This window comes from Amblyraja radiata, chromosome 8, assembly GCF_010909765.2.
Source record: "Amblyraja radiata isolate CabotCenter1 chromosome 8, sAmbRad1.1.pri, whole genome shotgun sequence".
NCBI lineage: Eukaryota > Metazoa > Chordata > Chondrichthyes > Rajiformes > Rajidae > Amblyraja > Amblyraja radiata.
This window is the reverse complement of record NC_045963.1, coordinates 47249423-47321511: the sequence shown is the minus strand read 5'-3', so window position 1 is coordinate 47321511 and position 72089 is coordinate 47249423. Positions and strand designations below refer to the sequence as shown.

General features: G+C 43.4%; 1 protein-coding gene across 2 annotated transcripts; it reads left to right on the top strand.

Moving 5' to 3' along the window:
* The first annotated feature begins 21984 nt into the window (after positions 1 to 21984).
* Positions 21985 to 70998, top strand: fam98a (family with sequence similarity 98 member A). Of its 2 annotated transcripts, XM_033025828.1 has the most exons (9): positions 21985 to 22150; positions 37374 to 37522; positions 43703 to 43837; positions 45137 to 45318; positions 48108 to 48188; positions 49067 to 49183; positions 57937 to 58104; positions 68257 to 68386; positions 68417 to 70998. In XM_033025828.1, exons 1-9 carry the CDS (start codon positions 22014 to 22016, stop codon positions 69013 to 69015), a joined length of 1698 nt encoding a protein of 565 aa, XP_032881719.1. In that variant the 5' UTR covers positions 21985 to 22013; the 3' UTR covers positions 69016 to 70998. The 2 variants fall into 2 exon arrangements, with proteins under 2 accessions (XP_032881719.1, XP_032881718.1); XM_033025827.1 differs by having other exon boundaries at positions 21986 to 22150; positions 68257 to 70998.
* Positions 70999 to 72089: the final 1091 nt, after the last annotated feature.

Below are 72089 nucleotides of genomic sequence, written 5' to 3'. Positions count from 1 at the left end.
AAGTGATAGGCAATACAGAGAAGGAGGGATGATTGGTGGATGGGTGGAGATAGTGACAAAGGCTTGAAGTGAAATGGGGACAAAAGAATGTCACATAAGGAAGGAAGTGAAGGAGTGCAATGTAAAGCCGGAAGGAGGGATATGGGTGGGAGTTAAGCGGAAGGAGGAGGGCCAAGGTACAGGGTGATGGAAGTAAAGTGTGTGCACCGGGAGAGTGAGAATTGGGAAGGAAAGTGGAGCACTGGAGGAAACCTACTCAGTCACAGGGAGAATTTACAGAGAGGACCTGAGAACAGGATTGGATCCAGGTCTCTGGAACGGGGAGGCATCAGGTCCATCAGTTCTCACTATGCCAAACAAAACAAAAATAAGTAGCTTCCTTCTTTTTGCACCATCAATGCGATCAACAGTGCCTTACAGTTAAGTAGTTTTTGGCTGTAGTCGCAGTTGTAATTAGGAATTTGCAACAGCCAATTTTGCACAAATAGCAAAATGATAAGGGTCTGATGATCAATTTCAGTGACATTTATTGATTTCAACATTATCCTAGGCATCAAGGATGAAGGGGCTGTTCCACTTGGGCGACCGAATCTGCAAGTTTACCAGAGTGTCTATGACCTTCAAACTCGCAGCACGGTCGACACGCGGTCCTAGGAGGTCCTATGAGGTCGCTGGAACTCTCCTTCATGTTCGAGGGATGTTCCCGAATACTCGTGACCTCAGCTAAGTCGCGGAAAAATTTTCAGCATTTTCCGCGAGTACAAATTGGTCGGCATGGTTCTTTTGAACTTGTAGTGCAGTGGAGTGGGGTCGCTATTTAGTTACATGCAGTCGAGGGCAGCCGTAGGCAATCTCCTTCGCCGGGCATATTGATTGGCTCATGGGAGTTTTCAGGACCAAGGAAAACCTACCGGTAGGTAAAATGCCTGCTAAACTTTATTATACTTCTTAAAAGTGTCTCCACTCCTTCTCCCCCCCCTTTTCTCCCCTTCTTCCCCCCCCCCCCCTTCTCTCCCTTCTCCCCCTTCTCTCCCCCTGTGCACTCTAAAGGACTTACCGTACACTGTGGCAGCCGTTTACCTTCCTCTTCATCACACAGACAGCGCTCCCCCGCTTTTCCTGGTCCCCGGCATGTGTTTGTGGGCGCGGTCGGTCGATCCAGCTCTCGGTTTCAACATGGACGGTCGATCCAGCTCGAGGCTTTCCAGGCCCTCGAGCTTGAAGGTCGAAGACACTCTTCTTAACACGAATTAGGTCGCCCAAGTGGGACAGCCCCTTAACTTTCCTGCTCTTCTTCAATTAAGAATCATAGATTCAAACAGCACTGAAACAGGCCCCCTGGCCCAATGCAGCCATGCTAACCAAGATGCCCCATATCAGCTAATCTAATTTGCCCATTTTTGGCACATCCCTCCAAATCTTTCCATCGATATACCTACCCAAATGTTGTTTAAATGCAGTTATTGTACTTGCCTCAACTACTTCCTCTGGCAGCTATAATGTTAACGATTTTTTACATCCACCTAACAGAATAGACAATGTCTCTGTTTCATGTCTTATCTGACAGGTGGCCACTCAAATACAGACTCAGACCTGGGCTAGATCATCAGACTACATTTTTGTACTCAAGTCTCTGCAATGGGACTTTAATTATCATTATTTCTCAGTCTTATAACCTTCCACTAATAGGGTGACACTGTTCATCTGTACTGAAGACATTACAATAGCCTTTCACATTCTAAATCAAATTTTAATGATCCTTGGTCCCATCTTCATTTAATTAATGCATAATATGAAGAATATAGATAGTAGTGTTGAGGCAGTAATTGAAACCTCACATTCAGCAGATGGCCATAAAACATTCAGACAGTTTATGAAACCCTCTGAGCTTTCAAATTAAATTTCAGCCTTCATGCCACTCCCTAATTTTACATGAGATTCTTTTTTCTTTATAAAAATAAAACCGTTTTAATTATATCAAATATCTCTGCAAATTACATGGGAATTTACTAAAACCTTCAGGAAAAATTAATAATAATTTCCTCAAAACTGTTGTAATTACATGATTTAAACAACATTCCAGATATGAAATTGGGCAGATTTCCTGTAAATATTGATCTTGTTGTCACAGACTGCTGCAGCACGAAACAGAACATTGACTGTGACCCAGAAAAGCTAGTCATTTAGTCCTATTCCAAAGTCCTTCACATGCATGCTTTTTAATACTTAACCCCTTTAAATCTATATTACTAAAATTCTGATCTTGACCACTTCCTGTTGTTCTGTATATTAATTTTAGAAAAAATGCTGCCACTTACGGCTGTGATTTTTGGACATCTTACTCAGAATCTCCCTCCGCTGTGCAGGACAAGAGGATTTTTCCCATTGATGAAAAATAAATGAGTTATTAGTGTTTAAAAAATGTTGAGATTCTCTCTCCTGAAGGCCATGCCCCTTCCAGAGAGACTATAAAACCCGGAAGTGTTGAGTGTCCCATTCAGTCTCTGCAAGATGGGGGAGTGAGAGAGTCACGTCTCTCAGTCTGAACTGCGAATAACACTGAACACATGTCTACTAAATGGTGAGTGTGGTTTTACTGACCTTGAGTGCCCCTAATGTGGTTTGAAATCATTATATTAATGATTTGGAAGAGGGTATTAGGAGCAACACTAGCAAGTTTGCAGATGACACAAAGCTGGGTGGCAGTGTGAACTGTGAAGAGAATGTTAGGAGATTGCAGGGTGACCTGGACAGGTTGAGTGGGTGGGCAGATGCGTGGCAGATGCAGTATAATATAGATAAATGTGAGGTTATCCACTTTGGCGGCAGATTATTATCTCAATGGGGTTAGGTTAGGTAAGGGGGAGGTGCAGCGAGACCTGGGCGTCCTTGTACACCGATCACTGAAAGTTGGCTTACAGGTACAGCAGGCAGTGAAGAAAGCTAATGGAATGTTGGCCTTCATAACAAGAGGATTTCAGTATAGGAGTAAAGAGGTTCTTCTGCAGTTGTATATGGCTCTGGTGAGACCACATCTAGAGTATTGTGTACAGTTTTGGTCTCCTAATTTGAGGAAGGACATCCTTGTGATTGAGGCAGTGCTGCGTAGGTTCACGAGATTGATCCCTGGGATGGCGGGACTGTCATATGAAGAAAGATTGAAAAGACTAGGCTTGTATTCACTGGAGTTTAGAAGGGTGAGGGGGTATCTTATAGAAACATATAAAATTATAAAAGGACTGGCAAAGCTAGATGCAAAAATGGTCCCAATGTTGGGCGAGTCCAGAACCAGGGGCCACACTTAGAATAAAGGGGAGGTCATTTAACACTGAGGTGAGAACAAACTTTTTCACCCAGAGAGTTGTGAATTTATGGGATTCCCTGCCACAGAGGGCAGTGGAGGCCAAGTCACTGGATGGATTTAAGCGAGAGTTAGATAGAGCTCTAGGGGCTAGTGGAGTCAAGGGATATGGGGAGAAGGCAGGCACGGGTTATTGATAGGGGGACGATCAGCCATGGTCACAATGAATGGCGGTGCTGGCTCGAAGGGCCGAATGGCCTCCTCCTGCACCTATTTTCTATGTTTCTATGTTTCTATGAAAATGAAAATGGGGTTGGTTTGAAATAAAAGCACAGCAAATGGTGGTTGGTGGTGGTTGGTTTGAAATAAAAGCACAGCAAATGGTGGTCGGTGGTGGTTAGTTAGAAATAAAAGCACAGCAAATGATGGTTGGTGCTGGATGGTTTGAAATAAAAGCACAGCAAATGGGTAAACTTGACAACTTCCTGTTTGCACTGTATATTGATTTTAGATAAAACGCTACCACTTACGGCTGTGATTTTTGGCCATCTTACTCAGTCCCCCTCCACTCATCAGGTGCAGAGGATTCTTTCCACCAATGAAAATTAAAAGTGTTATAAGTGTTTAAAAAATGTTGAGAATCTCTCTCCTGTCAATCATGCCATGAAGGCCACGCCCCTTCTGGTGGGAAGGGGAGGGATTATAAAACCCAGAAGTGTGGGTGTGGCTCAGTCGCTGCAAGATGGGGGATGGAGAGCTCACATCTGAGCTGTGAATCAACTGAACACACTGAATGTCCACTGAACTGTGAGTGTGGTGTTTATGTGGTGTTTTGTGTGGTTTTATGGTGGTTTTATGGTGGTTTCACCCTGCTTGAAATTGTATGAAACTGCATTTGAATGTGGTGGCCTTGCACCCTGCATTACTCAGAGCTCCTGTGGATTTGGAAGCAACAGCAACAAAGAGTAGCAGGAGAAAACACTGATTGGCTCTAGCCCAAGTGGGAGGAGAGTTAGAAGTGAGTCAGAGGGGGAAAACAATTGAAAGCTGAGGAATTTGGTTTGTAAATTGGTAAATTAGGCAATTCATCATTCACCTGTTTCAGGTCCCTTGCAGTCAGAAACGGGTGAATTGATCATGGGGAACAAGGACATGGCAGACCAATTGAATAACTACTTTGGTTCTGTCTTCACTAAGGAAGATATAAATAATCTGCCGGAAATAGCAGGGGACCGGGGGTCAAATGAGATGGAGGAACTGAGTGAAATCCAGGTTAGCCTGGAAGTGGTGTTAGGTAAATTGAATGGATTAAAGGCCGATAAATCCCCAGGGCCAGATAGGCTGCATCCCAGAGTACTTAAGGAAGTAGCCCCAGAAATAGTGGATGCATTAGTGATAATTTTTCAAAACTCTTTAGATTCTGGAGTAGTTCCTGAGGATTGGAGGGTAGCTAATGTAACCCCACTTTTTAAAAAGGGAGGGAGAGAGAAAACGGGGAATTACAGACCAGTTAGTCTAACGTCAGTAGTGGGGAAACTGCTAGAATCAGTTATTAAAGATGGGATAGCAGTACATTTGGAAAGTGGTGAAATCATTGGACAAAGTCAGCATGGATTTATGAAAGGTAAATCATGTCTGACGAATCTTATAGAATTTTTCGAGGATGTAGCTAGTAGAGTGGATAAGGGAGAACCAGTGGATGTGTTATATCTGGACTTTCAGAAGGCTTTCGACAAGGTCCCACATAAGAGATTAGTATGCAAACTTAAAGCACACGGTATTGGGGGTTCAGTATTGATGTGGATAGAGAACTGGCTGGCAGACAGGAAGCAAAGAGTAGGAGTAAACGGGTCCTTATCACAATGGCAGGCAGTGACTAGTGGGGTACCGCAAGGCTCAGTGCTGGGACCCCAGCTATTTACGATATATATTAATGATTTGGACGAGGGAATTGAATGCAACATCTCCAAGTTTGTGGATGACACGAAGCTGGGGGGCAGTGTTAGCTGTGAGGAGGATGCTACGAGGCTACAAGGTGACTTGGATAGGCTGGGTGAGTGGGAAAATGCATGGCAGATGCAGTATAATGTGGATAAATGTGAGGTTATCCACTTTGGTGGCAAAAACAGGAAAGTAGATTATTATCTGAATGGTGGCCGATTAGGAAAGGGGGAGATGCAACGAGACCTGGGTGTCATGGTACACCAGTCATTAAAAGTAGGCATGCAGGTGCAGCAGGCAGTGAAGAAGGCGAATGGTATGTTAGCATTCATAGCAAAAGGATTTGAGTATAGGAGCAGGGAGGTTCTACTGCAGTTGTACAGGGTCTTGGTGAGACCACACCTGGAGTATTGCGTACAGTTTTGGTCTCCTAATCTGAGGAAAGACATTCTTGCCATAGAGGGAGTACAGAGAAGGTTCACCAGACTGATTCCTGGGATGTCAGGACTTTCATATGAAGAAAGACTGGATAGACTCGGTTTGTACTCGCTAGAATTTAGAAGATTGAGGGGGGATCTTATAGAAACTTACAAAATTCTTAAGGGGTTGGACAGGCTAGATGCAGGAAGATTGTTTCCGATGTTGGGGAAGTCCAGAACAAGGGGTCACAGTTTAAGGATAAGGGGGAAATCTTTTAAGACCGAGATGAGGAAAACATTTTTCACACAGAGAGTGGTAAATCTCTGGAATTCTCTGCCACAGAAGGTAGTTGAGGCCAGTTCATTGGCTATATTTAAGAGGGAGTTAGATGTGGTCCTTGTGGCTAAAGGGATCAGGGGGTATGGAGAGAAGGCAGGTACAGGATACTGAGTTGGATGATCAGCTATGATCATATTGAATGGCGGTGCAGGCTCGAAGGGCCGAATGGCCTACTCCTGCACTTTTTTCTATATTTCTATATTTCAATATAAGCAAGACAGCTCTTGGGGAGCGGCAGTGAGGGAACAGCCTTGTGAGTAAAGTATGAGTCTTTGGAAGTGTATTGTGAGTAAAGTGTGAGTCTTTGGCTCGAGAGTCTTCGGCGAGGAGGCTGAGGAGAGGCGGCTACGCAAAACGCTGGAGCGGGAGAGACGAAAGAAGGAGATGTCATGCAAGCTGATTCAGTGTGATGCTTGCAGTGTGTGGGACGTCAAGGACACTGCTGGTGCCTCTGGCTGCTACAAATGTGAGAAGTGCATCCAGGTACAGCTCCTGAAGGACCGTGTTGTGGAACTGGAGAAGCAAGTGGATGACCTCCGGTTCATCCGAGAAACTGAGTCGTTCCCCGACAAGTCCTACAGTAAGATTGTCACACCTAAGGTACTGGAAGAGAGAAGGTGGGTGACGGTGAGAAAGGGAGGGAAGCATGGAATGCAAACGTCCCCGGTTGTTGTACCTCTTATGAACAGGTTCACCCACTTAGAAGCTGTCGGGACAGAAGACGTTATTACACTGAGTGGCGGACTGGCTTGCGAAGCAAATAGGGCTGTTGAGCCAAAACCAAAGAGGCCAACGACAGGCAACGCCATTGCAGTGGGAGACTCCATTGTGAGAGGTACGGACAGGGGTTTCTGCGGCAACAGATGGGATTCAAGGATGGTGTGCTGCCTTCCTGGTGCCAGGATACAGGATGTCACGGACAGATTGCAGAAAATACTCAAGGGCGAAGGTGAACAGCCGGAAGTGGTAGTGCATGTCGGCACAAACGATGTCGGATAGAAGGGGATGAATATTCTGCAGCGTGACTTTAGAGAGCTCGGAAAAATGCTGAAAAGCAGGACCTCCAGGGTTGTTATCTCCGGTTTGCTTCCAGTTCCTCGTGCTGGTGAGAGCAGGAACAGGGAGATACGGGACCTGAATGTGTGGCTGAGGAACTGGTGCACGGGGCAGGGATTTAGATTCTTAGATCACTGGGATCTGTTTTGGAGTAATGGGGAACTGTACAAAAGGGACGGATTGCATCTTAACAGGTGGGGGACCAGCATTCTGGCAGGCAGGTTTGCCACTGCTACACGAGAGGTTTTAAACTGAATAAGGGGGGTGGGGTGTCAAATGGGATAGTCGAGGATGGAGTTAAAGGGAAAGGGTTTCTTAAATGTGTGAGCGGAGAGACAGAGGGGTGTAAAATGAGGGTAGAAGCAATAGGTAGCAAGGTGAAATGTGGCAGGCAGACAAATCCAGGGCAAAAATCAAAAAGGGCCACTTTTCAACATAATTGAATAAGGGGTAAGGGTGTTGTAAAAACAAGTCTGAAGGCTTTGTGTCTCAATGCAAGGAGCATTCGTAATAAGGTGGATGAGTTGAATGTGCAGATAGCTATTAATGACTATGATATAGTTGGGATCACGGAGACATGGCTCCAGGGTGACCAAGGCTGGGAGCTGAACATCCAGGGATATTCAATATTCAGGAGGGATAGACAGAAAGGAAAAGGAGGTGGGGTAGCGTTGCTGGTTAGAGAGGAGATTAACACAATAGAAAGGAAGGACATTAGCTTGGAGGATGTGGAATCGATATGGGTAGAGCTGCGAAACGCTAGTGGGAGTTGTGTACAGGCCACCTAACAGTGGTAGTGGAGTTGGGGATGGCATCAAACAGGAAATTAGAAATGCGTGCAACAAAGGTAAAACAGTTATAATGGGTGACTTCAATCTACATATAGATTGGGTGAATCAAATTGGCAAGGGTGCTGAGGAAGAGGATTTCTTGGAATGTATGTGGGATAGTTTTCTAAACCAACATGTAGAGGAACCAACGAGAGAGCAGGCTATTCTAGACTGGGTATTGAGTAATGAGGAAGGGTTAGTTAGCTGTCTTGTTGTGCGTGGCCCCTTGGGCAAGAGTGAGCATAATATGGTTGAGTTCTTCATTAGGATGGAGAGTGACGACTTCCGGTGGCGCCATGCTGGACTAGCAGTCGCAACTTTTAGCTACGCTGCTGTAGAAACGCGATTTTTCGCGTTAAATCGGGTCTGGAAGTCGGGACCAATTCAAAAACTCACCGGAGCCCCGGGACGTCGCGCTGATGACGTCATCAGTAAGCGCTGCGCTTTAAAACGGAGGAAAAAGGACTTTAAATGAAAAAAACCTCTCCAGCCCTCAGAGAAACATCTCAAAACTGCTGAAAACACAGGAAACTGAAGAACAGACCTCTGATGTGGATTCTGGAATGGCTACAAGATCCAAGACTGAGATGGCTACTAAGGAGAAAAATGAAATGGAGGAGATAAAGAACTCGGTAAGAGAATTGAGAAAGGATATTGAGGCTGGAAACTCAAAAATGATGGAAAATATTAATGTTAAATCGATGGAAAATATGTCAAACATTAATGCTGGTAATCAAAAAATTATTGACTGCATTGGCATTATACAAAAACGAATTGAGGATGTGCATGAAGAGCTAATGGGGAGAATTAAGAAAGGCGAAGAAGAAACTGAGAAGAAGTTTGAGGCTGTGAATGTAATTGTTTCTTCACATGTAACCGAAATAAAAGACATGGAAACAGTGGTTGAACAAATGGCTGAAGATATGCAGGGAATGAAGCTAGAACTAGACAGCCTCAAGAGTCAACTGGCGAAAGTCTCAGATAAATGCCTTGATCTCGAAGATCGCTCAAGACGCCAAAATCTACGAATATTGGGAGTAACAGAAGGGGCAGAGGGAAACAACGCTCGTGAGTTCACTGCCAACCTAATCAAACGTACTTAATCTACCTGTGGAACTGGAAATTGAAGTGGCACATCGAATACCTAGATTTAAGCCAAGATCACAAGCAGATCCAGCCCACCCACGACAGATCATAGTCAAACTTCGGGACATTTTAGCACTTGAAGAGCTGATGAAAAAAATCAAATATGGAGTGAAGATGACCTTTGGAAAAGACACTATCAAACTCCTCCGGGATTATCCCTATGAGATCGTTCAAAAGAGAAAAAAGTTTGAACAGACAAGACAGATTCTCTATGGAGTTAAAGATGTTAGATGTGGCGTTTTTTATCCGGCCAGAATGCGCATTAATTTCAAGGGAAAAGAGAAAACTTTCACTAAATCGGACGCATCTTATAAATATGCCCAAGAGATTGTGGCAGTGGCAGAAACAGAAGATTAATCACGGCGGCGGGATGATATGGACAGTTTCTTGCCTTTTATTACCTCACAGAGAACACCCGAAGACAAGGGAAGAAACAACACTCTCTAAAAGTTTAAAATGGAAGAGAATTTCCACGTGCGATGGTCTAGACACCTTATCTCCTTTGGACACTTTGGAATTTAACTCAAGGACATTCTTTGTTCAAAATGAAGGAAAGACTGATAAGCAAACCAGAGATGAACAGCAGAGCCGAATGTGGAAAACATCACAAGGACAAATGGCGATTTAAGATTTTAAAAAGTTTTACAAAATATAGAGAATTAATAATAATTAACAATACTAATATAGAAATATAAATGGAAACTAACCTGAACTATATAATGGGTAAAATGTAATAATCTGCTAATAAGACTGACTAGCTCGTATATAGAGATGACAAATTTTAGAATTAAAGTAGATAATACTGAAAGGTTAAGTGTTATGTAGTTCGTGTGAAGAAGGGAGGAGACTCAGGCACCTGGCATAATTCCAGGAGCCTGTTTCTGGTTAACCCTTACAGCTAACAGCTTACTATTATCAAAGATATAACTAATTATAAATAATTATAAATAATTAGTAGATGAAAGTGTTAGAAAGTGTTAGATAAATATATAAAGTGTTGGATAAATAAATTTCACAGTAGCTGAACACAGATCCCCACTGACTCACATGGTTACATTACAAACCCACTGACTCACATGGCATACATTACAAACCCACTGACTCACATGGCTACATTACAAACCCACTGACTCACATGGCTACATTACAAACCCACTGACTCACATGGCTACATTACAAACCCACTGACTCACATGGTACATTACAAACCCACTGACTCACATGGCTATCTGGACTACACGTCTTCCCACCCTGCCCCCTGTAAAGACTCCATCCCCTACTCCCAATTCCTCCGCCTACGCCGCATCTGTTCCCAGGATGAGACATTTCATACCAGGGCATCGGAAATGTCCTCGTTCTTCAGGGAACGGGGATTCCCCTCCGCCACCATAGATGAGGCTCACACCAGGGTCTCATCCATACCCCGTAACACTGCTCTCTCTCCCCATCCCCGCACACGCAACAAGGGCAGAGTCCCTCTGGTCCTCACCTTTCACCCCACCAGCCGGCAAATACAACACATAATCCTCCGCCATTTCCGCCACCTCCAACGTGACCCCACCACTCGCCACATCTTCCCATCTACCCCCATGTCTGCCTTCCGCAAAGACCGCTCCCTCCGCAACTCCCTCGTCAATTCTTCCCTTCCCTCCCGCACCACCCCCTCCCCGGGCACTTTCCGTTGCAACCGCAAGAAATGCAACACCTGTCCCTTCACCTCCCCCCTCGACTCCATTCAAGGTCCCAAGCAGTCGTTCCAGGTGCGACAAAGGTTCACCTGTATCTCCTCCAACCTCATCTACTGCATCCGCTGCTCTAGATGTCAGCTGATTTACATCGGTGAGACCAAGCGTAGGTTGGGCGATCGTTTCGCCGAACACCTCCGCTCAGTCCGCAATAACCTACCTGACCTCCCGGTGGCTCAGCACTTCAACTCCCCCTCCCATTCCCAATCCGACCTCTCTGTCCTGGGTCTCCTCCATTGCCAGAGTGAGCAACAGCGGAAATTGGAGGAACAGCACCTCATATTCCGTCTGGGGTCCTTGCGTCCTTATGGCATTAACATTGAATTCTCCCAATTTGGCTAGCCCGTGCTGTCTCCTCCCCTTCCTTAACCCTCTAGCTGTCTCCTCCCATCCGCCCGCCCTCGGGCTCCTCCTCCTCCTCCCTTTTTCCTTCTTTCTTTCCCCACCCCCCATCAGTCTGAAGAAGGGTTTCGGCCCGAAACGTCGCCTATTTCCTTCGCTCCATAGATGCTGCTGCACCCGCTGAGTTTCCCCAGCAATTTTGTGTACCACAGATCGGATAATGTCTGAATGAAATATAGATATATATATATATATAGTGTAATTGGGTGAAATATAGCTGATTTTGAAATGGCACCGCCTTCTTAGGGTTAGAGTAATAAAAGGAGCGGAGCTAATTGTACACCATCAATTTCGGAAGTCGAATAAATGTCGGACCCCACAGACGCGTGGGACACGCATTATAGTGTCGAATACTTCAGACACTGTAATTTTACTTGTCAAATTTTTTTTTTATCACAATATGTCACTATTATGTGTTTTTTTTCAAGGAAAATCGCAAAAGGGATCTACCAAGGAAGTTAATAATATAAACGCCCCCCAATTATCCAAAGTCCTGAGGTATGGATGCACCGTAATAAATAAAGGTACTAAAATCAGTGAAAATGCAAGATGATAAACAAAAGAAAATGGGAGGAATCACACTGTGTAGCTGGAATATAAGGGGTATTAATGAACCAATTAAAAGGGGCAAAATACTAGCTCAGTTGAAATCATATAACACGGACATTTCTTTTCTACAAGAAACGCACCTTAAACATCAAGATCAGATGAGATTGAGGGCGAAATGGATAGGCCAAACATTTCACTCCTCATATACATCGAAATCCAGAGGCACCGCAATTATTATTCGCAAAGGAATACCATTCAAATCAAAGAATATTATATCAGATAAGGAAGGGAGATACCTTATAGTCACAGGAGAGATTCATGCTACGCCAATCACTTTGGTAAACATTTATGCGCCCAATTTTGATAATCCTCAATTTTTTAATAAAATCCTGAATAAAATCGCAGAATTTAACTACCAAAATTTTATAATTGGAGGAGACTTCAACTGTGCTTTAGATCCGTACTTAGATAAATCGATGCAAAAACAAAGAGGTAATATGAAATCTAAAACTAGTGAACTCTTAAATACATATGTAAAAAATACAAATATAGCAGACGTTTGGAGGACCGCGAACCCGACTGGAAGGGAATACTCGTTTTATTCAATGGTACATAAAACATACTCACGTATAGACTATTTCCTAGTGGATTCAAAATTAATCCCTTATACCATGAACGCTAAATACCATACCAATACGATTTCAGATCACTCCCCGCTAACTTTCGTTTTAAAATTGGAAGGAATCTCTACGAACAAATCGTTCTGGAAGTTTAACTCGCAAATTCTGAAAGACCCACAAGGGAGTATATATCTAAAAAAACAGATGGATCTATTTTTTGAGATAAATGGTACACCAGATATATCGCCCACTTTATTATGGGAATCCTTCAAAGCATTTATTAGAGGAGTCATTATCTCGTATCAAGCTTTTCAAAACAAAAAGAATAAAAATGAACAAAGACAATTAGAAGAACAAATCAGACAACTAGATATAGATAATGCTAAAGATCCAACTATGGATAAACATAATAAAATTTTAATACTGAAATTTAAGTTAAATAAATTATTATCAGAGAAGATTATAAGATTATTCCAAATTACAAAACAAGAACATTTTGAATTTGGGGATAAACCCCATAAACTTTTGGCACGCCAACTGAAAAAACGGGAAAAAGATCATGCAATTTTAAAGATCAAATCAGATAGAGGGGAATTATTAACACTACCTAATGATATCAATAAAAGATTTGCTCAATATTATAAGAATTTATACACATCGAAAACGCTAATAGACAATAATAAAGTTTCAGAATTTTTGGACGATTGTAACCTTCCAAAACTAGAATTGAAGGAACAAGAGGAACTGGGAGCACAAATTACAGCTAAGGAAATAGAAGACACAATAAACACACTTAAGAATGGAAAAACACCAGGACCAGACGGATTCAGTAATGAATTTTGTAAATGTTTTTACGACACAGTGACCCCACGTCTACAGAAAATGTATACATACGCTTTTAAAGAACAAACCTTACCTGAAACACTAGCAGAATCAACGATCACATTAATACTTAAAAAAGATAAAGATATAGAAGAACCAGGCTCATATAGAGCTATTGCTTTGTTAAATACGGATCAAAAAATATTAGCGAAAACACTAGCTAGAAGACTAAGTCAATATGTCAGTAAATTAATAAATAAGGATCAAACGGGATTTATACCTAAGAGACATTCATTTAATAACCTGAGACGTCTGTTTAACATAATGCACTCTCACAAACCTCAAGAACAAGAGTTATCTATCATTTCATTGGATGCAGAAAAAGCGTTTGATCAAGTAGGATGGGATTATATGATTAAAGTATTGTAAAAATTTCAAATGGGAGAGAGCTTTATCGCATGGATAAAATTATTATATAACAAACCCACAGCTAGAATATTAACTAATAATATACTATCTACGAAATTCCAATTATCAAGGGGTAATAGACAAGGATGTTCATTATCACTGCTGTTCATAAGCGCCTTGAGTATTTAAGCGCCTTGAGTATTAGAAAGGCGCTATATAAATCCCATCCATTATTATTATTATTCGCTCTGGTAATTGAACCTTTAGCTGAAAAAATTAGAACACACCCGGACATTTACGGTTATAATACAAAATATTCAAATAACAAAATATCCTAATACGCAGACGATGTACTACTGTATATCACAAAACCCCAAATCAGTATACCAAACATATTAAATCTAATTGAGGACTTTGGATCTTTCTCAGGACACAGAATAAACTGGAACAAAAGTAAAATTATGTCGATAAAACCGAAAGACTCAACACATCTCTTGAAATTCCCCTTTAAAATAGCCACAGAAAAATTTAAATATTTAGGAATTGAAATCACTAGAAATTATCACGGTATGTTTAATGCCAATTATAGCCCCTTACTTAAGAAATTAAATAATCTAATTAAATTCTGGAAAACGCTTCCGATGTCTTTAATAGGTCGAATAAATGCTATAAAAATGATCTTTTTACCACAAATCCTATATTTATTTCAATCAATTCCAATATATCTTCCAAAAAAGTTTTTCAAAAAATTAGACTCAGACATTACAAATTTTATATGGGATTATAAATCCCACAGAATACAAAGAGCACACCTTAGTAAACCAAAAGAGATGGGTGGTCTAGCGCTCCCTAACTTTATGTACTATAATTGGGCAGTGAATATTAAAAATATGATTCACCTGCTGGACAACTCTGCCCAGAGGGTGGATTGGATTGTAATGGAGAGAGAGGACTGCGCTCCGTGTAATACAGGAGCGACTCTCCTCTCACCAATGAATTTGAATAACAAAAATTATAATAAAAATCCAATGATACATAGTACAATTAGAACTTGGAAACAAATAAAACAGAACTTAAAATTAAGAAATCTATCTCTTTTAATGCCAATAGTCAATAACCCTTCGTTTAAACCCTCAATTATAGATAAATCATTTACAAAATGGGAAAGAACGGGAATCAAAACGCTCGGAGACTTGTATGAATTAGGAAAATTATTATCATTTCAACAATTACAACTGAAATATAATTTGAAAAATAATCAATATTTCAAATATCTTCAAATCCGTGACTATCTGAAAAAATACACAAAAGCCTATCATAACATGCCCCCAGACTTATTGGATGAAGCCATGAAGATAAAGGCTGAATCAGCAAATCTAATATCATACATATAATATTATTTTGAATATAGAAATACCTACAACCAATAGTATTAGAAGAGACTGGGAACAAGAACTAGCTATATAAATTTCAAAAGAGAGCGGGGATAAACACTTAATATATGTGCATAAATGCTCGATCAACGTACGACATACTCTAATTCAATATAAAACATTACATAGACTATATTATTCAAAAACTAAAATAAATAAACTTTTCCCCAATGTCTCACCCATTTGTGATAAATGTCAGTCACAAGAAGCTAACATAGCGCACTCTTTTGTTTTCTGTATAAAAATTCAAAAATTCTGGAACGAAATATTTGAAATCTTCACAAAATTATTTAAAATAAAACTTGTACCAAAAGCAGAATGGATCATTTTTGGAATATCGGAAGGTAACCCCGAATTAAATGTGTTTCAAAAGAACTTACTTAATTATGGGCTAATAATGGGGAAAAAAGCTTATACTCAAATTTTGGAAAAATGCTCCAATACCAACAATAAAAATGTGGATTTCAAACATGTTCGAAACACTACACTTGGAAGAGATAAGACTCCTCCTAGCAGGCAAAGCAGATCACTTCCAAAATACGTGGTCTGCATTAGGGAACTATTACAAGCATAAGGTGCAATAGTAAGTTAAAATATAAAGGGTACCAGGAACTGGTAACGGGGGGTATAAAATAAATTTTTAATAAAAACACGGTTGGTATATCCTTTTTTGCGGAGTTTTGTGTTATAATAGAGCGATTGTTTTTCCTTTCTTCTTTTTCCTTTTCTTTCTAAGGTCTTATTTCCTTTCTTTACTTCCTTCTCTAATTTCTTCCCTAAGGGGCTCTCTTCTCCCAACACTTTCCTGCACCTTCACGATTCTTGCTCACTTTCCTTACTTCTTTTATTTCTATCTTTTTTAAAGCTCAAAAAACGAAGTGGTACAACATAATGTAATAAGATATATGTGATGTGTATTAATGTAATTTACTGTACTGCTAATAAAAATAAAATAAAATTTTTAAAAAAAGGATGGAGAGTGACATTGTTAATTCAGAAACAAGGGTCCTGAACTTAAAGAAAGGTGACTTTGATGGTATGAGACGTGAATTGGCCAAGATAGACTGGCAATTGAATCTTAAAGGGTTGACAGTGGATATGCAATGGAAGACATTTAAAAACTGCATGGATGAACTACAACAATTGTTCATCCCAGTTTGACAAAAAAAAAATCAGGGAAGGTAGTGCATCTGTGGATAACAAGGGAATTCAGGGATAGTATCAAAACAAAAGATGAAGCGTACAAATTAGCCAGAAATAGCAGCCTACCAGAGGACTTAGGCTGTGGGCCGAGCATCAAAAATGTGTCTAGAAATAGGATTTCGTGACCCAAGTCACCAAACTACATGAAATTTTCACATATTGTGTAAAAACATTTATATAAATCACCCCTGAAACTCGATATGAAGAAGACTTGCACATTTTTATTAAATTAGAGAAAAACCGGAAAAATGTCGAATGTTTTAGTCCAATCAAAGCACATTTAACATTGAGTTGTCTGCCAGTTGGCCAATCACGCGCTTTGTTTCAGGCTAGCACACAAAATGGCTGAGGTGGCTTCACAGATGCCTGTTTTACTGGAGATTCCGATGTGTTGTTCTGTGGAATAAATGTCGTGGAAACTTGCAGCAGGTTAATTGTATTTTGGGGGGCATTAAAAAGGCTGAAGAAAGTGCTGCGAAGTGGATTAAAGTGCAAGAAAGCCTTCAAAGTCCCTGCTGATGTGCTGGAACACAAAGAAGGCCCCCAGGAACCAACTCTAACTGAAAGGTAAGACTAAAGTCTGAATTTATGAAAATCTATCTGTATGGACTTTAATTAATTTAATATAATGTGAATACATTCATTCATTCATTCATTCACTTACTCATTCATTCATCATTCATGAAATTGATGGCCTAAACTATAACAGTCAATTAAACATTGTCACTAATGCCAGCGTGTTGTAGAGTAATAAGTCTTTAACAAATAATCTCGGAGCTGCCTGCGTAAACTTACCGGGAAAAAGTGCTCCGATCGCGGGGCCTAGGTACTCGCGGTAAAGTGAAGCCGCGGTCTCAATTAATAAGCGGCCGATTCGCGATCGCGGAGCCATGGATCATCTCCGCGGGCGGGGGGGGGGGGGGCTGTACATAGTGCCGTCTATAGCGGCCGTTTTCAGACCCCGATAACGGGAGAAAAACGGAGGGATATCGATCGCTATTTACCGCGAGTATCTAGGACCCGCGATCGGAGCACTTTTTCCCGGTAAGATTTCGCAGGCAGCTCCGAGCTTATTTGTTAAAGACTTATTACTCTACAACAGGCTGGCATTAGTGACAATGTTTAATTGACTGTGTTATAGTTTAGGCCCTCAATTTCATGAATGAGTGAATGAATGAATGAGTAAGTGAGTGAGTGAATGAATGAATAAGGAATGAATGAATGAATTTATTCACATTATAAACAGGTGCAATTAAATTAATTAAAGTCCATACAGATAGATTTTCATAAATTCAGACTTTAGTCTTACCTTTTAGTTAGAGTTGATTCATGAGGGCCTTATTTGTGTTCCAGCACATCAGCAGGGATTTTAAAGGCTTTCTTGCACATTAATCCACTTCGCAGCACTTTCTTCAGCCTTTTTAATGCTTTTCCCACAAAATACAATGAACCTGCTGCAAGTTTCCACGACATTTATTCCACAGAACACACATCGGAATCTCCTGTAAAACAGGTATCTGTGAAGCCCCCTCAGCCATTTTGTGTGCTAGACTGAAACAAAGCGCGTGATTGGCCAACTGGCAGACAACTCAATGTTAAACGTGCTTTGATTGGACTAAAAAATTCCCGACATTTTTCCGGTTTTTCTCTAATTTAATAAAAATGTGCAAGTCTTCTTCATATCGAGTTTCAGGGGTGATTTATATAAATTTATTTACACAATATGTGAAAATTTCAAGTAGTTTGGTGACTTGGGTCACGAAACTGCAGAATAAAGCTCCTCGGCCCACAGCCTAACTGGGAGAAATTCAGAGTCCAGCAGAGGAGGACAAAAGGCTTAATTAGGAAAGGGAAAATAGATTATGAAAGAAAACTTGCAGGGAACATAAAAACTGACTGCAAAAGTTTTGAGAGATATGTGAAGAGAAAAAGATTAGTTAAAACAAATGTAGGTCCCTTGCAGTCAGAAACAGGTGAATTGATCATGGGGAACAAGGACATGGCAGACCAATTGAATAACTACTTTGGTTCTGTCTTCACTAAGGAAGACATAAATAATCTGCCGGAAATAGCAGGGGACCGGGGGTCAAATGAGATGGAGGAACTGAGTGAAATCCAGGTTAGCCGGGAAGTGGTGTTAGGTAAATTGAATGGATTAAAGGCCGATAAATCCCCAGGGCCAGATAGGCTGCATCCCAGAGTACTTAAGGAAGTAGCCCCAGAAATAGTGGATGCATTAGTGATAATTTTTAAAAACTCTTTAGATTCTGGAGTAGTTCCTGAGGCTTGGAGGATAGCTAATGTAACCCCACTTTTTAAAAAGGGAGGGAGAGAGAAAACAGGGAATTACAGACCAGTTAGTCCAACATCGGTCGTGGGGAAACTGCTAGAGTCAGTTATTAAAGATGGGATAGCAGCACATTTGGAAAGTGGTGAAATCATTGGACAAAGTCAGCATGGATTTATGAAAGGTAAATCATGTCTGACGAATCTTATAGAATTTTTTGAGGATGTAACTAGTAGAGTGGATAAGGGAGAACCAGTGGATGTGTTATATCTGGACTTTCAGAAGGCTTTCGACAAGATCCCACATAAGAGATTAGTATACAAGCTTAAAGCACACGGTATTGGGGGTTCAGTATTGATGTGGATAGAGAACTGGCTGGCAGACAGGAAGCAAAGAGTAGGAGTAAACAGGTCCTTTTCACAATGGCAGGCAGTGACTAGTGGGGTACCGCAAGTCTCAGTGCTGGTACCCCAGCTATTTACAATATATATTAATGATTTGGACAAGGGAATTGAATGCAACATCTCCAAGTTTGCGGATGACACAAAGCTGGGGGGCAGTGTTAGCTGTGAGGAGGATGCTAGGAGGCTGCAAGGTGACTTGGATAGGCTGGGTGAGTGGGCAAATGCATGGCAGATGCAGTATAATGTGGATAAATGTGAGGTTATCCACTTTGGTGGCAAAATCAGGAAAGTAGACTATTATCTGAATGGTGGCCGATTAGGAAAAGGGGAGATGCAACGAGACCTGGGTGTCATGGTACACCAGTCATTGAAAGTAGGCATGCAGGTGCAGCAGGCAGTGAAGAAAGCGAATGGTATGTTAGCATTCATAGCAAAAATATTTGAGTATAGGATCAGGGAGGTACTACTGCAGTTGTACAGGGTCTTGGTGAGACCACACCTGGAGTATTGCGTACAGTTTTGGTCTCCTAATCTGAGGAAGGACATTCTTGCCATAGAGGGAGTACAGAGAAGGTTCACCAGACTGATTCCTGGGATGTCAGGACTTTCATATGAAGAAAGACTGGATAGACTCGGCTTGTACTCGCTAGAATTTAGAAGATTGAGGGGGGATCTTATAGAAACTTACAAAATTCTTAAGGGGTTGGATAGGCTAGATGCAGGAAGATTGTTCCCGATGTTGGGGAAGTCCAGAACAAGGGGTCACAGTTTAAGGATAAGGGGGAAATCTTTTAGGACCGAGATGAGAAAAACCGTTTTCACACAGAAAGTGGTGAATCTGTGGAATCTGTGGAATTCTCTGCCACAGAAGGTAGTTGAGGCCAGTTCATTGGCTATATTTAAGAAGGAGTTAACTTCTAGCGAGTACAAACCGAGTCTATCCAGTGTTTCTTCATATGAAAGTCCTGACATCCCAGGAATCAGTCTGGTGAACCTTCTCTGTACTCCCTCTATGGCAAGAATGTCCTTCCTCAGATTAGGAGACCAAAACTGTACGCAATACTCCAGGTGTGGTCTCACCAAGACCCTGTACAACTGCAGTAGAACCTCCCTGGTCCTATACTCAAATCCTACCACTTCAATCAGGGTGCAGGGCCACCAAACTCAAATGCAGTTTCCTACCACTTCAATCAGGGTACAAGGCCCTGTTCTACTAGTCCATGCATTTGTAAAAGAACAACACCATTTTAGATTTGACTATTAGATTTGACTATTAGCTCTTTCACCAGGGCCCTGTACAACTACAGAAGGACCTATACTCAAATCCTCTCGTTATGAAGGCCAAAATGCCATTAGCTTTCTTCACTGCCTGTTGTACCTACATGTTTACTTTCAGTGACTGGTGTACAAGGACACCCAGGTCTCATTGCATTTCCTTTTTCCTAATCTGACACAATTGAGATAATAATCTGCCTCCTTGTTCTTGTCGCCAAAGTGGACAACCTCACATTTATCTACATTATACTACAACTGCCATGCATCTGCCCACTCACTCAACCTGTTCAAGTCACCCTGCAACCTCCTAGCATCCTCTTTACAGTTCACACTGCCACCCAGCTTTGTGTCATCTGCAAATTTGCTAGTGTTACTTTTAATCACATCATCTAAATCATTAATATATATCATAAATAGTTGTGGCCCCAGCACCTACTCTTTGTCACCTAAGTTATTCCACTCTCGCATCCACTCCCTTCACATTAGAGGCAATTTAGAGGCAAATTAACCTACAAGGAAACCGGAACACCCAGAGAAAGCGCACATGGTCACAAGTAAATTTTTAAAAGAGCAGAAACAAAAAACTGTAGATGCCGGTTAATACGCAAAAGGGCACAATGTGCTGGAGAAACTCAGTAGCTCTGGCAGCAGCTCTGGACAACATGGGTAGGTGATGTTTCGGGTTGAGACCCTTCTTCAGAAAAATGGGAGGGGGGATAAAAACTGGAAAAGGGGAGAGGCAGGACAAAGCGACAGGTAATAATAGGTCGACATGGGGGGGGGGGGGGTTGATAGGCAGATATTTGGAACAAAGACCAGAGATAAGAACAGAAGGTGCATGACAGGTTTGAAGAATTGGAGGAAGGAAAGTAGCGGGTGGGGTTTGGATGTGGAGAAATTGGTGGGAGTCCAGATAGGGCACATGGGGGAAGAGAGGTAGTGGGTTGGGGGAGAAAGGAAGGGGGTCAGAGTGGGGGGTGGTAGTTAGGTGTATACCTCCTTCCTTGCCTCCATCCAGGGACCCCAGCAGTCCATCCAGGTGAAACAGAGGTTCACATGCATCTCCTCTATCCTCATCTCCTGCGGTTGCAGGGGAAATGACCCGGGGAAGGAGTGGTTTGGGCGGGAAGGGATGAGTGAATCAAGAAGTTGTAGAGGGAGCGGTCTCTACGGAAGGTGGAAAAGGGTGGCGGTGGGAAAATGTGACTAGTGATGGGACCACGTTGGAGGCAGAGGGGAGCAAGAGCAGAACTTGAAAATGATCATCCTTGTGTCACAGCGTGCATTCAGGCAGAGTAATTTTCTACTACCGTGTGGGCTCTGGATGAGTGCAGTCACTCTGCAGCAGCGCTTCATATCTTCCAGCTGTGCAACGAGCATCCACAGGGTTCTCCGCGTTTCTCTGGAGCTTGGAGTAAAATCAGACATTTTTGTTCCTCGGGTGGGGGTTTCCCCAAAGACTGAAGGCATACAAATACAGGCCAAGTTCTTTACAAATCCTGTGGGGTGCTTCTTTACATGTAACCGCATTCATGTCACACAGATAATTCCCCTTCTTTGCAGAGTGTGCTGGAGTTTGATCGGTCGCCATGGGGATAACGGTCCAGGAGCCTCTCACACCGGGGTCCTTGGCTGCAGGCTGCTGCCTGTATCAGGCTTTATTTAATAATGATTTGCGAACCCATGTCTGAGCTATTAATTTATAGTTGTTGTAATTTTTAAAGTATTTTAAAATATCTGTATGTATGTATATATATATATAAATAATACGCGGGTTTATATGTGGGGACCGTCAGGCGGTCGCACGGGCCGCTTGGTGCGAGGCCCCGGACATGCCAACCAAGCAGAAGGCGGCGGACGGCGGCGGCGCCGGCGCCGAGGAGGACGGGGACAGTCCGGTACCGGCAACCGGCAGCGGCACCGGCCGCGTAATGGAGAACGATGTCCTCGACTCGCTGGAGGACCTGGGGTACGGACGGGGACTGGGACGGGGACGGGGACGGGGACGGGGGGGGTGGGCAAGCAGGCGCCTCGCCTCGCCTCGCCTCTTCCGGAGGCTTCTGCCAGGCTAGGCCGGGCCGGGCCCCAGGTGGGCGACACAGGGCGTCTGCCGCCAATGGCAGCCTGGACTCCGGCCAACATCCCCCAGTCGCCGCCGCAAGGCCTCGGGGCTCACCTGACAGCAGGCCCGGGCTGGCTGTGCCTGCGAGGTGTCGGCCATCAGCAGGCCCTGCGGCTGCTTGGTCACCCTCCGCCCCGTGCTGATCCTGCAGGTTTCATTGATAACCAGCCGCTCAGAAAGGCCGGCGAGTTTTACTTTACTCTGCTATTTTTGCCTAATTGTGTGTGGCTCATTGTTCGGCCGCATTGAACACTTGATGCAACTCTGTCGCGGTTACTACCTTGTGGCAGGGCTGGTGATTTGACCTATTTAAGGTTATATCTTAAATGACAAACATAGTGTTTGTTAAGCATTTACTAAATCGCTTGGAAACATTAGTAGCAACATCTGGCAATCTCTGACTTCACCTAGTACAAATACATGATCATCATATTAATAACATTTGATGTCCTAAGTCAAGAAGCCAATGATCTGATTTGGATTTGAAGTGATCATTTTCAGTTAACTAAAGAACCAAAATTTCTCGAAGTAAATGTTATGAACTTGCACTGTCCACTTAGTTCTGAAGGGAATCTTTCTTTCCAGTCCCATACTGATCTTTCTGTGCTCTGTATCCTTCGTTGCCAGAGGAAGGCCACAAGCAAACTAGAGAAGGGGCACCTCATATTCCACGTGGTTAGCTAACAACCCAAAGGAATAAACATTGAATTCTCCAGTTTCAAGAAATATCTACTTCTTGTTTCCATTCTCTCCACCGTAGCCTATCCATTTCACTAACCATCCCTCCAGTAAACCTGAAGAAGGGTTTCGGCCCAAAACGTTACCTATCTCCTTCGCTCCATAGATGCTGCTGCACCCGCTGAGTTTCTCCAGCATTTTTGTGTATCCCCAGTAAACCTATTCCTTTCCACCTCCTTTGATTCATTGATACTCAATTGTCACATGTACTTAGGATACAGCTTACCTTTATTGGTCGGGACATTGAGTGTAAGAGTTCGAAAGTCTTTGCTTTTGTACACAATACACAAAGAATCGCCATGTTTCTGGCGCTGACAGTTACAAAAGTAGTCATTAGAGTCATGTTGGTCCCTCTGTTTTCGGCAGCCCCAAGCGCAGGCTCGCGATCGTTTTGCTGAACCCCTTCGCACAGTCCACCTAGGCCTACGTGATTTCTCAATTACTAAACACTTTAACTCCCATTCCCATAGTGACATTTCTATCCTGGGCCTCCTCCACTGTCAGAGTGAGGCCCAATGCAAACTGTAGGAACAACACCTCATATTTTGCTTAGGCAGCCCAGTGGTATGAATATTGAATTCTCTAACTTCAAGTAACCCTTGCTTTCCCTCTCTCTCTGTCCCTCTCCCACTCTAGTTCTCCGATTAGTTTCACTGTCCTTCTTATTAATTTTACTGGTTGTATGCCTCCTTGTCACTTTCTCCTCAGCTAACAATCATTCTATATTTCCTTATCATCGTCTGCTTTGATCTGTCGTTACCCTTCCATATCTCTAGACTCCCTCTGCCCTGACTCTCAGTCTGAAGAAGGGTCTCGACCCGAAATGTCACCCATTCCTTCTCTCCAGAGATGTTGCCTGTCCTGCTGAGTTACTTCAACATTTTGTGTCTATTTGCAGAGAAGATTTACCAGGATGTTGCCAGAACTCAAGGGTCTGAGCTATAGCGAGAGGTTGAGCAGGCTGGTTTTCTATTCCCTGGAGCGCAGGAGGATGAGGGGTGATCTGAAAGAGGTGTATAAAATCATGAGTGGAATAAATCGGATAGACGCAGAGTCTCTTGCCCGGAGTAGGGGAAGTAGCGCATAGGTTTAAGGTGAAAGTGGAAAGATTTTGTCGGAATCTGAGGGGTAACTTTTTACACAAAGCATGTGGTGGATGTATGGAACGAGCTTCCGGAAGAGGTAGTTGACACAGGGACTATTGCAATGTTTAAAAACCATTTAAACAGGTACATGGATAGGACAGGTTTAGAGGAATATGTGCCAAACAGGCAAATGGGAATAGTGTAGATGGCACATGTTGGTTGATGTGTTGGGCTGATGGGCCAAGTTGGGCCGATGGGCCTGTTTCCCCACTGTCTCACTCTATGACATAACATTTTCCACATTACGTTGCATCTTCCATATTCTGGTCCATTCAGCTTGTTAATGTTCTCTTGAAGCATCTAAGTCCTTCCTATTGAATCTCAGCAAACTGAGACCTGTCCATGTTTTCCAGAGATGCTATCTGACCCGCTGAGTTACTCCGGCACTTTGTGGCTTCTTTTGATAAACCAGCATCTGCAGTTCCTTGTGTCTTTAGAAATATGATGTTTGGACCCCTCATGGCCTATTCTATCTTTCATACATTAAAGTTAATTGTTCTTTATCTCTCTACATCATCGTCTATATCTCTCGTTTCCCTTTCCGGGCCTGTTTCCACATTGTATCACTATATTTGATTTGAGTATAGGAGCAGGGAGGTTCTACTGCAGTTGTACAGGGTCTTGGTGAGACCACACCTGGAGTATTGCGTACAGTTTTGGTCTCCAAATCTGAGGAAGGACATTATTGCCATAGAGGGAGTGCAGAGAAGGTTCACCAGACTGATTCCTGGGATGTCAGGACTATCTTATGAAGAAAGACTGGATAGACTTGGTTTATACTCTCTAGAATTTAGGAGATTGAGAGGGGATCTTATAGAAACTTACAAAATTCTTAAGGGGTTGGACAGGCTAGATGCAGGAAGATTGTTCCCGATGTTGGGGAAGTCCAGGACAAGGGGTCACAGCTTAAGGATAAGGGGGAAATCCTTTAAAACCGAGATGAGAAAAACTTTTTTCACACAGAGAGTGGTGAATCTTTGGGACTCTCTGCCACAGAGGGTAGTTGAGGCCAGTTCATTGGCTATATTTAAGAGGGAGTTAGATGTGGCCCTTGTGGCTAAGGGGATCAGAGGGTATGGAGAGAAGGCAGGTACGGGATACTGAGTTGGATGATCAGCCATGATCATATTGAATGGCGGTGCAGGCTCGAAGGGCTGAATGGCCTACTCCTGCACCTAATTTCTATGTTCCTATACAGGTGCACAACCTTTTATCCGAAAGCCTTGGGACCAGACACTTTTCGTAATTCAGAATTTGTCGGTCTTCGGAATGGACATTTTTTAGCGTAGATTTTAATGGCTGGCTCAGTGGTAGAGTGCTCGGCTCATATCCGCAAGGTCCCGAGTTTGCGCCTTGATCCCGGCAGTAAACTCGGTCGCGTGTTTGAGTCTTCAATGGAGTTTTTTCTTGTTAATAAATGTTTGTATGAAATGCAGTGTAGGAGAGGTGTACTGACTGTGTGGGCAGAACTTTGGAAGTGATTGCCCACCAGTCTAAAAAGCCGCTGTGTCTCCCTGTCCCTGGGATAGCAGGGGGCGATAAAACAGCACAATACCCCCCTCCCCCTCCAACTCCAGAGGAATCCGCTCCCCAATGGGCCGCTACGGCGACAAGTGGCAGTTTGCCCACAGCCCGAGCTGCGCCCCCTCATCCGCCACCCCAAGAACAAGACGTACCTTGCACACCATCAGCTTCTGCCCCTACGTGTTCCTCTGGAGTTGGAGCGGGGCTGGGCTGGAGTTGCTGCTGGCTGTGGGTCTCTGGGATCTCCGTGCTTGCAATGGTCCTGACGTCTCCGGCCACCCCCCTGGACTGGAGCTGAGACTGGAAACTGTACCGCCCTTGCCCCCTCCCTCTGCAACTGCAAACAACCCCACTCTCCTGCAAGGGCGGTACAGTTCCCGGAGGATGGCAGGTGGCCGGAGACGTCAAGACCAACAGGAACCCGCTCCCCGATGGGCCCCTACGACGCCCCGAGCTGCGCCCCGTCATCCGCAACCCAGGTTCCTCTGTAGTTGGAGCGGGGCTGGGCTGGGCTGCTGCTGGCTGTGGGTCTCTGGGATCTCCGTGCTTGCAGTGGGCCTGGGGGTCGGTGTCCCGATGAGGGGGCGCAGCTCGGGGAGCGGCTTCTGGTGGTCCTGACGTCTCCGACTAAATTGCTGCTGATCTAACCTACCTGTAATACTGATTTGTTTGCCCATTGTCCTTGTGCTTGCTGTGTTATATTGGTTTTGGTAGAATGTGGGAGAGCAACATATTATAACCTTATTCTATAATATTTCTATATTTCTTCAATATTGTCCTCTGCACTCTGACTTCCTATATCCTACACTTTGGATATTGTACTGCTATCTCTTGACATTCAATGGCATTACCATCATTTAATTTATTGCATGATCATTGTTGACTCATTGACTGGAAATCTAAGTAGACCAGCCATAAACTTACTATGACAAAAGGTGAGTTTATTCAGTGGGCAACTCTCCATAGATGTCTCCTCTTCCCACCCCAATCCTACTGTCATCCACAAGATGCAAGTCAGGAATGAGATGGGATATCCTCACGTCTGCAGTTCCAGCAGCACTCAAGAAGATCAATACCAGACAGGACAAAGTAACCACATGCACAATGCACAGCAATTACATGCCCACCTAATAGGGACATATTTTGCTGTTCTTCATTGCCATGAGTGAAAATTCTGGTAAGTTGCCTACAATAATTCAAGAAAGTATCTTTCTAAGAAATGTTTGGGAAGTATAATAATCTCCTTGTCAATGTTGTCTGCGTATTATCACGGAGCTCATTCTGACACCTTAATTCAGAAACATTGTCAATCTGAAATTGTTGGTAAACATAGAAACTGCTGAAAATATTAAGTCTGGCAGCATTTGAGAAGAGAGAAAAGCAGTAGGAATAAGCCAGGTAACTTTAGACTCGTGGAGAAACAAAACCCTCGTAAATAAGATTAATCTGAATTTGGAAAAACAGGTTTAAAGAAGAATTTTCTCCGTGGACATAAAGGGTGGTCCTATGTGATTGAGATTTTTGACGATGTAAATAATTGTCTCAATGAGTGGGATACACGGTGACCATGTAAACAAGGAACTGCAGATGCTGGTTTATAAAAAGGACACAAAGTGCTGGAGTAACTCGGCGGGTCAGGCAGCATCCCAGGAAAACATGGATAGGTGACATTTCGGTCTGGGCTCATCTTCAGAAGAAGGGACCTGATCCGAAATGCCACCTATACGTGTTCTCCAGGGTGCTGCCTGATCCGCTGAGTTACTCGAGCACTTTGTGACGTATCCATCGTAATTAGGTTGTATGGATTCAGAACTGGCTTACTCGGAAGACAGGATTGTGGTGGAAGGGTATAATGCTAGCTGGATGTCTGTCATCAGTGGAGTTCTGCAGGGATGTTTGCTGAGGGCTCTATTGTTTGTGGAGATATTGCAGATGGGAGTTTAATCTGAGCAAGTGTGAGCTATTGGATTTTGGGTGGTTGAATATATGGGGAAAATAGACAGGTAATGGCAAGACCCTTAACAGTGTTGGTGTATAAAGGAATCTTGGGGCTCAGGTCCATAGTTTCCTAAAAGTGCCAACACAAGTTGATAGACTGGTAAAGTAGTATGGTATGCTTACCTTTATTGGTCGGGACATTGAGTGTAAGGGTCATAAAGTCATATTGCAGCTTTGGAGACTTTCGTTCGGCCACTTTCCTGTGTGCAATTCTGGTCCCCTGATTACTGAAGGATGTGGTTGTGGAGGCTTTAGAAAGTGTGCAGATGTTTGTCAGAATGCTGCCTGGATTAGAAGGTGATAGCTATAAGGAGAGGTTGGACAAACTTGGATTATTTTCTCTGGAAGATCGGAGGCTAAGGGGTGATCTGATAGAAGTATATTTAATTATGAAAGGCATAAATAAGGCAAGACAATCAACCTTTTTTTCTCTGGGTGGAAATGTCAAAGACCAGAGGGCTTTAAGGTGTGAGGAGCAAAGTTTCAATGGGATATGCAGGCCAAGTTTTGTAACACAGAGAGGGTGCCTGGAACACTCTGCCAGGGGTGGTGGTGAAGGCAGACATGATATTGGCATTTAAGAGGCTTTTAGCTAAGCATATGGATATGATGGGAATGGAGGGATATGGATCATATGCCATCAGAGGAGATTAGTTTAATCTGGCACCATGTTTGGCATGGACATTGGACCAAAGGGCCTGTTCCTGTACTGTACTGTTCTATGAGGTTGGTACAGTTGATGTAATCTTTCAGTAAGGCCTTCAAGGTACCATGTGAGATATTGCTTCAAAAGGTAAGACCCTGGAATCCTGGGCAAATTTGATCCAAAATTGGTTTGGTGATAGTTGAGGCTTGTTTTGACGATTAGCCTGTGATCTATGGTGTATGCAGGGATCTGTGCGGGGACTTTTGCTTTTGTTATATACGTTAACATTCTGGAACAGTATGATTAGTAAGTTTTTGCAGATAACGTGAACATTGGTATAGTGTTGATAATGAGGGGGGTAGTCCTTGGCTACAGTACAAGACCGGTAAAATGGACAAAGTCATGGCAAATTAAATTTTAATCCTGACAACAGTGAGGCGATGCATTTTGAGAGGCACAATAAATTTGGTTTATTGATTAGTTGTACTTGAGGATTGGTTGAACAGGATGGCACCATGGCACAGAGGGCAGCACAGTGGTGCACTGGTAGAGCTGCTGCCTCACAGTGCCCGAGACCTGGGTTTGATCCTGACTACAAGTGCGGTCTGTGTGGAGCTTGTACGTTCTCGCTGTTACCGAGTGGGTTTCCCCCGGCTCTGGTTTCCTTCCACATCCCAAAGACATGTGGCTTTGTAAGTTAATTAGTTTCTGTTAATTTCCCTTAGTATGTAGTGGGATAACTAGTGAACGAGCGATCGATGGTCGGCATGGACACGATGGGCCGAAAGGCCTGTGTCCATGCTGGATCTTTAAACTAAACTAAGCAGGAGGCTGAGGGGGTGATCTTACAGAGGTGCATAAAATCATGAGGTGAATAGATAGGGTGAATGCACAGTCTTTTATCCAGAGTAGGGAAATTAAAAACCAGACGACATTGATTTAAGGTGACGGGTGAGATTTAATAGGAACCTGATGGGCAACCGTTTCACTCAGTGGGTGGTAGGTATATTGAACTAGCTGGCAGAGGAGGTGGTTGAGGCAGGTACGATAACAGCATATAACAAACACTTGGGTAGAAAAGGTTGAGAGGGTTATGGGTCAAACGAGTGCAAAAGAGTATGTGTAGGACGGAATTGCAGATGCTGGTTTAAACCAAACATAGATACAAAAAGCTGGAGTAACTCAGCGGGACAGGCAGCATCTCTGGAGAGAAAGAATGGGTGACGTTTCAGGTTGCGACCCTTTTTCAGCCTGAAAGTCACAGGAAAGAGAAACGAGAGATATAGACGATGATGTAGAGAGATAAAGAACAATGAATAAAAGATATGCAAAAAAGTGATGATGATAAAAGAAACAGGCCTTTGTCAGCTGTTTGTTGGGTGAAAACGAGAAGCTGGTGTGACTTGGGTGGAGGAGGGATAGATAGAGAGGGAATGCCGGGGTTACTTGAAGTTAGAAAAATCAATACTCATTCCATTGGGCTGTAAGCTGCCCAAACGAAATATGAGATGCTGTTCCTCCAATTTGTGTTTAGCCTCACTCGACAATGGAGGAGACCTAGGACTGAAAGGTCAGTGTGGGAATGGGAAGGAGAATTAAAGTGTCTAGCAAACAGGAGATCAGATAGGTTCAGGCGGCCTGAGCGAAGGTGTTCCGCGAAACGATCGCCCAGTCTACGTTGGGGGTGTCCAGAACCAGGGGTCACATTTTAAGAATAAGGAGTAGGCCATTTAGGACTGAGACGAGGAAAACCTTGTGAATGTTGTGAATGTGAATGTGTAATTCTCTGCCGCAGAAGGCAATGGAGGCCAATTCACTGGATGTTTTCAAGAGAGAGGTAGGTTTAGCTCTTAGGGCTAAGGGAATCGGGGATATGGGGGAAAAGCCAGAATGGGGTGCTGATTTTGGATGATCATCCATGATCATATTGAATGGTGGTGCTGGCTCGAAGGGCCGAATGGCCTTCTCCTGCACCTACTTTCGATTTTTCTATGTTTGGCCTTGCCAATGTATAAGAGTCCACATCTCGAACAACGGATACAGTACACGAGGTTGGAGGAGGTGCACATGAATCTCTGCCTAGCCTAACCTGAAAGGACTGTTGGGGTCCCTGGAGGGAGGAGGTATAGCGACAGGTGTTCTGCGGTTGCAGGTTAAAGTACCTGGGGAGGGGGTGGTTTGGGTGGGAAGGGATGAATTAACCAGGGAGTTGTGGAGGGAACGGTCTCTGCGGAAGGTGGAAAGGGATGGGAAAATGTGGGTAGTGGTGGGATCCCGTTGGAGGTGGCGAAAATTTTGGAGGATTATGTGTTGTATGCAACGGCTGATGGGGTGGGAGGTAAGAACTAGGGACTCTGTTTTGACCAGAGGGGAGGGGGAGCAAGGATGGACCTGCGGAATACCGAGGAGACACGAGTGAGGGCACCATCTGTGATGGGAGAGGGAAACCCCTGTTCCCTAAAGAATGAGGACATCTCGGTTGTCCTAGTATGGAACACCTCGTCTTGGGCGCAGATGCGGCGTAGATGGAAGAATTGGGAGTAGGGGACAGTCTTTGCAGGAAGCACGGTGGGAAGAAGTGTCGAGATGGTTGTGGGAGTCAGTGGGTTTGTAATAGACGTCAGTCAATAGTCTATTTCCTGTGATGGTGACTGAGATCAAGAAAGGGGAGGGAGGTGTTGGAGATGGTCGAAGTAAATTTGCGTGCAGGAAGAAAATTGGTGATGAAGTTGATGAAGTTCATGAGTCCGTGGGTCCAGGAGGTAGCACCGATTCAGTCATCAATGTAAATGTGATAGAGTTTGGGGATAGGGCCAGTGTACGCCTTGAACATGGATTGTTCAACGTATCCTACAAAGAGGCAGGCATAGCTGGGGTCCAAGCGGGTGCCCATAGCTACGGCTTGGAGGAAGTGGGAGGAGTCAAAGGAGAAGTTGTGGAGGCTGAGGACCAGCTCCGCTAGGTGGAGTAGAGTGTTAATAGAGGGAAATTGGATGGTTCTGCGGTCGAGGAAAAAACTGAGGGCTTTAAGGCCTTCCTGGTGGGGGATGGAGGTGCAGAGTGACTGAACATCCATAGTAAAGATGAGGGAGTGGGGGCTCGAAAAGCAGGTCATTAAAGAGACGAAGAGCATGTGAGGTATCTTGGACATGGGTCGGGAGAGATTGGACCAGGGGGGATAGGATGTAGTCGAGGTACGTGGAAATCATTTCCGTGGGACAGGAGCAGGCAGAAACAATGGGTCTGCCAGGGCAGTTGTGTTTGTGGATTTTGGGGAGAAGGTGAAACCGGGCTGTGTGGGGCTGGGAAACAATAAGGTTGGAGGTCTGTTTCTTGCCTTATGACTGTATGACTTACTGAGGAGCAGAGTGACCATAATGGATGTATCCAAGTATCAGTTGCATAAGTTGATAAGATGGTCAAGAAAGCATCGAGACACATGTCTTCATTTACTGGGGCATTGAAGGTAAGAGCAGGGAGTTTATGGTACATTAGTTAGGCCATAGCTGGAATACAGTGTGTAATTCGGGTCAGCAGAAAAAGTATGTGATTGCTTTAGTAAGGCTACAGAGGAGATTCACCAGTATGTTGCCTGCTATGATATTTTATTTCATTACCATTTCAAAGACGTGAATGAGAAGATCCAGCCAAGCTTAACTTGAACTCGATTGTAATCATTAAGCAAATTATTTATTTGGAAGAAAGTGTGTATTCTCATCTACAAAGACAACATTTTAGTAAAACAAATCAGTATTTAGGAAGGAAAGACTTGTCAATTTTTTAGTCAATTTTCTTTTTGATTATGATTCATAAATTCATGTCATTGGAGGCTATTCACTTAACCTTTTTTTCTCTGTTTCCAGCCGGGCAACCTAGGCAGCTTTTTAGGTTGTAAATGACTGTTTAGGTGGTCATTTAAGACGGCTTGCATGACGCGTGCGATAATGTGCTCGGACGAAGTGCGTAGTTACCAGTCGGAATTATGTTCGATAAAACATTCACATATTATTTCTGCTTCAAATAAAGTCACAAACTAAACATATTCACCAATCAAGACATGATATATACCACAATGACATGCAGCAAAATTATAATGCAGTATCTCAACTCTTTACACGTTGCAATGAATGCAATTTCTATTATTTCTTTCCACTTCCAAACAAAAATGTGGTTGGATTATTCAGCGTATGATCAACCTCGGTGAGACCAAGCGCAGGCTTGGCGATCGCTTCGCCCAACACCTCGACTCAGTTCTCCAATTTCAGGTAGTCCTTGCTTTCTCCCTCCTTCCCCTCCCATTCCCAGCTCTCCCACAGCCTATTGTCTCCACCTCTTCCTTTCTTTTTCCCGCCCCCCCCCACCCCCGACATCAGTCTGAAGAAGGGTCTCAACCCGAAACGTCGCCTATTCCTTCGCTCCATACATGCTGCCTCGCCCGCTGATTTTCTCCAGCTTTTTTGTCTACCAACGGGATCCCACCACTGGCCAACCATTTTCCCATCTCCTCCCCTGTCGGCTTTCCGCAGAGACCGCTCCTTCCGTAACTCCCTGGTCAATTCGTCCCTTCCCACCCAAACTCCCCCTCTCCTGGCACTTTCCCTTGCAACCGCAGGAAATGCTACACTTGTCGCTTTACCTCCCCCCTTGACTCCATTCAAGGACCCAAGCAGTCGTTCCAGGTGCGGCAGAGGTTCACCTGCACCTCCTCCAACCTCATCTATTGCATCCACTGTTCTAGGTGTCAGCTGTTCTACATCGGTGGGACCAAGCGTAGGCTTGGCGATCGCTTCGTCCAACACCTCCGCTCGGTTCGCAATAACCAACCTGATCTCCCGGTGGCTCAGCACTTCAACTCCCCCTCCCATTCCGAATCCGACCTTTCTGTCCTGGGCCTCCTCTATGACTAGAGTGAGGCCCACCGTAAATTGGAGGAGCAGCACCTCATATTTTGCTTGGGCAGTTTACACCCCAGCGGTATGAACATTGAAGTCCAATTTCTGGTAGTCTCTGCTTTCTCCTCCCCTTCCCAGCTCTCCCTCAGCCCACCGTCTCCGCCTCTTCTTTTCTTCTTACTGCATCCCCCCCCCCCCCCCCCCCACCCTCGCATCAGTCTGAAGAAGGGTCTCGACCCGAAACGTCGGGAGTTAGATGTGGCCCTTGTGGCGAAAGGGATCAGGGGTATGGAGAGAAGGCAGGTACAGGATACTGAGTTGGATGATCAGCTATGATCATATTGAATGGCGGTGCAGGCTCGAAGGGCCGAATGGCCTACTCCTGCACCTATTTTCTATGTTTCTATGTCGCCTATTTCCTTTGCTCCATAGATGCTGCCTCACCCGCTGAGTGTCTCCAGCATTTTTGTCTACCCATTCACACAAGTTCTGTTATCCCACTTTCCTCACCCATCCCTACACATTAGCGGCAATTTTACAGAGACAAGTTAACCTACAAAGCCAATGCGTCTTTGGGATGTGGAAGGAAAGCCACATGCTTGCAGGGAGAATATGCAAATTCAACACAGACAGTGCTCGAGGACAGGATCGAACACAGATCTCTGCCCTGTGTGGCAGCAAGTCCACCAGCTGTGCCACTATATTTTGTTTTCAACACACAAAAGATTATACGTTGATAACTTTGGTTACTAATAAAAAAGAAACTATCCAGTTTTCAGTCTTAAATCTCTAAGTGACGCTGTGTCCCCCTTTACATCTACATTATGTTTTAATTCAGTTCAAGACTATGGGGCAGTGCATTGGCTATAAAGTTGCTGGCTAAAAGTGCCAGAGACCCGGAATTGATCCTGAATATGGGTGCTGTCTGTATGGAGTTTGCTCCTTTTCCCTTTGATCGCATGGGTTTTCTCCAGGTGCTCTTGTTTCCTTTCACATTCCTAAGGTGTGCAGGAACCTTTTTCAGACCCAACCCAAAACATAATATTTTCCTTTTGTGCAGAGATTCTGTCTGACCTGTTGAGTTACTCCAGCTTTTTGTATCTATCTTCAGTTTAAACCAGCATCTGCAGTTCCTTCCTACACACAGGATACTATACGATAGAACTTTATTTATCCCAGGAGTGAAATTGTGTGTGTGTGTGGGTATATATATTATACACACCCACATATATATATATATATATATATATGTATATATGTTTATATAGTTATATATTCATATATAAATATACACTGTTGTTTTCCCGTTTATAACATTGTTTACAGAGTACTATGTTTACATATTCTGTTGTGCTGCTGCAAGTATGGATTTCATAGAAACATAGAAAATAGGTGCAGGAGGAGGCCATTTGGCCCTTCGAACCAGCACCGCCAATCATTGTGATCATAGCTGATCATCCCCAATCAATAACCCGTGCCTGCCTTCTCCCCATATCCCTTGATTCCACTAGCCCCTAGAACTCTATCTAACTCTCTCTTAAATCCATCCAGTGATTTGGCCTCCACTGCCCTCTGTGGCAGGGAATTCCACATTGTTCTAACTGAGACGAGAGAGAATAAAACACTCTTGACTTGACTTGCGTCGCTAATGTGTGGGATAGAACTAGTGTACGGGTGATCGGTGGTCGGCATGGACTCGGTGTTTCCACGCTGTATCTTTAAATTAAACTAAAAACACTAAAACCACAGGAAATCTAAAGAAGGGTCTCTACCCGAAACGTCACCCAATTTCTTCTATCCAGAGATGCTGGCTGCTCCATGGAGTTCCCCCGAACAATTAAAGCATGGAATAGTCTTCACCCTACCATAGTTACCCAACCAGATGCAAGTAAATTTAAGGTAGCTCTTTTTTCCCAAGAACCCTTTTTTGCTTAAGTCCAAGTCAAGAGTCAAGAGAGTTTTATTGTCATGTGTCCCAGATAGTACAATGAAATTCTTGCTTGCTGCAGCACAACAGAATATGTAAACATAATACAGAACAGGAGATAAAAGTTCAGTGTGTCTATATACCATAGACCATATATATACACAATAAATAAACAGATAAAGTGCAATAGGCTGTTATTTTTCAGAGTTTGGAGTTTGGTGGTGGTGGGTCCACTCCAGTTTAAATTCCATTTGGAATATTTTTGGAGGACCAGGAAACCAAGAAGCAAGAGTTACTCCAGGGAGTTACTCCAGCTCCAGGGAGTGATTCTGCGTTGGATTCAGTGGTCGCGGCGAGGCGGCGACCAGCCAGCAATGGCGGCCAGATCTCCCACAGTCCAAAGGGAGGGCGAAAGTGCCCGGCGTAACTAGTTGCCGTGGCAGTGCGCATGTGCAGGGCAGCACATGCGCACAACCACAGCCGATGATGCGCTGGCCGACGTTGTGCGCATGTGCAGGGGGAGGATGTGCAGGCCGTGGCAGTGCGCATGTGCAAGGTGGCTGGCCGTGCCGGCGGATGAGGATTGGGCGGAGAGCGGGGAACTGGCGGCACGAAGACGGATGGCGGGCGGAGACGGAGAGTGACAGGGAGAGAGATAGAGAGGGGGATCCCGCTCAGAGTTGAACGATAGGTGTCCCAGGTGCTTGCCAAGCCGTGCAAAATGGCACGGCTTTTAGGTTGCCTGGCGGGACTTTAGGTCGCCATTGGCACCCGGGCAACCGTTAATTTCGAGCCCTGTTCGGTCTATCAAGTCTACTCTGCTATTCAATCTATCCCTCTCAACCCCATTCTCATGCCTTCTCCATGTAACACACATGCTAATTAAGAACCTGTCAATCCCTGCTTTAAAAATACCCAATGACTTGGCCTCCACAGCTGTCTTTGGCAAAGAATTCCACAGGTTCATAACCGTCTGGCTAAAAGAAATCCCTCCTTATCTCCTTTCTAAAGGTATGTCCTTTTATTCTGAGGCAATGCCCTTTGGTCCTAGACTCTCCCACTAGTGGAAACATCCTCTCCACATCCACTCTAACCTGGCCTTTCACTATTCATTGTTTCAATGAGATCCGCCACCTCATCGTTCTGAACTACAGTGAGTACGGGCCTAGAGACGTCAAATACTCATCAGATGTTAACCCTATCATCCCTGGTATCATTCTCGTAAAACTCCTCGGGACCCTCTCCAACGCCAGCGCATTCCTCTTCACAATACTCCAAATGCGGTCCGGCCGCCTTGCACAGCGCCTTGTAAAGCATCAGCATTAGTCTGAAGAAGGGTCTTGACTGAAATGTCACCCATTCTTTCTCTCCAGAGATGCTGCCTGTCCTGCTGAGTTTACTTCAGTTTTTTGTATCTATCCTCAGCATTACACCCCTGCTTTTATATTCTAGTCCTCGAAATGAATGGTAATGTTGTATTTGCCTTCCTTACTACCTGCAAATTAACTTTTTGGGAATCCTGCACCTCCAATTTGTGATTTCTCTCCCCATTTAGAAAATAGTTTATGCCTTTGTTTCCACTACCAAAATACATGACCGCACATTTTGCTACGCTGTATCCCATCTGCCACTACTTTGCCTACTCTCCCAACCTGTCCAAGAACTTCTGCAGACTTCCTGCTCCCTCTGCACTACTAACCCCTCCACCTATCTTTGTATCATCTGCAAACTTGGCCACAAAGCCATCAATTCAATTATCCAAAACGTTAATATATACAATGTGAAGAGTAGCGGACACAACACTGACCCCTGTGGAACACCACTAGTCACCAGCAGCCAAACAGAAAAAGCCCCATATATTCCCACTCTGCCTGCAGCTATTCAGCCAATCTTCTACGCATGCTTGTATCTTCCTTCTAATACAGTGGGGTCTCATCTTATTTAGCGCCTCATGTGCAGCACCTCATCAAAGGCCTTCTGAAAATATTTTTTTTTAAGTTATAGTGAAGTAAATGAATTCATTGTTTCAGTGGGGTTAATATTTAGTCAAAACATTTCCATTGATAACATTTACACAAATTGTATTGGTATCTGTAAATGCTGCTTTATTAAATTCTGACAGTGTAGATTTTTGAAATAATTTTGTATATGAAAATGCATTAACAAAAGAGACTTTTATAGTTCTATACTTATTTTGCAGATACAAGGGTCCGCTACTGGACCATGGTGCTCTGGAGTTGGCAGCAGCTGACGGAGCAGCTTCTCCAGAATATACGAAACTATGTGCCTGGCTTGTAATGGAACTGAAAGCTTTCTATAAACTGATCGAAAATGTCAATGCAACTGCTAGTAAGTACTTATTTTTCATTAAATAATTGCAAGTGGTATCATCCAAGTAACAATGACTGCAATTCAGTTTGCAAATGAAATAACAATATAGGAAAATAATTTGGTGTTAATATTGCATTAATCTGCTGGTAGGTGATGCATATATATTCTGACAACTTGAAGAGACTGTGAGCTAACTTATTGTTGACATGCCTTTATTTAATTATCATTCTGAATTACACTGTCTTGGTTCAAACCACTAAAATCACAGCAAACTGGTTGATTGTATATTCAACATTTAAAGTGTAACCCTGTATCATTACGCATGAGCTTTAGGTCATACAGCATGGAAACTGGTCCTTTGGCCCACTGAGCTAGTGTACACCTTTATTTTTATTTTCCCTGTTCCCATATTCTACCCCCACCTCGTTTCCTCTTCCCTCTCCCCCCCCCCCCCCCCCCCCCCCCCCCCCTCAAGTAGCTAAGTAAGCATGCAGGTACAGCAGGCAGTGACGAAAGCGAATGGCATGTTGGCCTTTATAACAAGAGGATTCGAATATAGAAGCAAAGAGGTCCTTCTGCAGTTGTACAGAGCCCTAGTGAGACCACACCTGGAGTATTGTGTGCAGTTTTGGTCCCCTAATTTGAGGAAGGACATTCTTGCTATTGAGGGAGTGCAGCGTAGGTTTACAAGGTTAATTCCCGGGATGGCGGGACTGTCATATGCTGAGAGATGGAGCAGCTGGGCTTGTACACTCTGGAGTTTAGAAGGATGAGAGGGAATCTCATTGAAACATATAAGATTATTAAGGGCTTGGACACGCTAGAGGCAGGAAACATGTTCCCGATGTTGGGGGAGTCCAGAACCAGGGGCCACAGTTCAAGAATAAGGGTAAGCCATTTTGAACGGAGACGAGGAAACACTTTTTCTAACAGAGAGTGGTGAGTCTGTGGAATTTCTGCCTCAGAGGGCGGTGGAGGCAGGTTCTCTGGATGCTTTCAAGAGAGAGCTAGATAGGGCTCTCAAAAATAGCGGAGTCAGGGGATATGGGGAGAAGGCAGGAACGGGGTACTGATTGGGGATGACCAGCCATGATCACATTGAATGGCGGTGCTGGCTCAAAGGGTCAAATAGCCTACTCCTGCACCTATTGTCGATTATCTATTGTCAATCTTCATAAGTTCATAATAAAAGCAGAAATAGGCCTTTCGGCCGTCAAGTCTACTCTGCCATTCAATCATGACTGACCTATCTTTCCCTCTCAAATTCATTCTCTTGCCTTCTTACATAGAAACATAGAAATTAGGTGCAGGAGTAGGCCATTCGGCCCTTCGAGCCTGCACCGCCATTCAATATGATCATGGCTGATCATCCAACTCAGTATCCCGTACCTGCCTTCTCTCCATACCCTCTGATCCCCTTAGCCACAAGGGCCACATCTAACTCCCTCTTAAATATAGCCAATGAACTGGCCTCGACTACCCTCTGTGTCAGGGAGTTCCAGAGATTCACCACTCTCTGTGTGAAAAAAGTTCTTCTCATCTCGGTTTTAAAGGATTTCCCCCTTATCCTTAAGCTGTGACCCCTTGTCCTGGACTTCCCCAACATCGGGAGCAATCTTCCTGCATCTAGCCTGTCCAACCCCTTAAGAATTTTGTAAGTTTCTATAAGATCCCCTCTCAATCTCCTAAATTCTAGAGAGTATAAACCAAGTCTATCCAGTCTTTCTTCATAAGACAGTCCTGACATCCCAGGAATCAGTCTGGTGAACCTTCTCTGCACTCCCTCTATGGCAATAATGTCCTTCCTCAGATTTGGAGACCAAAACTGTACGCAATACTCCAGGTGTGGTCTCACCAAGACCCTGTACAACTGCAGTAGAACCTCCCTGCTCCTATACTCAAATCCTTTTGCTATGAAAGCTAACATACCATTCGCTTTCTTCACTGCCTGCTGCACCTGCATGCCCACTTTCAATGACTGGTGTACCATGACACCCAGGTCTCGCTGCATCTCCCCTTTTCCTAGTCGGCCACCATTTAGATAATAGTCTGCTTTCCTGTTTTTGCCACCAAAATGGATAACCTCACATTTATCCACATTATACTGCATCTGCCAAACATTTGCCCACTCACCCAGCCTATCCAAGTCACCTTGCAGTCTCCTAGCATCCTCCTCACAGCTAACACTGCCCCCCAGCTTAGTGTCATCCGCAAACTTGGAGATATTGCCTTCAATTCCCTCATCCAGATCATTAATATACATTGTAAATAGCTGGGGTCCCAGCACTGAGCCTTGCGGTACCCCACTGCCTGCCATTGTGAAAAGGACCCGTTTACTCCTACTCTTTGCTTCCTGTTTGCCAGCCAGTTCTCTATCCACATCAATACTGAACCCCCAATGCCGTGTGTTTTAAGTTTGTAAACTAATCTCTTATGTGGGACCTTGTCGAAAGCCTTCTGGAAGTCCAGATACACCACATCCACTGGTTCTCCCCTATCCACGCTGCTAGTTACATCCTCGAAAAATTCTATAAGATTCGAAAGACATGATTTACCTTTTGTAAATCCATGCTGACTTTGTCCAATGATTTCACCACTTTCCAAATGTGCTGCTATCCCATCTTTAATAACTGACTCTAGCAGTTTCCCCACTACCGATGTTAGACTGACTGGTCTGTAAATTCCCCGTTTTCTCTCTCCCTCCCTTCTTAAAAAGTGGGGTTACGTTTGCTACCCGCCAATCCTCAGGAACTACTCCAGAATCTAAAGAGTTTTGAAAGATTATTACTAATGCATCCACTATTTCTGGAGCTACTTCCTTAAGTACTCTGGGATGCAGCCTATCTGGCCCTGGGGATTTATCGGCCTTTAATCCATTTAATTTACCCAACATCACTTCCCGGCTAACCTGGATTTCACTCAATTCCTCCAACTCCTTTGACCCGCGGTCCCCTGCTATTTCCGGCAGATTATTTATGTCTTCCTTAGTGAAGACGGAACCAAAGTAGTTATTCAATTGGTCCGCCATATCCTTGTTCCCCATGATCAACTCACCTGTTTCTGACTGCAAGGGACCTACATTTGTTTTAACTAATCTCTTTCTTTTCACATATCTATAAAAACTTTTGCAGTCAGTTTTTATGTTCCCTGCCAGTTTTCTTTCATAATCTATTTTTCCTTTCCTAATTAAGCCCTTTGTCCTCCTCTGCTGGTCTCTGAATTTCTTCGTCCTCCGGTATGCTGCTTTTTCTGGCTAATTTGTACGCATCATCCTTCGCTTTGATACTATCCCTGATTTCCCTTGTTATCCACGGATGCACTACCTTCCCTGATTTATTCTTTTGCCAAACTGGGATGAACAATTTTTGTAGTTCATCCATGCAGTCTTTAAATGTCTTCCATTGCATATCCACCGTCAACCCTTTTAGAATTAATTGCCAGTCAATCTTGGCCAATTCACGTCTCATACCCTCAAAGTTACCTTTCTTTAAGTTCAGAACAAGTGTGTCAAAGGTTACCGTAACCTTTGACACACTTGCTAATCAAGAACATGTCAATCTTTGCATTAAAATACTTAATAACATTGGCCTCTGCAGCTGTCTGGGAATGAATTTCACAGATTCATCGCCCCTTGACTAAAGAAATTCCTTCTCATCTCACTTGCTCAGGTTAAACTCCATCTGACATTGCTCCACCCATTTCCGCAGTAAAGTATATCTTGCTGTATCCCAAAAAATACACCAAAAGCTGGAGTAACTCAGCGGGTCAGACAGCATCTCTGGAGAGAAGGAATAGGTGACATTTCAGATCGAGACCCTGCTTCATACCAGTTCTGGTCGTGCCATTACAGGGAAGATGTGGAGGCTTTGGAAAGGGTGCAGAGGAGGTTTACTTGAATACTGCCTGGATTAGAAGATATCAGCTACAGGGAGAGGTTGGATAGACTTGGATTGTTTTCTCTGGAACGTCGGAAGTTCAGCGGAGACTTGATAGAAGTATTGTAAAATTATGACAGTCATTGGGTACACCGTCGGGCTCCTTTTTTTCCCCCAAGGGTGGAAATGTCTAACATTAGACGGCATAGCCTTAAGGTGAGAGGGGGGAAAGTTTAATGGAGATATGTGAGGCAGGTTTTTTTTGTTGCAGAGAGTGGTGGGGCCCTGGAATTTATTGCCAGAGGTGGTGGAAGCAGATACGACAGTGGCATTTCGATAGGCTTTTCGATAGACACATAGAAGTGCAGGGAATTGAGGGATATGGATCATGTATAGGCATATGAGTTATAGTCATACAGCAGTGAAGCAGTTCCTTGTTCTTAGCTTGCCCTTACCGACCAAGGTGCCCTATCTACACCAGTCCCACTTGCTTACATCCCTCTAAAATCTTCTTATCCATGTACCTGTTCAAATATCTTTTAAATGTTGTTGTAGTTTCTGCCTCAACTACCTCCTCTGGAGGCTCATTCCATATATTCACTATCCTCTATGGAAAAAGTTGACCCTCAGATTCCTATACATTTTTTCCCCTCTCACCTTAAACCTATAAACCTCTGGTTCTTGATTCTCCTACTCTGGGTAAAAGAATCTGTGCATCCACCTTGTTTATTCCTCTCATGATCCTATACACCTCTATAAGATTACCTCTTCCCTCCTACACTCCAAAGAATACAATCCTAGCCTGTCCAACCTCTCTCTATAGCTCAGGCCCTCGAGTCTTGGCAACATCCTCATAAGTCATCTCTGCACTCTTTCCACCTTAACAACATCTTTCCTATAGCAGGATGACCAAAGCTGAACATAATACTTCAAATGTTGCCTCACCAGCACCGTGTACAGCTGTAACATAACACCCCAACTTTTATACTCACTTTTGCTCACTGATGAAGGCCAATGTGCCAAAAGCCATCTTAACCACCTTATCTACCTGTGATGCCACTTTCAAGAAACTATATACACTCATAGAAACATAGGAAATAGGTGCAGGAGTAGGCCATTCGGCCCTTCGAGCCTGCACCGCCATTCAATATGATCATGGCTGATCATCCAACTCAGTATCCTGTACCTGCTTTCTCTCCATACCCCCTGATCCCTTTAGCCACAAGGGCCACATCATAGATCCCTCTGCTCTGCAACACTCCCCGGAACCCTGCCATTTACTGTGAAGGTCCTGCACTGGTTAGACTTCCAGAATTGCAACGCCTCTCATTTATCTGCATTTGCTATTAACCTGTCCTGTGCTCACATGCCTAACTGATCAAGATCCGGATGTAGCCTTTGATAACCACCTTTGCTATCTACAATACAATCACTTTATGGTCATCTGCCTTGTACATTCTCATCCACTGATAAACTGATGAGATCAGTTTAAGCAGGCATCATGTTCGACACAAACATTGTAGGCAGAAGGGCCTGTTCCTGTACTGTTCTATGTTCTATATTCATCGAGGACCTCTCCCGTCTCCTGCGGCTCCACACATAGATGTCCACATTGGTATTTGAGGGCCCTATTTTTTTCCAAGTTGCTTTTTTCCCCTTAATACACTACAAAGGATTCCCCTTAATCCTCTTTGCGAATGTTCCCTTATTCATGCCTCCTTTTCGCCCTCTTGGTTTCTTTCCTAAATATACTCCTGCGTTTACTATACCCAAGGAATTTACTTGATCCTAGCTGCTTGTACCTGACCCATGCACCCTTTTTTCTGACCAGAGCCTCAAGATCTCTTGTCAACCAGGTTTCTGTATTCCTGCCAGCCTTGCCCTTCAGTCACAACAGGAACATGCAGACTTTGAACTCCCGCTATCTCACATTTAAAAGTACCCCACTTGCTGAAATTTACCTTGACCATTAACGGCCTACTCCAATCAACTTTTGCAAGCTCCTGTTGAATACCATCAACATTTTCCTTGCCAAAATTTAGAACTTCAACTTGTGGACCAGTTCTGTACTTTTCTAAAACTATCTTAAAACCGATAGAATTATTATTTCTAGACCCAAAGTGCCCCCCCACCAACGACACCTCAGTCATTTTGACAGTTAACTGATAGGCTTTATTTTTAGTTGTATAACTTTACAACCATGACACTCTAATTAGTGTTAATGATGTCTGAATCTTATGACAAATAAAAAGGTTGAAATAGCTGTAATACTATGTAATGTGGGTTTGGATTCTAGGATCTGTGACTTTTTTTTACTTTATAGGTCCCACGGAAGCTGAAGAATTTCAGCTGGAAATGAGTGGTTTACTAGCTGAAATGCATTGTCCCTATACGATTCTAACTACTGGAGATGTCACTAAACGTCTTCTCAACACAAATAATTGCCTTTTACTGCTAAGTAAGTTACAGGAGAATTTGTATGTTAAAATTAAACATAGTTGTAATGTTTAGCTCTGCTAATATATTTAAAGATATATTCTCTTCAGAGTGTTGTGTTTTTATACCTGTGCATGTTGTTTATAGTACAGAATGAGCAATCCAGAGTTCTTGAATTCAAATAACTAGTTTAGAATCAATCAGATTCGTGAGACACAACCTCCCACGTAAAAAAAAAATGCTGACTATCCCTAATCAGCCCTTGTCCATTAAATGCATGGATATCCTATCCCTCAGAATATTCTCTAGTGACTTTCCGACCACTGATGTTAAGATCACTGGCCGGTGTACAGCCTTTTCCCTGCAGCCCTTCTTGAATAGAGGCACAATATTTGCCACCCTCCAGTCATCCGGCAAGAAGGAGTGGGGGGAGAAGGAGTGGAGACACTTTTAAGAAGCCAGACAACTTTTAATAAAGTTTAGCGGCCATTTAACATTACCGGTTGGTTTTCCTTGGCCATTTAACATTACCAGTGGTTTTCCTTGGTTCTGAAAACTCCAATGAGCCAATTAAAATTCCCGGTCAGCATGCTGAAAATATTTCCGTGGCCAAATTGAGGCCGCGAGTAAGCGGGAACTTCCCTCGAGCATGAAGGAGAGTTCCAGTAACCTCCTAACCACATGTCGACCATGCTGCGAGTTTGAGTCGAGCGCAAACTCTTCTAAACTCGCAAATTAGGTAGCCGCAGTGACACAGGCCCTTTAATGGCAGTAGCCTCTCCTTTTTTACTTTGTTCTTAATATACAATCTTGTAGGATTCTCTCTTGGGATTCTCTCTTGGGATTATCTTTTAGGATTCTCTTCTAGGATAGATCCCAGCTGCCTATACATGGCATATCCCACCTTTTTGCTGACCAAATCCTTAATATCCTTCTTTAACAAAGGTTCCGTAATCTTGCTGGCATTAGCAATTTGTGTCATACTTAGCACAACCTCTCTTGACCATGAAGACCTTTATTATATAGTATTGTTGGCAACCCTAACTATACCCAACCTTATTATCTTTGACTAACAGAGTTGAAATAAAGCTTGCCGGTCAAGATGTGCACCCATATGGATGTTAATTAGGCACGAATTAGACTGGAAGGGGATGGTGTATTTTATCCAAATTGTATAGTTTGATGATATATTGAAAGGAATTCTGTTGGTACTCATAAATTGTACTTGAGCAATAAACAGTCACTTCATGAAAGGCTGACATTGGGTTGGATAAAACTCAAATAATTTCATATTTGTGTATCTCCTCACTTTTTTACTTAGCTTACCTGATCTCTGAGCTTGAATCTTCTCGGATGCTTGGTGTGAACAGCCCACCCAAAAAGGAACCAGATAAGACAAGTAATTCCTTTATGGAGCTGAAAACCATTTGCATTACTCTGGGTATGTCCAAACCCCCAGATAACATCACCATGTTCCAGTTCTTCAGTGGGATTGAGAAAAAGGTACATACAATAGAATTGTCTTTATCCGCACCATTTTTTCAGTAGGACCATTCAAGTAAAATAACTTTAAAAAAACACATTGATGGCAGTTCTATTTCAGAAATTAAAACTGAATGGTAGGGCTCTGGGGAGTGTTGTAGGGCAGAGGAATCTAATAGTTCAGGTAGATAGTTTGAAAATGATGACACAAGTAGATAGGGTGGTCAAGTAGGCTTTTGGCATATTGGCCTTCATCTGACAGTATTGACTACAGACGTTGGGAGGACATGTTGCGGTTATATAAGACGTTGGTGAGGCCGAATTTAGAGGATTGTGTTCAGTTCTGGGCACTGTGTTATGGGAAAGATGTCAAGCAGGAAAGGGTACAGAGAAGGTTTACGATGATGTTGCCAGGACTGGAGGGCCTGAGCTATAGGGAGAGGTTGAGCAGGCTAGGGCTTTATTCCTTGGTGCATAGGAGGATGAGGGGTGATTCGTGTCACACAAATCCGATCGAGGTTTTTGATGATGTGACCAAAGAGGTTTATGAAGGCAAAGCTGGAGACATTGTATATATGGGTTTCAGCAAGGCATTCGACAAGATTCCGCATGGTAGGCTGCTCTGGAAGATTAGATCCTATGGGAACCAAGGAGAGATAGCAGGATGGATAGAAAATTGGCTTCATGGAAGGAAACAGAGAGTAATGGTGGAAGGTTGCTTTTTAAACTGGAGGCATGTGACCAGTGGTGTGCCTCAGGGTTTGGTGTTTGGTCCATTGCTGTTTGTCATCTATATCAATAATTTGGATGAGAATGTACATGGCATCATTAGCAAGTTTGCAGATGACACTAAAATAGGTGGTATTGTAGATAGTGAAGATGGTTGTCAAAAATTGCAGTAGTATCTTGATCGGTTAGGCAGTTGAGTTAAGTAATGGTAGATGGAATTTAATAGAGGGAAATGTGAGGTGTTGCATTTTAGGAAGACTAACATGGGCCAGACCTACACAGTGAACGGGAGGGCTCTGGGGAGTGTTGTGGAGCAGAGGGATCTAGGAATGTAGGTACATACAGTGCCTTCCATAATGTTTGGGGCAAAGACCCATCATTTATTTATTTGCCTCTGTACTCCACAATTTGAGATTTGTAATAGAAAAAAACACATGTGGTTAAAGTGCACATTGTCAGATTTTAATAAAGGCCATTTTTATACATTTTGGTTTCACCATGTAGAAATTACAGCAGTGCTTATACATAAGCCCCCCATTTCAGGGCACCATAATGTTTTGGATACAGCAATGTCATGGAAATGAAATGTTTAGTATTTTGTTGCATATCCTTTGACTGCTTGAAGTCTGCGATTCATGGACATTACCAGTTGCTGGGTGTTTTAGCGTTTTGGGGGCTAGTCCCCTTCAATTTTCTCTTCAGCATATAAAAGGATGCTCAATTGGGTTCAAATCGGGTGATTGACTTGGCCACTCAAGAATTTACAATTTTTCAGGTTTGAAAAACTTTTTTGCTTTAGCAGTATGTTTGGGATCACATTGTCTTTCTGTAGAATAAACCGCCGGCCAATGAGTTTTGAGGCATTTGTTTGAACTTGATCAGATAGGATGTGTCCATACACTTCAGAATTCATTATGCTACTGCCATCAACAGTTATATCATCAATGAAGATAAGTGAGCCAGTACCTTCAGCAGCCTTACATGCCCAGGCCATAACATCCCCACCATCGTGTTTCACAGATAACGTGGTATGCTTTGGATCTTACATTTCACTGCACCTTATGGTGCATGTGACAAATAAATTTGAACTTGAACTCGGGCGGTTCCTTCTCTCCTCCATAATTTGCTCTTGCGATCACTCTGATATAAGTTCATCTTTGTCTCATCTGCCCACAAGACCTTTTTCCAGAACTGTGGTTTTTCTTTTAAGTACTTCTTGGCAATCTGTAATCTGGCCATGTGCATTTTAACCACATGTGATTTTTCTCTATTACAAATCTCAAATTGTGTAGTAGAGAGGCAAATAAATAAATGATGGGTCTTTGCCCCACATATTATGGAGGGCTTTGTAAGAACTGGTGCATAAAGCTAAACACGAAAACGCAATCTAAATTGTGAAATGACGCACCTCAAAGCTGTATTTTTGTTTGAAGAGCTGATGGGACAAAATTGTATTCAGACTCAAAATGAATGCCTCAACAGTTCTCAGAATAGAGGTGATATAACCTCTCAGGCAAAGATTTCCATGAGGGAGCAGCAAACATATTGGATAACATAGATTCAGCGGATATGTTGGATTTGGATTTCCAGATAGCATTTTATTATGTGAAACTGCATTGGATTAGACCACACATGTTTGAGGGCCATATATTGGTATGGATAGGGAAATGACTAACTCACAGAAAATCATGATACAAAGATCATTGTCGGATTGGCAATTTGTAACCAGTGGGGTGCCACAGGTTCAATGCTTGGGCTCAACTATTGTAATCTTTGTAAATGAGTTGGATGGGTTTTCCTTTAACATTGTGGTCAGAACTGAACACTACTGGCCTCACCAACGTAGCTGTAATTTCTACATGGTGAAACCAAAATGTATAAACATGACCTTTATTAAAATCTGACCGTGCACTTTAACCACATGTGATTTTTTTTCTATTACAAGTCTCAAATTGTGGAGTACAGAGGCAAACAAATAAATGATGGGTCTTTGTCCCAAACATTATGGAGGGCACTGTAGCTTACAATTTGTCTTTTTAAACAGTGAAATTTACATTTCAAAAATAATGTTCTTATTTCAGCTAAAGGAGTCTGTGTCAAAGGTACCTCCTAATCATGTGGGTAAACCTCTGGTGAAAAAAGCACTTGGCCCACTTCATTGGGTGAGTATTATATCCTTTAACTGTTTATGATGTAAATGAGTGTAATGAAGTGTGGGCATTTTCAATTTGAATGCAATATTGAATGAAAGATACATCATGGAGATAGGCCCACCGAGTTAATGCCGATCATTGATTTCCAGTTTACATGTGTTATAACTTGACCCCCTTTCCCATCCGCTCCCTACACACTAGGGGCAATTTACAGGAGCAAATTTACCTACAAACTGGCATGTCTTTGGGATGTGGGAGAAACTGGCACATTCACAGGAAACCCATGAAGTCATAGGGAGAACGTGCAAACTCCTCACATACAGCCCTGAAATTGGGATCAAACCTGGGTTGCTAGCACTGTGAGGCATCAGTTCCACTAGCTGCGTCGCTGTGCAGCCCTCAAGTTTTAAATTGATAATTATCCAAATCTTCAGTACATAGAACAATAGCAGTCGTTAAACTTGCAAAGAAATTGCAGTCTTAGTACTGCTCCAGAATCCTGTTTTTTTTAAAAAAAACAAGATATTTGAGCATGATATTAAAGTTCCAATCATTAACCTTATTAACTGGTTAGAAATTCTCATGGTATGGCTTTGCAAATGGGGGAATTAATATAAAGCAAGTCTTATTAAACTTACTTTCAGTTCTAGTTGGATCTCGGATAGATGTTCTGCGTATTCCAAGTACCACGATTGAGGAAGATTATTGAAAACATGGAGAACATATAGCAGTCTAGCCAAATTGATATGCCTTCCAGTTGGTGGCTAATTTGAAAACCTTAGTGATGTAGACTATATTGATTGTATTTGGGCTGGTGCAAAGACTTTTTGTTAATATTGTTATAGTGGTATTTCAAAAGAAATAATTTGCTTTCTGTTAATTGACAGGAAAAATTAGAAGCCATCAATCATATCCTCGTAAAGGAATATGAATTACGACGAAAGATGTTACTGAAACGTATGGATGTAACCATTCTGTCTTTTGGGTGGTCTGACAGAGCTAAGGTATATTGGTATTGGTTATTATGGTCATGTGTACAAAGATACAGTGAAAAGGTTTTCTTGCATTTTATCATACACGGTCAAACCATACATAAGTACAATGGGTAGAGCAAAAAGAGAAAGGAAACAGTGCAGAATGTAGTATTACGGCTACAGACAGTGCAGATAAAACAGAACAATGCAAAGGCCGCAATGAGATAAATTGGAGTTTGCGACTGTATCCTTGGCTTATGAGATCCGCTCAAAAATCTAATTACAGCAGGAAAGAAGTTGTCTTAATTCTAGTGGTGCGTGCTTTCAAACTTTTGCATCTTTTACAAGTAAGCACTGCACAAAAGATACAAAAGCTTGAAATCACGTACCACAAGAGAGTGATTTTTCTCCATTCTAAGTCACATTACCGCTTGTTAAAAAAAAATAATAATTCAGTATTGGCTAGGAGACTGAGGGTGGTGATGGAGGGTTGTTTTTCAGATTGAAACCCTGTGACCAGTGGTGTGCTGCAGATATCTGTGCTGGGTCCACTGTTTGATTGATACAAATACATCTATTGATGCTCCTGAACACATCATCAGTGATGTAACCTGGGGTCATTGGGTGTTTTGGGTCTTTCAACATCAGACACCCTCGCCTAGGCGACCCAGCCGTGGTTGATCAGACCACGACTTGTGTTCAGGTGGCATTCGCTCCTCCCCATGGACCATCTCTCCTGATCCAGAGCCATCTCGAGGCCTTCTCCGCTGCCTCTGTGGTGTTCTTGATGGCTCTTCTCCTCGCCACTCCGTTGATGCCCAGTGCACTCAAGGCTTTGTAGAGCGATTACCCTGCAAAACCTCTGCAGCCAACCTCGATGGGCATACACCTTGCCTTCTAGCCCTGCTTGCGGCAGTCTATGACCAGCTCTTCATACTTGGTCAACTTCCTCTCGTGGGCCTCCTCCAGACGGTCCTCCCACGGCACTGTCAGTTCCAACAAGACAATGTTTTTGGTCGCCTCTGAGACCAGGAGGATATCTGGCCTCAGGGTGGTCATGGCATTGTGATGTGGGAACTTCAGCTGTTTCACTAGGTCTACAGAAAGCTGCCAGTCCTGCGCAGTCGCCAGGATTCCTGACTGATTCCTGGCTGCTGGGGTTCTTGGCAGCTGCACTCCGGCCTTCACGAAGGTGATCATCTGGGCGGTGGGCCGTGCTCGTCTGCAGCTGCTGATTCCCATGCTGATGGCTTCTGCAATGGGTTTAAGAACCTGGTTGTGATGCCAGGTGTACCGGCCCTGCCCAAGAGCCTTTGGGCAGCAGCTCAGGATGTGTTCCAACGTCCCCTTGCATGCTTTCATAATCTATTTTCCCTTTCCTAATTAAGCCCTTTGTCCTCCTCTGCTGGACTGAATTTCTCCCAGTCCTCTGGTAGACTGCTTTTTCTGGCTAATTTGTATGCTTCATCTTTTGTTTTGATACCATCCCTGATTTCCCTTGTTATCCACAGATGCACTACCTTCCCTGGTTTATTCGTTTGCCAAACTGGGATGAACAATTGTTGTAGTTCCTCCATGCAGTCTTTAAATGCCTTCCATTGCATATCCACCGTCAACCCTTTAAGAATCAATTGCCAGTCTATCTTGACCAATTCACGTCTCATACCCTCAAAGTTACCTTTCTTTAAGTTCAGAACCCTTGTTTCTGAATTAACTATGTCACTCTCCATCCTAATGAAGAACTCAACCATATTGTGGTCACTCTTGCCCAATGGGCCACGCACAACAAGACTGCTAAGTAGCCTTTCCTCATTACTCAATACCCAGTCTAGAATAGCCTGCTTTCTCGTTGGTTCCACTACATGTTGGTTTAGAAAACTATCCCGCATACATTCCAAGAAATCCTCTTCCTCAGCACCCCTGTCAATTTGATTCACCCAATCTATATGTAGATTGAAGTCACCCATTATAACTGTTTTACCTTTGTTGCACGCATTTCTAATTTCCTGTTTGATGCCATCCCCAACTCCACTACCACGCCTGTACACAACTCCCACTAGCGTTTTCTGCCCCTTAGTGTTTCGCAGCTCTACCCATATCGATTCCACATCCTCCAACCGAATGTCCTTCCTTTCTATTGCGTCAATCTCCTCTTTAACCAGCACCGCTACCCCACCTCCTTTTCCTTTCTGTCTATCCCTCCTGAATATTGAATATCCTTGGATGTTCAGCTCCCAGCCTTGGTCACCCTGGAGCCATGTCTCCGTGATCCCAACTATATCATATTCATTAATAACTATCTGCACATTCAACTCATCCACCTTATTACGAATGCTCCTTGCATTGAGACACAAAGCCTTCAGGCTTGTTTTTACAACACTCTTACCCCTTATACAATTATGTTGAAAAGTGGGCCTTTTTGTTTTTTGCCCTGGATTTGTCTGCCTGCCACTTTTACTTTTCACCTTGCTACCTATTGCTTCTACCCTAATTTTATACCCCTCTGTCTCTCTGCTCATGCTCCCACCCCCCTGCCACATTAGTTTAAATCCTCCCCGACAGCACTAGCAAACACTCCCCCAAGGTTCCATTCCAGCCCAAGTGCAGACCGTCCTGTTTATACTGGTCCTACCTCCCCCAGAACTGGTTCCGATGCCCTAGAAATTTGTATTCCTCCCCCTTGCACCATTTTTCAAGCCACGTATTCATCTGCAATATCCTCCTATTTCTACTCTGACTAGCACGTGGCACTGGTAGTAATCCAGAGATTATTACCTTTGAGGTCATACTTTTAATTTTATCTCCTAGCTCCCTAAATTTAGGACATCATCCTGTTTTTTACCTATAGCGTTGGTGCCAATGTGCACCACGACAACTGGCTGTTCACCCTCCCCCTCTAGAATGTTCTGCAGCCGCTCAGTGACAACCCTGACCCTTGCACCAGGGAGGCAACATACCATCCTGGAGTCTCGTTTGCGGCCGCAGAAACGCCTATCTATTCCCCTTACAATTGAATCCCCTATTACTATAGCCCTTCCACTCTTTTTCCTCCCCTCCTGTGCCGCAGAGCCACCCACGGTGCCATGAACGTGGCTACCGCTGCCTTCCCCTGATGAACCATCTCCCCCAACAGTATCCAAAATGGTATATCTGTTTAGGAGGGAGATGAGCGCAGGGGACTCCTGCACTACCAGCCTACTGCTACGCTGGCTAGTGGCCACCCGTTCCCTTTCTGTCCGCTTACTTTTACCTGCGGTGAGGCCAACTCACTGTACGTGCTATTCACGACTTTCTCAGCATCGTGGATGCTCCAGTATGAATCCAACCGCACCTCCAATCGTTCAATGCGGTCTGCCAGGAGCTGCAGCTGGACACACTTCCCGCACACGTAGTCACCAGGGACACCGACCATATCCCTGATCTCCCACATGTTGCAGGATGAGCAAACCATGGGGCCGATCTCAACTGACATGGCTTACACCCAAATTAAATCAACTCACTCCCACTATAAAAATCTTAATCCTTTAAACTGTGCCTTTACTAAAAAGCACTGTACCCTTAACTCACTGTACCCTTAACTCACTGTACCCTTAACCAGAAAGCAGAAGTACAAACCTGGTGTTGCTCCCAATCAGCTGCTTCCTCTAGTCCGCTTCCACCAATCAGCGGCTTCCTCCAGACCACTTCTTTTGAAGTGTGATGGAACGTTGCAGAGTGGGCGCTCCAACCGCTCCTGGGCCTCTGTGGAACAAAGCCCCGCGCTCCGTTTTTAAACTCACCGCCCGGACGCTGCTCCTGGGCCTCAGTCCCAGCCACCTCCTGAGAAAGCTGCTGACTTTCCTCTCCAATCTCTCTACGATGGATATTGGGACTTCGTAGACAAGCAGTGGCCAAAGTATCTTTGGCAGGATACCATGCTGGTAAATCCATGCCTTGAACTTGCCGGGAAGCCCCGACCAGTCCACTGCTCTCAACCAGCTCTCCAGTTCCTGACAGGTTGCCTGGACAAATACTGTATCCTTCAGGCTGCTGTTAACCACCTTGCCAAGACTCTTCACTGGCCTTTCGGAGACAGTTGGGATTGGTGTCCCATCGATGCTGAAGCGGAACCTGTCCATGACTTTGCCCATCTTCAGCACCAGTGACCTTGATTTTCCTGGCTTAAACCTCAACCTCATCCTTGCCCATCCAATCAGTTTCTCCAACCCCTGCAGGATCTACCTGCCTCCTGGCACTGACTCAGTGGTGACAGTCAGGTCGTCCATGAAGGCTCTGATTGGTGGTTGGCGCACACGTGACTTGGTCCGAGGGCCCCGGCACTCTATTCAGTTGATGTAGTTGATATAATTGGCATTGTTAGTAAGTTTGAGGATCACGACATAATTGGTAGTCGAAATATTGGCAAGATCTAGAACAACTGGGAAAGTGGACCATGGAATGGAATTTAACTGGTATATGTTTAAGTTGATGCATTTTGGTAAGTAAACCAGGACAGGACTTGCACAGTAAATGGACTAGCCCTGGAGAGTGCTGTAGAGAAACTGAGGGGTACAAGTACACAGATCCCTGAAGGTGGCAAAAACCAGTAGACAGGGTGGTGATGACAAGTCAAGATCCAGAACCAGATTGGTGATTATTATGGTCACATGTACCAAAATACAGTGAAAACGTCTCTTGCATGTTATCCAAGCAAATCAAGATCAAGAACCAAAGCACCTAGGCTTAAGGTGAGGGAGGGGGGGGGGGGGAGATTTAATAGGAAGGTGAGGGGCAACTATTTTACACAAAGGGTATGGCGAAATGGAACAAGCTGCCAGAGGAGGTATTTGAGGCAGGTATCATCACAACGTTTAAATAACATTTGGACAGGTACATGGTTAGCATAGTTTTAGAAGTATATGGGCCAAACACAGGCAGGTTGGACTAGTGAATATGGGGCATGTTAGTCGGCGTGGGCAAGTTGGACCGAATGGCATGTTTCCATGCTGTATGACGAAGGCGACATTTGACACACTGGCCTTCATCAGTCAGGGTATTGAGTACGAAAGTTGGTCGTCATGTTACGCATTACATTTTTGTTAGGCCGCATTTGGAATATTGTGTGCTGGTCTGGTCTCCCCATTACAGAAAGGGTGTGGAGACTTTAGAGAGGGTGCAGAGGAGGCTTAACAGAATGCTGCATGGATTAGAGGGTTTCATAGAGGTTGGATAACTTGGATTGTTTTCACTGGAACGTCAGAGGTTGAGGACGAGACATGATAGAGGTATATAAAATTATGGGAGGCAGAGAGATTCAAGATTCAAGAGAGTTTAATGTCATGTGGCCCTGATAGGACAATGAAATTCTTGCTTTGCTTCAGCACAACAGAACTTAGTAGGCATTGACTACAAAACAGATCAGTGTGTCCATATACCATTATATAAATATATACACACATGAATAAATAAACTGATTAAGTGCAAATAACAGATAATGGGCTATTAATGTTCAGAGTTTTGTCCGAGCCAAGTTTAATAGCCTGATGGCTGTGAGGAAGTAGCTATTCCTGAACTTGGTCGTTGCAGTCTTCAGGCTCCTGTGCCTTCTACCTGAAGGTAGCAGGGAGATGAGTGTGTGGCCAGGATGGTGTGGGTCTTTGATGATACTGCCAGCCTTTTTGAGGCAACGACTGCGATACATCCCCTGATGGAAGGGAGGTCAGAGCCGATGATGGACTGGGCAGTGTTTACTACTTTTTGTAGTCTTTTCCTCTCCAGGGCGCTCAAGTTGCCTAACCAAGCCACGATGCAACCGGTCAGCATGCTCTCTACTGTACACCTGTAGAAGTTAGAAAGAGTCCTCCTTGACAAACCTGAGACCACACCTGGAGTATTGCGTACAATTTTGGTCTCCAAATCTGAGGAAAGACATTCTTGCCATAGAGGGAGTACAGAGAAGGTTCACCAGACTGATTCCTGGGATGTCAGGACTTTCATATGAAGAAAGACTGGATAGACTCGGCTTGTACTCGCTAGAATTTAGAAGATTGAGGGGGGGGGATCTTATAGAAACTTACAAAATTCTTAAGGGGTTGGACAGGCTAGATGCAGGAAGATTGTTCCCGATGTTGGGGAAGTCCAGAACAAGGGGTCACAGTTTAAGGATAAGGGGGAAATCTTTTAGGATCGAGATTCTCTGCCACAGAAGGTAGTTGAAGCCAGTTCATTGGCTATATTTAAGAGGGAGTTAGATGTGGCCCTTGTGGCTAAAGAGATCAGGGGGTATGGAGAGAAGACAGGTACAGGATACTGAGTTGAATGATCAGCCATGATCATATTGAATGGCGGTGCAGGCACGAAGGACAGAATGGCCTACTCCTGCACTTATTTTCTATGTTTCTAACCGACTCTCCGTAATCTTCTCAGGAAGTAGAGGTGCTGATGTGCTTTCTTAATAATTACATCAGTGTTCTCGGACCAGGAAAGGTCTTCAGAGATGTGCACGCCCAAGAATTTGAAGCTCTTGACCCTTTCAACCATCGACCCGTTGTTATAAACGGGACTGTGGGTCCCCATCCTACTCCTTCCAAAGTCCACAATCAGTTCCTTGGTTTTGCTGGTGTTGAGGGCCAGGTTATTGTGCTGGCACCATATGGACAGTCGATCGATCTCTCTTCTATACTCTGACTCATCCCCATCAGTAATACGTCCCACAACAGTGGTGTCGTCAGTGAACTTGATGATGGAGTTCACACTATGACCGGCTACGCAGTCATGAGTATAGAGTGAGTACAGCAGGCTGCTGAGCACGCAGCCTTGAGGTGCTCCCGTGCTGATTGTTATCGAGTCTGACACATTTCCACCAATACGAACAGACTGTGATCTGTGAATGAGGAAGTCGAGGATCCAATTGCAGAGGGATGCGCAGAGACCCAGTTCTGCGAGATAGGGTAGACCGTTGGAACCTTTTTCCCAGGGTGCAAATGTCTATAACATTAGGGGGCATAGCTATAAGGTGAGAGGGTGAAAGTTTAATGGAGATGTGCGTGGCAATTTCTTTTAACGCAGAGTGCCTGGGAACCTGGAACGAAATGCTAGGGGTGGTTGTGGAGGCAGGTGCAATAATGACGTTTAAGAGGCTTTTAGATAGTCACATGGAGTGCAAGGAATAGAGGGATACAGATACAGAATACAGGCAGATGAGATGTTTTAACTTGGCATCATGTTCGGTAAAAAAAATGTGGGCCGAAGGGTTCGTTCCTATGCTATGTCTGAAGAAAGGTTTCGGCCCGAAACGTTGCCTATTTCCTTCGCTCCATAGATGCTGCTGCACCCGCTGAGTTTCTCCAGCTTTTTTTTGTACCTTTGTTCCTATGCTAAACTGTTCCATGTTCTATTACTAGCACTGCATGGCTTGGGTTATAAGGAATGACCTTAGAGATATATAAAATCATGAGGGGCATAGATAAGATGAATGGTCAGTCTTTTCCCCAGGATAGGGGAGTCTAAAACTGGATGATATAGAATTAAGGTGAGAGGAAAATATTTAAAGTGAAACGTGAGGGGGAATTAATTTTATGCAGTGGGTGATGCATATAGATTTAGATGATATGGGCTAATGTCATCAAATGGATTGACATCTTGTCACGGTGAATAATTTGTGGCAAAAGGAGTGTTTTAATGCTGTGACATGACTCTCCTAGGATGATTAATTTCACAAAGTTATTAGTTTTGCATATCAATAATGGATATAAACCAGGAAAAATATCCACTAAAGGAGTTTTTACATCCTTTTGATGGATGCTTGCACGAATGTCAGTTGCATCCATTTTGTAAGATAATAGTCGCATCATTAGGATGGATTATTCTGACAACTAGCTGGTCTTTCTCTCTGCAGTGCATTCTGGATCTCAAAACAGCAGTGTAGAACTACAGAATGTGCTCTAGATCAAATCCAGGTGACATTTAGAAATCAGATCAGGGCTATCTGATGGCCACCAAGTGGCCGATGTATTGGGCTTTCCTTTTCATTATCTGTGGCCTATTCACCGTGTTATTGTAGATTAACTGAAGGAGTGATACTAGCATGATGAGAATAAAATTAGTATAGCAGCAGGGTTAACTCAGTGTGGTGCACGTAAGATGTGAGCTAGGTGGACTCTCATTTTAAAAAAAAGCAGAGTTTAATATAGCAGTATTTGCAATTGGAAAGCTCGCCAGTCTGAAAAGATAGTTCCTCAGAATTAAGACTGTGTACTCACAGGAAACAGATTCATATTCTGCTCACTCAACTGAGAGGCAACATCTGAGGTAATTTCTGTGCTTTGGGAAGATTTGACTTTGAGGATAACCCACTTTTAAATCATTTTAATTAGAGCATGAACTTTGCAATCAGTGCAGTTAAAAAATAAAATAATGATACATTTTATCAAAATATTTTTAATAGATTTTTTTTAAGCTTGTGGTTTTCAAATTATTCTAGGAATTAATTAATTTTATTATATCTCTCAATGTTGTTTGTCAGGTCTTTGCAATCGTTTTTATCCGAATGGTTAGCTTGCAGATTCAGCTATGAACCAGGAATACGTAATGAATGGTGAGCACAAGCCTGTTAGATGCTACATGTCCCCATAGGACAGAAAGTTTAGGAATGGATAAGAGTAAAAGGTCAGCCATGCTAAGAAACCGGTAGCCAGTCAAACAAGTAGCGAGGATCTGAATATATTTATGTGACTTTTCGAACTGTGATCCAGTATTTTTACATTAAATACAGATGTGATTCTTGTATGTTCTACTTTCCACAGAGCCAGGTTGAAAAATTGACTAAAGTCTACCAGCCCAGGCGTGCAACTCTGAGTTCAAAATGCACCATTTCTGTTGCACACCTACTGGCTGCTCGAGAGGATCTGTCCAAGATTACGCGAACCAGCAGTGGCATCAGTCGAGAGAAGACTGCATGTGCTGTCAACAAGGTGAACTTATTTAAGGCTATGCTAGTGTTGAAAATGTTGGAGCCTTGTTGAGCAATGTAGCAGAGTATCATTCGTAAAGTAAAGTATCCTTTATTGTCATTCAAACTGTCTTCAGTTTGAACGAAATTGCATACCTTGCAGTCATAACATAAAATAAAATAACAGAACACACAATTAACACAGCTTAACATCCACCACAGTGAGTCTACCAGGCACCTCCTCACTGTGATGGAAGCCAAAAGTCTTAAAGTCCTTGTCTCTTCCTTCCTTGTTCTCCCTCTGCATTGAGGTGATCCAGGCTTTCGGTGTTGGGTCCCCCACCGGGTGATGGTAAGTATCGTGGCCGAATCCGAGCTCCGCGAACAGACCGGTTCAAACTCCGCTGCCCAGGGCGGACAAAGCTGCCACCCTCCAGTCCAGCGGACGAAACTGCTGTTGCGGGAGCTCCGAAGAATCAGTCACCAACCTGGGACCTGCGAGCTCCCGTTGTTGTCGTCCACCAGGCCCGCGGCACCACAGCCCCGAAGTCGGCCAGCTTCGCGATGGTAAGTCCTGGCTCTGCCTCCGGAGCCTCGAGGTCGGTCCCATTTGGAGGATGCCAGCTCCACGATTAGGCCTCAGTGCAGACGGAGATGGGTATACGACAAAGAAAAGGTCGCATCCCCCCGAAGGAAGAGACTAAAAAGTTTCTCCCACCCCCTACACAGCTAAAAATAAACTAAAACATACATCTCACAAGACAAAAGAAAACAAAAACAAAGGAAAAGACAGACGGACTGCAGGCGAGCCGCAGCTGCTTGGGCAGCGCCGCCACTATCTCTTGCAGAGTATCATTCATTGTAACAAATCCAATTTATCTGTTCAAAGTCATTGAATTGTTAATTGTGTAATTTTACTTCGGAGTCACGTGAGTGACTACGTGAAGAACCCGCCAGGACGCATATGTGTGTCATATCGCTTCACGCATTGCGAAACGACAGGCGGGATGGAGCGTTCCCCCGCAGCGGTAATTTTGAAACCGAGACCGACAGGTAAGTGAATTACTCTGCGGTCGTTTTTTGTTTCCCGTGCTGTTTTTTACAGGGAGAAACTATGGACAAAAATAGAGTCCACAAGGGCTGCGTCTAAGCTGGCTGGGGAGTTGCGGGCAGCCAGCAGCAGCTGAAGGCACCAGCATCACCGTGAGTGGGATCAGCTGTGCCCGACTTGGCACCCGCGCCGGCCAGATCAACACCACGGTCGGGTGGGAAGCCTATACAGAACAGAGCCGTTGACTTTGACAAGTCGAAACGGCAGGCGGAGGGAGCGTTCCCCCGCAGCGGCAAGTTTAAAACCGAGACCGACAGGTAAGGGAATTACTCTGCGGTCGTTTTTTGTTTCCCGTGCTGTTTTTCACAGGGGAAACAATGGACAAGAGTCCACAAGAGCTGCACTGGCTGGAAGAGCCATGGAGTTGCGGGCAGCTAGCAGCGGCTGACGGCACCAGATCACCGTTAGTGGGATCAGCTGTGCCCGACTTGGCACCCGCGCCGGCCAGATCAACACCACGGCCGGGCGGGAAGGCTATCCGGAACAGAGCCGTTGACTCTGACAAGTCGGATTGCAAGAAATGCCGCGGGGACCAGCGTTACTGGGGCCAAATGGAGCGGCTTATGGAGCAGATGCTCCAACGTGACAGACTCCGGGAGATGGAGTCTAGTTACCATGGGTTATACAAAACACCCACAGCAGCACCTTACGTAGGGCTGCACAGTGCATCTCCCTCGACAGAGGGGAGTACTGGGGGTCAATTCTGGGCTGACCCTGAAGAGGGGTTTGCTGAACAAACAACAAGTGTGCAGGGGGTGCAGGAAGGAGAAAGACATGTCGCAAGAACAACAGGATGCACTGGCACTCTTCTGCAATACGCAGTATGAGATCAATAGTATCAGAAAGAATGCCATCCGACCTGCCTTAAATCCAAAGTTCGCAGGCCTGTGCAAACCTGGAGACACAAAGCCACCAATATTATTATTTGGGGGCAACCTGTCCAAACAGGTTAAGGAGCTCGATGAGGAGGCAAAAACCCTGGGGCTCATAAAGGCGACAACAGGAAGGACCTCCTACACTCAAAGACAGCACCCTTACGCACCCACCAGCAGAGCAAGACAATCGGAAGCTGGTGAAAGCTCAAAGGCCGGACATACAGGACAGTGGTCTTTTTTAGGCCATGGCCCAGACCGGCCTTCGTGGAAAATGCGCAAACCCCAAACACAAACCCAGACACCGGCGCCTCAACCTCCTCGAAGACTACACAGGAAGAAGTAAACTTTCCACTGGTAACCATGGAGGTAGGTGGGTCTGGTCTCTTACAAATTATGGAGAAGTGTGGAGATTACACTTCTTTTGGGAGGCATGGAGTGCATTAACAACAGACACTTATATCCTAAACAGTATCCAGGGATATACCATTGAATTTGTGCACAAAAATAGCCCCCAGTTCAGCATGTACCGAACCGAACGTTCGTACTTTCACGAAAAGAAAAATTGGAAGCACATGCTGAACTGGTGAGACTCCACGCTAAGGGGGTTATTGAAAAAACCCAACACGATTCTCTCGAATTTGTGTCTAATATCTTTACCAAAAACAAAAAAGATGGTGGTTGTCACATCATCATAGATTTGACCAAATTGAATACATTTGTGCAGTATATTCATTTCAAAATGGAAACCTTTGTTACTGCCAAACAATTGATTTCCACAGGCTACTTCATGGCTAGCATCGACCTAAAAGATACTATTCAGTGCCTATACGGACTGATCACAAACATTATTTAAAATTCAACTGGATGGGGCAGCCCTGGCAGTATAGAGCGCTACCAAATGGATTAACATCAGCCCCCAGGCTGTTTACAAAAATTTTGAAACCAGCCATAGCGTTTCTTCGGAAACAAAAACATGATCATGGCCTATCTAGATGACATAGTAATTGTGGGCAAAACTTTGGAATTGGCCAAACTAGCTGTATCAGCCACCAAACAATTGTTTGAGAAACTGGGGTTTATCATCCATCCAGTTAAATCTAAACTAACGCCTTCCACCATAATGGATTATTTGGGGTTCACTATTGACTCAGTTCACATGTCGGTGACTTTACCAAAGGACAAGGCTACAGTCTTAACTGAGGCCTGCAACAACCTCATTGACATCAGTGAACCATCTATCAGATTGGTAGCAAGGGTGATTGGCAAAATAGTGGCTGCTTTTCCAGCCACACAATTTGGACCTTTGTATTATCAAAATTTACAAAGGGGAAAAATACAAGGACTCAAAATTAATGCTGGTCATTTCGACAGACCAATGAAGCTACCAATCAAAGCAATTATGGAATTAAAATGGTGGAGGGATAACATTCGGCATTGTTCCAGCCCTATCATTATCAGCAACCCCTCAGTGGTGCTACAAACTGATGCCAGTGCACTTGGTTGGGGTGCTACCAATTCCATCTCCAGCTGTGGAGGTAGATGGAATGCACAAGAGGCATCATTACTACAGACACTTGGCATAAACTACCTGGAAATGTTGGGTGCGTTCTATGGCCTAAAGTCATACTGTTCTGAAATATATCACCAGCATGTTAGACTACAGATTGACAATACCACCGTGGTGGCATATATTAACCATATGGGTGGAATCAAATCGACATCATGTGACAATCTGGCTAATACAATTTGACAATGGTGTATCCAGAGAAATAATTGGATATCAGCTACTTACCTACCAGGTAACCTAAATTCAGTGGCAGACACCAGGTCACACAAATTCAATGAAAACATCGAATGGATGTTGGATATAAAAGTATTTGCTGATATTGTAGCACGGTATGGAATACCAGATATCGATCTATTTGCATCTAGACTCAATCACCAGTTACCAAACTATGTTTCTTGGGAACCAGACCCTGGGGCATCAGCGATAGATGCTTTTTCGCTGCATTGGGGGAAATTGTTTTTCTATGCATTCCCTCCTTTCTGCCTCATCAGTTGGGTATTACGCAAAATACAACAAGACTCGACTTCTGGTATTTTGGTAGTGCCCGATTGGCCTACTCAACCATGGTTCCTTGTGATACTCGACATGGTCTTAGAACCATGTATCACCATCCTGAAACAACCAGATTTGTTGGTTCATCCCGTAACTGGGGATAGCCATCCATGTCATAATACGACAAACTTATTAATTTGTAGAGTCTAAAGAAACCTCTACTGGAACTGGGACTGACGGACCGAACACTGAACATTATCTCAGCGGCTCACAGGCAGTCCACCAAAAAACAATATCTGGTATATATCAGGAAATGGGAGATATATTGTCACAGAAACAACATCACTTACAGCTCGATGAACATAACGTCTGTTCTGGAATTCCTGGCAGGCCTCCATTATGATGAGGGGCTCAGTTACAGTGCCATTAACTGCGCCAGAAGTGCCCTTTCAGCATATCTATGGCGAGGATCAGAGCGTCATTCTGTTGGGACTCACCCCCTGGTAACCAAACTTATGAGGGGAATTTTTAACATCAATCCCCCAAGAACCAGGTACTCTCAAATATGGGATGTGAGTATTGTCCTAACGTTGCTAAGGAACTGGTCTCCAGCAACAGCTCTGTCCCTGCAAAAACTGACCAATAAAACAGTCATGCTGATGGCTTTGGTCACAGCACAAAGGGTACAGTCTTTACATACGTTAAGGCTGGACAATATGACTTCTTCAACAAGAAATATAACTTTTCATATTCACGAATTAGTCAAACAGAACAGACCGGGACCATCAGGCCTCAAAATAGAATTTAGGGCTTACCCTATAGATGATCGTCTCTGTATAATAAGACATTTATTGTTATATATGGAGAACACCAAAAACATCGGAGGCAATGAGATGGCACTACTAATCAGCCACAAGCAACCCCACAAAAAAGTGTCGGTTCAAACTATTTGCGGATGGCTGAAACAGGTTTTAACAACAGCTGGGGTGGATACTAACATATTCAAATCTCATTCCACCAGGGCTGTAGCTACATCGGCAGCTATGGAGTTGAACGTACCGATGGACCAAATCCTGGAGACAGCAGGATGGTCAAGGGAAAAAACGTTCCAACAATTCTACCATAAACCAGTGGTTAAACCTGGAACTTTTGCAGAATCAATTTTAAGTTCTGTAATATGATTTTACCCCATGAAATAGGGGCTATAATTTGTTGTTAATAAATTTATCATGGATTTTCAATGTCGGATTCATGTTTAAACATGTTAACACAATTCCTCCCTTAGTCAATTAAGGCAGATGTGATGCATGGACTCGTTTCCACGGCATGAAATCACAGAGCTTTGAAATCTTCACGTAGTCACTCGCGTGACTCCGAAGTAAAATAGTAAGATTAAACGAGAACTTACCAGTTCGAAGTTTGATCATTATTTTATGAGGAGTAACGTTGAGGGATTACGTGCCCTCCGCTCCCACCCTTGATCATAAAGTTCAACTGGTATCCTCTTCTCTAATCTTACTATGTTCAGTCATTACTGTTATCTGTGATTTCACACCGCTGCTTTGAAGAATGACACGCATGCGTCCTGGCGGGTTCTTCACGTAATCCCTCAAAGTTACTCCTCATAAAATAACGATCAAACTTCGAACTGGTAAGTTCTCGTTTAATCTTACTATTATAGGTATTACTTTCAATTTGAACTAGGTTTAGGTTTTAACCCTGTACTGAAATTATCTGAGCTGCTGCTTGTTGAGTTTTATATTCATACGAACTAGTAAAAACTTCTTGTCACTTATGCAAGCAAATCATTCAGATTCCACTCCTATCCGACAACAGCAGCGACGTGAATAAGCAGGCATTTCTGGTTTATTTTTGTGGTTATGTGGGGTTTGTCCAGCCTCCTGAGGATTATTTGCTCTTTAGAAATATTACTGAACTGTATTGAATTGGTCAATAAGTTTTTAAACAACACAAAAATTGGTGATTTGCAGATAGTGAACATAGCTGCCAAAGTATACAGCGGGGTATACTGAAATGGTCGGAGAAGAGGCAGATGGAGTTTAATCTGAGCAAGAAGTGTTTGGGAGGTTGAAAATAAGGGGAAAGTATGTAGTTTATGGCAAGACCCTTGACATCGTTAATGTGTTGTGGACCAAGAGGGATCTTGGGGTCCAAACCCATAGCTCCCTGAAAATGACAACACAATGATTACAGGGGAGAGGGGGAGCTCGGACTAATTTGTATTGTTTTCTCTGGAGCAGCAGAGTTGAGGGAGACCTGATAGAAATATATAAATTTATGAGATATAGATGGGGTAGACAGTAAAAACGTTTTTCACAAGGTGGAAATGTCAAAGCATAGCTTGCACGTGAGAGGGGCAAAGTTAAAAAGAGATGTGAGGGCAAATTTTCTAGTAATGGTGCCTGGTAGGCGTTGCCAGAGGTTGTGATGGAGGCAGATATGAAGGCAGCATTTAAGAAGCTTTTAAATACACACATGGATATGCCAGATTAGATATGAAAGGTTATGGATCATGTGCAGGCAGAGAAGATTAGTTTAACGGCATCAAGATTGACATGGACATTGTGTGTTGAAAAGTCTGTTTCTGCGCCATACTGTTCAAAGTTATATGTATCTTCTATGTAAGAAATTTATCTGAATGTAATCACATTAGGGTATTAAGTATAGAAGTTGGGAGGTCATGTTGCAGTTATACAAGAGACTGCATTTAGAGTGTTGTGTTCAGTTCTGGGAACCATGTTATAGGAAATATGTTGTCAAGATGGAAAGCGTGCAGAGAAGATTTACGATGGTGTTGCCAGGACTCGAGGGTCTGAGCTATAGGGAAAGGTTGAGTAGGCTGGGACTATTTCTTAGAGCACAGGAGGATTGGGTAGATGCACACAGTCTCTTGCCCAGAGTAGGGGAAACGAGAACCAGAGGACATAAGTTTAAGGTGAGGGGGGGGAGATTTAATAGAAACATGAGGGGTAACGTTTTCACACAAAGGTCGGTAGGTGTATGGAACAAGCTGCCAGAGGTGATAGTTGAGGCAGGTACTAATTCTATGTTTAAGAACCATTTAGACAGGTACATGGCTTAGAGGGATATGGGCCACATGCAGGCAGGTGGGACAAGTGTAGATGGAGCATGTTGTTCGGTGTGGGCAAGTTGGGCCAAAGAGCCTGTTTCCGCGCTGTATGACTCTATGACTGTAAATGATGCCACAGGCCCATCATTGTTCAAAAGACAAATGTGCCACCAAATGTGCAATTCACACAATTATAATAATTTGCTCCCAAGTAATTTTCAAGCAACTGCTAGAACACACCAAATAATTACTGCTGCAGTTTATTTTATGCACATTGACATTTCAATCTAATTATTATCAAATTTAAATGTAATAAATGCATGCCAGCACATATCTGAGTTTGATTGATTTAATTATTTGAGGAGGTAGGTTTAATGTGAATAGTACATCTGATCGAAAAGCAAAAACAAAATTGCAAATTGTATTAAGCTAACGTAAAACAAAATGCAGGTTGAACATTGATTTTCCAACATCTTTGTTTCTAGAACCTTTTTGGTTTATCCGTTTTGCTGGACCAACAGAGGTCACATGATAATGAAATGACAGTATATCCCTGGCCCCCTAACGACACCCCTTTAGATGGTATCTAAAGCACCATGGTGTGCCAGAAACTTAAGTAAAATTAATATAAAATGTAAATTGAATGTGAATGGAATGACCCGTGGACACATCCCTGGCCCCCACCGTTGTCCAGCTTCTGACCCCACTCCGACTCGCAAAGCACGCCAGCAAGTCCTTCTTCAGTCTTCACATATTCCAGTGACACAGCTATTGTAGCCCATGGGACAGTGCTTTCTTTGGGCCGCCGCCGCCTCCTTCCCCCTCCCACTCTCCTCCCCCCCCTCCCCTCCTCCTCTGGAGTCGCTGACATACTCCACCTTGGATGCCACAGCTGGTGAGAGGACCCCATGTTGACCAAGCACTTTCTGTCAGTGGGGGCACACTGAAGAAAGCGCTGTCCACAGAGCCGTGTGAACCGGTGCAGACCAGCAACTGCGCCGCACAAAGTGCTGGAGTAACTCGACCAACTGAATCAGTCTGGGAAAGGATCCTGATGTCACATATCCGCGTTCTTCAGAGCTGAATATCTCCAGCACTTTTTGTCCTTTCAATGGGTAAAGAAGAGCTTGCTGGTGCACCTTGCGAATCAGGAGTGGGTTCAGAAGTAAGGGTTCTAAAAGGCTGGGGCGACAGTGGGAGCAGGCGATGGGTTGGCAGCTCCGTCTGCTATATCCAACATCTGTTATTAGATTGTTTGGGGGGGGACATCAGTTGCTGGAAAATTGGCGTTCAACGTGTATTGGGGAAACACTGCAGATCAGATGGCATCTGTGGAGAGTGGACGTATTCAGAATGGATGAAAGATTCTGATAAAAGGTCATTGACCTGAAACAATATTCATTTCTTTTTTTCACTAATACTGTTGAGTGTTTGCATGATAATGTTTGGTATTTATCTAATATGCCCATTGACTTTAAACATGCATAGTATTACAGATTTGTGAGAAAATTGAAAGCTGTAGAATGGAAAGTGATTCAATGAATACAAAATTGTCAATGTCAGAAATCAGAAAGTGCTAGTGAGCAGATTTAAAATTTAGGAAGCACAGTTGGATTGTGTTCTCCGAGGATATGGATAGACAGAAATAGGCAGATACATATGATGTAGATGGTACAGAGAAGGACAATGAGGTATTCTGAGGGCATAAGTGACCCATATGACATGGGATACCTGACTTAATTATTTGAAGCATAAAACGCAAACCTCAGGATAGATGTCATGAACAGAGGAAACGTACAAGAACAAGTTAGAGATGATAAGTTGAATCACTAGTAAAGAAGGCAAACGCAATGCTAGCAATTATTTCAAGAGGATTAGAATACAAAAACAGGGATGTAATGCTGAGGTTCTATGGTACTTGTCAGGCCGCACTTAGAGTATTGTCAGCAATTGTGGGCACCATATATGAGGAAGGATATGCTGGCCCTGGAGAGGGTCCAGAGGAGGTTTATAAGAATGATCGCAGGAATGAGTTGGTTAACATAAGATGAGGGTTTGACGGCACTGGGCCTGTATTTGCTGGAGTTTGAAAGAATGAGGGGGGACCTCATTGAAATGTACCGAATAGTGAAAGGCTTGGATAGAGTGGATGTGGAGAGGATGTTCCCACTAGTGGGAGAGTCTAGGACTAGAGGTCATAGTCTCAGAATTAGGAATTAGGATTCTCAGAATTAACGTTCCTTTAGGAAGGAGATGAGGAGGAATTAACTAGCGGATGGGGAATCTGTGTCACAGAAGGCCCTGAGTGGATATTTTTAAGGCAAAGATAGACAGATTCTTGATTAGTACAGGTGTCAGGGGTTAGGATGGAGAGATAGATCAGCCATGATTGAATGGTGGAGTAAACTTGATGGGCTGAATGGCCTAATTCTGCTCCTATCACTTATGACCTCAGCTAGTTGGAGGGACTGAAGCTACTATCCTTGGAGCAGTGGTAATTATTGTCGTGAAGAGTTTTGTTTGTGTCAATAAGGCAGCACCGTCTCCGGTGCCTGAAGTGTCAGCAACAAGGAGACATGTTTACAGGTATAGGTGAAAAGTAGGAGGGAAAAAAATGCAAGGGTTCGTATGATCTGCAATGCATAGCCTGTACGGTTGGTGCAATAAAATTCAATAATGACTATCAAAAGGGTACAGGATTGAGATTAAAATTTGCAGGTTTATGGAGAGTGAAAATAGATGGCTAGTCCTTCAAAGGTGTGTCGTAGAAACTTTATGCCTGTTAGTGTCCTGTATCGCCTAAATAATCTTGTTACTTGGGCTTTATTTTCTGTGCTGGGATTACGGACTACATCATTTAGTGGGTATTTTGTCGATGTCAGTCATTTAACAAATGTCCGATGAAGGATCTCGATCCAAACATCACCTATCCATATTCTCCAGAAATGCTGCTTGACCTGCTGAGTTATTCCAGTATTTTGTGTCCTTTTATGTAACTAATGTCTGTTACTCTGTTCCTTGGTTTCTTAACTTATTAGGTGCTTATGGGAAGAGTGCCAGACAGAGGTGGCAGGCCAAATGAGATTGAGGCCCCTCCGCCTGAGATGCCACCATGGCAGAAGAGACCCGATAACTTCCAATCTAGTGGTGGACGAGGAGGTGGAAGAGGTGGATATGACCAAGGGTCCCACGGAAGAGGTGGATATGACCAAGGGTCCCACGGAAGAGGTGGATATGACCAAGGGTCCTATGGAGGAGGTGGAAGAGGCGGATTTGATCAAGGATCCTACGGAGGAGGCGGAAGAGGCGGATATGATCAAAGCGGGAGAGGTGGGGGCCGAGGTGGCTATGATAGGACAGAACAAGGAGGACGTGGAGGAGGCAGAGGAAAAGTTCAAGGTGGATGGTCAGATGGAAGTGGTGGTCATCAAGATTCTAGCTACCAAGGGCATGGTGGCTACAGAGGTGGTGGTAGCTATCAAGGGGGTAACTACCATGCAGGTGGTAGCAACTATCAAGGGGGTAGCTATCAAGGAGGTGGTTACCAAGGACATCAAGACAGCAGATATCAAGATGGTGGCCATGATCATGGCCATGATCAGGGTGGAGGACGAGTTGCAGGACGAGGAGGTCGTGTCCGAGGGGGTCGTGGAGCGCGTGGGGGTCAAGTTGGTGGTTGGGTCAGCAGAGGTGGACAAAGCTACAACCAGGGAGGACAGTTTGAGCAATATTTCCAGCAAGGAGGCCAACAATATAATGCATCTGGTTTTTATCAAGGTAGGCAGTATTCTAGTTAATAACATGATAGTCTTTGCTACTGGCTTCATCTTGTAAGCGGCACAGATTCTCCCAAACACCAGTTACCAACTCTGGAATGCCACTAAAATTAAATACATTATATTGTATCGGCAGTGTTGCAGATGTGTTATCCAAACAAACACAAAGCAGAAAAGCCTTTCTTCCAGCAGAAGTGAAAGCTTGTGATTCTAAACCTTTCTCTTCCTGCCTCTTACACCCGCATCCCCCCCACCCCCCCACTTCTCAAAAAAAGGTTTACAACATGAAATTGTACTTGAAGCGCAGCAAAAAAAATTGTACGTTTTTCTTTTCTGCATGTGTAGATGCCACTGGCGCAATTAGAACTCTTATTTTATTGAAAGTGCACTACATACTGAGTATTTGAGCCCAAATTAAACCCGCATTCCCCTTTCCATTGGCTGACATTTTCAGCAGACGCATTTGCAGAGCTTGCGATTCCCTTGTATTCTAGATGTGAAGCCACTCGGTTGTTCTTGCTGGCTGGTAATTGTAAATACATGTAAACTCGACAAACAGAGTGAGTGATGGGGTGAAGCTGCATGAGAGGTGAGCAATAAAGTATCTGTATGTTGTTTTACTGTTTGGAATTGTTGAGTTTTTTAACTCAGGTTACAGGTGATGAGGGAAATCCTTTTGAGTCAAAAGTGATTTCTCCATCAACATTTTTGTTTTAAATATGTATGTTACGAGTGTAGTTTTGCCAAATAATTAATTGAGAAATTGTGATTGGGTGTCATCCATGGTTCTTTGCTTATTTCTGACTTATGTTTATCAGAGGTTTCCTGTTTATCATCCTATTTGCAAATACGTGTGATTTGAAAACTGCAGAAGATATTTACCACAGAAAGGGCTAATTGTTGGGTTTGAATAATGCAGCCTTAAATTATGATGCACAATGCCTATAATTCTACAGATGGGGGAGAATGTTGACCAAGCGTGGCTGATCATAATGCTCAGTGATTTGTTCCCATGGACGGCTCCATCCGTACTTTATTAAAGTTGAGTCCGTTTCTGAGGATATTAATCCATGGTCAAAATGCTGGAAATAAAAGGAAATTTGAAACGTTATCCTACATGCACACTTGTGTGTTGTGATTTCAGTGATAATCTCTTTAATTTGAGCAAAAGTGTTTGTTAATTTTTATTTTGACTCTTGAATCACAACCTTTGTAGTCACTGCTCTAAATGTTGTCAAACAGAAACACGTGTTCTGTTTTAGCCAGTGCTATGAGCATTATGTGTCGATTATGATTACGTGGATTAGATTTTCAAATTATCATTTCATGTACATATGTAATTTTGCACAACAAAATAGCTTTTTGCAATTTACCACTCATTGCATACTGACTGGAGTTCACTCTTACAATTACACAGCAACAGTCCTTTATCAACTTAAGAGCTGCTGTTATAGACAAGACGCACTTTTAATTTGCTCCCAGTTTGTTGTTGTGGGCTAATTGGGAAGAGATCTTGTATCTTTAAGGGTTGATTATATTTTGCTCTTCAAGCAGTTGTTTAATGTCCCACAGACTTGCTTGTAGGCACCAGAAGAAAACCAGACTACAAAGTGTTCAGCAATCATTAAAATCATAATTTGTTCCCCTTTGTATACAAAGTTTTTTGTTGAAAAGGAAATGGCATTTTATTTCATGCCATTTCCAGAATTTTCCTACTTTGTCCAAGAAGTGGTGGAAATTGCAAGCTTCAAAGGATACTGAAATTACAATATATATTGTACTTGTATGTTTTAAGAAGTTAAAGGTCTAATCTGCATTTAAATGGAAAGATTATCTTGAATCTTCTATTTGGATGACATGTATTTTGAGGAATAGACTCTGGCGAGGGAAATTGTGCTTGGCTGATGCAATGTAATTCCTCCTCAAATGCTGTGGAAACTAATGTAGATTTAATTTAATACAGTGGTACAGACAACTGAATAAAACCTTTCTTTTGTTATTGAACAGCTGTATCTGCATACTTTATTCAAGTGTAGGAATAAATATCCTGTTGCTACCCCAGAACAACTGATTTGCATGCTTCAGAAATGCTTCATTTCTCCATTTTGTCATGCTGTTAATTGATGTGATCATAGTGGCTTGCAGGGGTTCTGCAATTGATCTTAACATTTTTGGGCTGGAAGCAATATGAATCAGCCAAGATTGTCACCCTGCATTTCTGATATTACTAGTTAGTTGAACTTGGGTATGGGATTAGACAGACTGTGTCCATAGAGCCAAAGGAGGACAACAGTGGCATTGTTGCAAATGGCAATGACACAGAATGTTTTCCTTAAATGAAATATATTAGAACTGATAACTGAATAAAATGGGAGCATATGACATATACGCTTTAATTGATAAAGATTCCAATAATGTGTTGTATCCAGATTTGTTTGTAAACAGTACTTTATACAATCATTTAAGATTAAACCCTGGCTGGTTATTGAAATGCAAAATGTTTGGGGCTATGCCTGCCCACCTGCTTAGATAGAAAATACCTTTTTGTGGAAAGGTAAAATCATTCTGACTTAAAAGTACTTAATTATATGCTGGGTATTTGGGACTTTTAAGAGGTTTGATCATGATAGAGTATCCTATAGTTTTGTTCAAAAGTAGTCTTTTTTTAATTTTTCCAATAAGCTTACAACAATATCCACAAATTTGATCAACCGAATACTGAAATTGGGTGCCGAGTAGCAGAGCACCATCCAGCTGGGTTGGATCGTGATACTTACCAATCACCTATCCAACTTCACATTTGATTCCATGGAGATTTTATGCTAGAATAAATGTCTAGAAAATTATTTCATAGAAAATTTTAAATTGCGATTAATTGTCATTGCATTCTGATTCCAAACGGGTTAATAGAAATAAATATCACAAGAATATTTCATCCCAGTTTCAAATATTTGTTTAAAATGTAGTACTTTCAATATTTTTCCTCCTCCGCCTCTTGCAACTCTGTGTATATCTTCAAAGTTTTTATAAACATGGAACTAAGTTTATTGAGCAGCGGATTAATTGATATAATGTGTTGACAGAAAATGTGTGTT

What these genes read in the sequence shown, in the direction of transcription:
- fam98a (XM_033025827.1), top strand. Translation starts at nt 22,014, where the DNA reads ATGCCAACCAAGCAGAAGGCGGCGGACGGCGGCGGCGCCGGCGCCGAG. An exon ending in GACTCGCTGGAGGACCTGGG is followed by an intron (nt 22,151 to 37,373) that starts GTACGGACGGGG and finishes CTTATTTTGCAG; the next exon opens with ATACAAGGGTCCGCTACTGG. An exon ending in GGTGGTCTGACAGAGCTAAG is followed by an intron (nt 49,184 to 57,936) that starts GTATATTGGTAT and finishes TACTTTCCACAG; the next exon opens with AGCCAGGTTGAAAAATTGAC.